Raw genomic sequence first — 72,089 nt, forward strand, 5'->3', positions numbered from 1 at the left:
AACTGACCTTCATCAGTGTTCTTTAGTGACGCACACCCCGGGACTCCTTTGTGCTTCTTTGTGTGTTCTTGGGTCGATGTCGACTCCAGGACCTTGACGATCACATGTAGTCCTCAGTCCTTCCTTCCTCTCCGGGTGTCTCCACTCGCAACTGCCAGTCACGGGCCTCACCCGGGTCCCCTGCAGAGAAACGGTGTCCCTGACACTCTTATATGGCCTGTAAAATCTGCCTTAATTTCTGCTTCTCAGGGTCGTATCTGCCTTGAAATGTTCAGTGGAATGTGATTTATCAAAGGGGAAGAATCAGTTTCTGCAGGCCTCTGCAAGGCCTTCGGTGTGGGTCGCATCCGGTTGTGGATCCTGGTGCAGCACCCACTGGGGTGCGGCTTGGGGTGTTACCTTCCTGCACCTTCGTTTCCTCGTCCGTACGTCGGAACAATTACACTTCTCACAGGGAGGCGTTAGAATCACACGTGATGAATGATTCAGTTTGGTGTCACCTGCTTCCCAAGTGGTTATTCCTTCATTTTCCTTTTCCTCCCTTCACTCGTCCCTCCCCTCCCTTCCACTCCTCCCCTTTCTTTTGTCTTTTTTTCCTCCCCTTCCCCTTCCCCCTGATCCAGGATGCATCAGGTATTTTCAGTGTTTCCCGTACCATTCCGTCAGATTTTATACCACGTGCCTAGACTTTCCTTATTTACACCTTGTTTGCAAGAACAAAATATGGGTTTTTAGCTATGATTCCTTCCCGAAAAAAAAAAAAAAGCGACAGTTTACAGTATTCTCATCGTGTGAAGGCACGTGTAAGACACACTTTAGCATCACTTTGAAGTTTTTGTTCTCAGTGGGAGCACAGACCTTCCTTGATCATTCCACGACAAACATGCACATACCTGGACACTCACGTGTCAGCGTCACAAAAAGGCTCAGTATTTGCTTCAAGACACGTTGCAGATCTCTGTCTTTTCCACCCAAGTGCCCCACAGAGGTCTCTGTCTAGTGGGCCTGTGGTCTCCCTGGGGAAGGAAAGTCGAGTGCGTCTGTGCCAAAAGGAGTTTTCATTCCTTCTCAGAGGCGCAGGTGGTGATGGCACTTTATTTTTGCTGCTTTCCTTCTGCGTGTCTCTGCTACTCTGTCGTCCATTGGCTACGAGGGAGCATGCTTTTTGAAAAGGCCAATAGTTGACTCTTCTGTAGACGCCCCTGGAAATAGAGGTGATGGGACAATGCATCAGGCACCACTGGGCGTTTTCCTGAGGATCTGACGGGATCGCAGATGTGCTCGCCAGCAGACAAACGTGAGATGTCCTGTTAAAGTCCTAGCAGGGCATCCGCGGATGATGGGACGGTTTTCTCCTGGCCATATCATTCCTGCCCAGAGGCAAGCCAAGGCTGGCCCAGCTTTCTTCAAGGCCCCGGGGATGTCTCTCTATTCCACCTTTTTGTATTCAGCACAGTCATGCGTTGCTTACATGACACTTAGTCAGTGATGGCACATATCTGACGGCCGCCCCAATAATTCCATGCCAGCCAGTCTGGGTGTGGGGTGGGCCAGACCACCTGGTGTTGTAAGTGTGCAGATACTCCGATGTTCAGACAATGACAAGTTCACCTAACACAGCATTTCTCAGAACCCATTCCTGTGGTTTAGTGATACACAGTGTGTCTACCCTGTGCCTGCCACGCGCTCACACACAGGTGGGAAATCAGGGTTTGGGCTAAGGATTCAGGTCTCCTCTGGGAACCTGTGTCCGGCCTCCACCTTAACATCTGTACGTGGTGCATAACCCAAGGCCAGCGTGGTCCTGCCCGCTAGCCCAAAGGCCTCTATGGGGGCTGCCTGTTGGGAACTCTTTTCCTTCAAGGCTGGGCATTGTAAAACGGGTCAGGGAGTTAAGTAAAGAATCCACAACATTATTCACTCTGGGTTCAACCCCTACTGTGAGAGAGTGACCCCACAGTCGGCCCATGAGGGCCTATGATTCAGGCTGCATGTGGAGAACTGGTCTCCAGAAGGGCCTCCCCAACAACTCTTCCAGCCCCTGGGTCACTAGCAGTGATGCACACAGCTGGGGCAACAAAGGCAGCAGCAGCAAGCAGCAGCCAAAACCCAAAGCCGTACTGCCACCTACTGGGGCAAGAGAAAAGCATCTAATCACCGGATTTTATAGTCAATTTTAGCAAACAAAACTTTTAAAAAATTTTAAAAGGTCTTAGATATGCCAAATTTACAGAGGAAAATACCAACAAAGAACACAAAATTTCAATGTAACATGGTATCAGAAAGAGAATGCCAATTCACCAGAAACCACACTTAATGATAGCAATTACTGATTTCATGAATAGAGAATTCAAAACTGTCATGAAAAAACTCAGAGTTGCAAGGAAAAATCAGAAAGGCAATCAATAAGCTTAGGAATAAAATGCAGAGATAAGGAGTACTTTCATTATTTTTTGTTAAACAGAACTTTTCTGGGTTTTTAACATATTTTTTGTTTTTGCATAGACAAATCGTGTAGGCCAGAGGTGTGAGGGGAAGGAAGGGGGTGAGAAGATTCACCAGAGACAGCATGGAAAGCAGAAGAGGCGGATTTACTGAAATACACTGCTGAGGGGAGCAGTGGGCGAGCAGGAGAGGTCTGCTGAGCAGTGTGTGGGTTAGCTGCCTGACTGTGCATGGAAACTCAGGCCAAAGCAATGACAGTGCTGGGACTTAACCCTTAGGACACCAGGGAGGTTCCCCCCCCCCCCTTTTATTTGCCTTGTTTTTTATGTTTTGTTTTAGGATGTTAATCTCCCAGGATGGCTTAAGAGATCAAGAGTGTGAGATGAGGAACTTTTCATCTTGCAAATCTGAAACTCAACCAATCAGACAATTCTCTTTTCTCCTCTCCCTCAAGCCCCATTTTACTTTTTTCTATGAATCTAATTTATTTCCTCACCACCATCATCACTTGTGTTCCCTTCTCCTTCCTCCGTTTCTTAACCACAGAGCCCTCAGGGTATTTGTTGATGTCTTTTTTTTTTTTTTTTAAGTGTTTTACATTGTCCACTGTTATGTTAATGTCCGACATTTGTTTTTATCTTTCTGACCTGTTTTGCTGCACATAATTCTTTCAGTGCCCCCCCATTTTGTTGAAAATGGCTGCATTTCATCCTTTCTTGTGGTTAGGAGTGTTTCATGGTATGTATAGTAAATAATGTAGGTATGTGTAATAAAATGTGAAAGCAGCAGTTTTTGGATGAATTGTTCTGTAGTTGTCTGCTACATCTTTTTGGTCTATCTCCTCACTTAAAGCTGTTTCAGGCTCAGTGATTTTGGGGGACAGAGGGTAAGAAAAAACTGCAAACTGAGTAAGCTAAGGGGAGGAAGACAGAATTGATCACATAAATTGGCAGTTAAATTCTTCACAAGTTATAATCTTACTGAACTCCATATGAAACAAGAATTTTATTATTATCCCCATATCACCTGAGAAAATTAAGGCACAACAGAATTGATTAACTACTCAAGGGCATACAACGCTTGTGTAATGGATTGGGGACTTGAGCCAAAGTCCTCTGACTCCAAATACTTTGTGACCAATTTTAGGATTTTTTTTTCACACCACAGAATGACATAATCTTGGTAGTGAATTGGGCCAGAAATGACGGCCAGAACCTGCTAGTAGGTAGACATGTTCCAACACTCCAAATGCTGTCAGACATGAAGGCAAGGAATGAACTGAAAACTAAAAAACAGGTCCATTGGAAAATCCTCTGATAAAATCTGAGAACAAGTGGGAGACAGGCAGCTGAGTCACTGTCATCAAACCAAAATGCTTCAAAGATCCAGACCAGATTTACCCAAGCAAATGGTTCCACCTTTCCCTCCTTCTGTCTTTAACTCCAAGGGTCCAGGGGAGAAAGCTGAGTTTGGCAGTATATGCAGCAGAAATCATACTGGGAAACGTTTAACACCGAGACTATAGGGGAAGCCCCAGAAATACTAACCAAAGCAAAGATAAAATAATGGTAGAAAGACAAAGACCGCTTTAGTGCAGATAAATTTAATGACTATTAAAGCTGTTCAGGTAGCAGCAAAGAGTTGCATTTTCCACTTGGCATTGCTTTGTTTCACCACTGGCACTTGTCTCCAAAGCTTCATGTCCCCTTTCATTAGGAACGGGTCATCTCTTACTTCCTGTTGGAAAGGACTGCCCATGTCAATTCTGAGACCATCCTCTCTGATCAGCAATATCCTAGAGAGTTCTTCAAAGTGGTCCTGCAGAGAGCATGTCCTTTTAGTGTCTGAGAGCTGGCGGAGGAGATCTGAAAGAAAACCAGTCAGAAGAAGGTAAGGTAACCAGGTACACTTCAGAGACTTAACATGCAGCCTGTAGAGGTGAGGCCAGCAATGGAATCTGCTGGAGATGAGCCAGCAGAGACTGCACGGTTCCTGTGTTCCCCAGCCCTACAGGAAGAGACGTCTACTGCTATGCTAATGTATATGTAATCAAGAAGCCCAAAACAGGTCAGTCCCTAATAGCACTCCTCCCTTTTCACTTGGGAGATGGCTGCCCCCTCCCCTCCTCCCCAGTGCCAACTATAAGGGTCAGGTGTAAGCTGCCCATCACAGACCCTGCCCTCCTAACCCCAGAGATAACCTATGATCCATACTGGTTCCACAGCTCCCCTTCATTCTGATCCTTCCACTACAAATTACCTGTAGGGTTTATGTCACCCGAGAACAAAAAAAGTCCCAAATAACTCGGCATCACCATTCTCTCTTGAAACATGGAATTTTTCTATTGTACAAAAAAAAGAGTACCATACTCACCCTGTAACCCAGCCCACCTACTGTGTTCCTTTTTTCACGTTACCCTTGGCTACAGTAGAAGTTGGGAGGTGTGGGAAAGCAAGTGAAAATCAAAGAAGCAGACATTGAGACAGAAAGAAAGAAAATAGGAGAACATCCAAAAATTTTTAAAGAATAAACACAGAAGTCTAGAATAAACACTGCTTCCCAGTGGAGTGGACTCAGTCCACTCAGGACATTCCTAAGTAATGCGTAAGTAAGACAATCCTTAGTTAACACCAGGCCAGAACGGAATGGCATCACAAAATCCCCCAACAGCAAAATTGATTGTATTCTTAATTTTTGTCTGGTGGACAGAACAGAAACTTTCTTGAGTGGGGGTAAAATTTCCAGGCCAATCCACTGAAGTTACATGCCAGGGGAATGACTCTCCCTCTGGCAAGTCACAGACCATGCTTCTGTGACTCAATTCAGTGGTGACAATAAAAGGACAGAAAGCAGAGAAGAGTATGAGGTGCTGAGGAATAAGAGGAGTGCATGACACTGATCAGCAACAGCAAAAAAAAAAGACCCTCCCCTCTCCATCTCTCACTTTGGCAGATGCTCCAGAGCTCAGTGCTGAAAAAGCAGTTTTGCTTCTGCCCCCCTCATCAGTGTGTGTCCTGCCAGTCTCTGGCCCTGAGACAAAGTGGACATGAGGCCCCAAAGGAAAGGAATGTGGCAGCTAGCAGATCTATGGTGGTGGGGAGGAGGAAGAGAGTAAAGGAGAGACCAGAGGCGGAATATCCCCAGTGAAGCGGGAAAGGAGAAAGGGGAAAATCCCACAGCCTTTGCTAGATCTGTTAGTCCAGGGAAGGGCCCCTGGAGGCTGGAGCAAAGATAAGTTAGGGTTGCCTGGAGCACCAGAGACCTCATGGGGCATGCTCATCTTCTTTGACAGAGAAAACTATCAACCCACTCAAAATCACATACACTTTCCACTTTTGCTGCAGTAGAAAAGTACATGTGAGTATAGTCCAACCTCACCAAACACCCAAAAAGAGCTCTTCCAGATAGAAGAAAAACAAGGAGATATCACTTAGGAGATGTTGAAAATTAAATTTCAGGTGCCCTTCTACTGTCCAGGTTTCAAAAAGATTTTGATTCTACTAAAGAATTTTTCCAGGAAAAAAAATTTCATTTCTACAAATTATCCAATCACACATCCATTTCCCAATGCAAGTCAAAAACCTAAAAGGACAGCATACCTTCACCAGTACATAGTCCCCAGGCTGAGCTCTGACCCGGAGCCCAGAGTTAGTGACATCCTCCATCTCTACATCAGGGAAGATCACTTTGAGGTTTCCATCATTCCGGCCACACAGGTCAGTGGCAGAGCGTTTACTGACCTACAGAAAGAACAGAGAAGAGTTCATGAATCTCCAGTTATCAGTTCTTGCAGGGCAGGAATTATTTCCTCTCCATCTGGTTGGAAGAACAGGTAACAACCTGGGGTGGCAATGAGCATTCTGAAGTAGACAGTGGTTTTAGAACACTGACCCCTTACTCTGCAGAATCTGACAGGAGACAATAACCGAAGTCAGCAGAATTCTCAGATGCCCTGATTCTGTCCAAGTATTGCTTCTGGCTATGGGGAAACCTCCACACTCATTCACCTTAGAAATCAAGTCCAAGGAACCCAAAATACCCAGCCTCATAGTAATTACTTAGGAATGTTCTAGAGTTGTTTGGCCTGGGTTACTAGCAGTAATGAGTGAACAGTCTCAAAGGTAGCCTATCTATCACAACATGCGGAAGACCAGGAATCACAGAATGAGGAGAAACAGTAAGGACAGGTGGCAGGGAGAGGGAGAGGGAAAGAGAAAATACCTGAAGAACAGATGAAAATTTTCCAAATTTGATAAAAACTATAAATCCACAAACTAAGATGCCTCAACAAATCCCAAAGAAAACGCAAAGAAGTAAACACAATGAAAGTCATGCCAACAGTCATCAAATTTCTGAAAACACTGATAAAGCAAAAAGTTTAAAAGGAAAAAAGTATTTTATGTTTAGAAGATACACAAGAATGATCACATTCTTGACAGATCGTGACAGATAGTTCTGTCAGAACTATCAGAAGACAACGCAGTATCTTTAAAATATCAACTTAAGGGCCTCCCCGGTGGCGCAGTGGTTGAGCGCTGGGTTGCGAAGCTGCCCACAGCCTCTGCGGCGCCAGTTCGATCCCCGGCTGCTCCCAGGCCACTGGAGGAGGGTCCCGCATGGTGCGCAAACCTCTCCTGCCGCCCGCTGCTCCCCTCAGCAGTGTACTTCGGTCCTTCTGCCTGCTCTGCTCTCCGCTCTGGCTCTGGTGAATTCTCTCACCCTCCCGCGCTTCTGACTGTACCCAGTGCATGTATAAACAAACAAATAAACAAATAAATAAATAAAACATGCCTCTATAAAAAAATAAATAAATAAACAAAAAATAAAATAAAATATCAACTTAAAATGTGAAGCCCAATGAAAAAAATATTTTTAAAAGATAGGTGAAAATTTTGGTCAAACAACCAAAAACTGAGAGGATTCATCACCAAAAGACTGGCATTACAAGAAATGGTAAAGACAGGAACTTGAATATGCACGAGGAATAAAGAAGTGGTAAATAAGAGAGGGCACACAGAGAAGACCTTTTTCTCATTTTAAAAATGTTCATGGAGGGGCCCCTCCCCGGTGGCACAGCGGTTGAGCACTGGGTTGTGAAGCTGCCCACAGCCTCTGCAGTGCCGGTTCGATACCCGGCCGCTCCCCGGCCACCAGGGGAGGGTCCCACATGGCGCGCAGACCTCTCCTGCCGCCCGCTGCTCCCCTCAGCAGTGTACTTCGTCAGTCTGCCTGTTCTGCTCCCCGCTCTGGCTCTGGTGAATTCTCTTACCCTCCCGCGCTTCTGACTGTACCCAGTGCATGTATAAATAAATAAATATTTTTTTAAAAAAAATATTCGTGATGGGCCTCCCCAGTGGCGCAGTGGTTGAGCGCTGGGTTGCGAAGCTGCCTGCAGCCTCTGCAGCACCAGTTCGATCCCCGGCTGCTCCCTGGCCACCAGGCGAGGGTCCCACATGGCGCACAGACCTCTCCTGCTGCCCGCTGCTCCCCTCAGCAGTGTACTTCGGTCCTTCTGCCTGTTCTGCTCCCCGCTCTGGCTCTGGTGAATTCTCTCACCCTCCCGCGCTTCTGACTGTACCCAGTTTTGCATAAATAAAATAAAATAAGTCTTTAAAAAAAAAAAAAAATGTTCATGGAAAAAAAAATTTCCTTGAGAAATAATGGACTATTCATCGCTTCTCAGCCTTTTGGCTAAGATCAAGTATAGAAATAACTGACTATTCAAAAAAGAAAAATCAATGTATTTTGGAATGCAAAGTATAAATTTATTTTTTTTAAACAATTTTTTTTTTAAAGAGGCACGTATTTTATTTATTTATTTGTTTGTTTGTTTGTTTGTTTATACATGCACTGGGTACAGTCAGAAGCGTGGGAGGGTGAGAGAATTCACCAGAGCCCAAGCGGGGAGCAGAACAGGCAGAAGGACCGAAGTACACTGCTGAGGGGAGCAGCAGGCGGCAGGAGAGGTCTGCACGCCATGTGGGACCCTCCTCCGGTGGGCGGGGAGCAGCCGGGGATCGAACCGGCGCCGTAGAGGCTGCAGGGAGCTTCACAACCCAGCGCTCAACCGCTGCGCCACCAGGGAGGCCCGCAAAGTATAAATTTATGAGTACAACAGCACATAACGAAAAAGGATAGAAGTGTATTGTTTTAAGGGTCTTAACATTAAAACATTCCAAGTGAGGCCATGTCTGGGAATCTGCCTTTAGAAAGTCAAGTACCAACTATGTCCAGTATTCTTCATTTACTAAAGACAGAGGAAGGAGGTTAGTCCTAAGCTACTATTGCTTCAGGGAAACAGCAATCAGGTAAGATTTAAAGAGCTGCTCCACCACCTCCCTACAAAACAATGACTAGTGACAAAAGAAGGAAGAGTGACTTTGTGGAGTCAAGAAGCCGATCAGACACCATCTTAATGAAATTTCAAAGTTAACAACACCAGCAGTGAGACAAATCAAAATGTATGTCACCTCACTAGACACAAATAGAAGAACACATCATTTCTCCAATGATCCTGCCTAAACATGCAGAACTTGAATCTTAACATGAGGAAACCTAGCAAACTCAAAATGAGGAAGATTCTACAAAATTACTGGCCTACCATTATCCATGTCAAAATTATGAAAGGTGAAGAAAGGCTGAGGAACTATTCTAGACTGAGGGAACCCAGAGAGCTGTGACAGCTAATGCCTCATGTGATACTGAACTGAATCCCTTTCCTATAAAGGGCAATTCTGAGACAAGTGGAAAATGGGGCTTGGGGACCGGATGGTAAGAACTCACCAGGTTACTCTTCTGACTTTGGCGGCTGTGCCACAGCTGTGGAGGAGAACCATAACACTCAACAATTTAGGGGCAGCAGACAGCAACTTACTTTCAAATGATTCAAAGCAAGAGTGCTTTATACTGTACATTATACTGTACTAACCCTAACTTTCCCATAAGTTTGTGACTGTTTTACAATAAATTTTTAAAAAGAGAAACTGTGTTCAGGTTGAACAAACCAACTGTTAAAGAATAGTTATGAGACAACAGGGAAACTGGAATATATGCTGAAATATTTACTATATTTACTAACAAAAATATGACATCTTGTGCATATTTCAAAATAACCAGTGGGGGCAGTAGAGATAAAACAAGATTAGCCATAATTAACACTATACTGACAACTGCTGAAGCTGGTTATTGGACACGGGGGCTTTCATTATACAATTCTCTCTGTGTCTATGTATCCTTTAAATTCTCCAAATTTATAAAATAAAAAATAAATGGGTTGGGGGGTTACAGACTCTAGAACCGGATAGGCCCAAGTCAAATTCTGGCTCTGCCACATAAGCTGTATAATCTTGAAAGTTATTCTGCTTCTCTAAGTCTCCATTTTTTCATCTACACAAAAGGGCTAATAACAGCACTACCTCCAAGGGCTGTGGTGGCCTCATGTGCTGCTAACCCTAAAAAAAAAAAAAATGCGGTTCCTGGAAGACTGAGTATGAATGAGCTATTACCATCTTCTCTTCCTCTCTAGTTATAGCAACCTGGGGCTTTAAACTGGCTGGGACCATAGAAAAGACTGTCTCTTCTAAGAGAAAACAAAAACTCAAATCGCTGGCTCTGAAAAACACATTTATTCATTAGCCCCAAGTGAATAATACCTTTTGTTAGATCAATAAGAACCTTGTTTTGGTTCATTTAATTACCACAAGCTCTGTGAGGCTGAAGAAGCTCTGAGTACTCATTCATTTATTCAAAAGACAAGCACACTATTCAGTGCCAGATCGTGCGTGAGGAGAGCTGAGAATACAATGAAACCCAATTTCTACTGGATAAAATAGAGATTGCTAATAAATGTGTACACAAACAGATCTCCAGAATCCCAGCTGATACCCTCAATTACAAAACATTGAGTGAGGCAAACACCTGGGGAGTATCATCAACTATCAGACAGACCACAGGAAGATCCCTAATCTAAGCTGAGTTGATTGGGTACCCTTCTGGAAATTTGAATTGGGGCTAAAAGACACAACATGGTTTATGAATAGCTGGACTATAATATATAAATCAGGAACTATAGGCTACTGTCCTTTGTCACACAGATAAAGAATCAGAAAAGGCTGGTCTAAGGAGGAGATAACTGCAACTGAGCCTCAAGGGCTTCCCAGGCGGGGTACAATCCCTTCCAGACACCTGGCTCTGTTACCACCTTTGAGCTACACAGGATACCCTCAAGTTTTGTATAAAAAGGAATTCTTTTGGCTTAGGCAGAACAGCTTGAAAAAAGTGCTCAGTGTTACCAGCAGAGAGTCATAACAAGCACAAATACCAGGCAATTGGTTGCTTTGATGCTACCATATCCTCAGGAATGGAGAAAACCTCTCAAACAAGGATATCAAGAAACCACAGAAAGGGCCCTGTCTCTCTTTCCCTTCCCCTCCACTAACTGTAGCAGGCTGCTTCACAAAAGGTCAGCTTCCCAAATTCACCCCAACCACAGCTGTTTAGTGCTCTAAATCATGGCTAGGTTACCAGGCTCAACCTCAGAAGCCTACAGGAACCCCAAACTTCTTGAAATATGTTACATTTCTAAGAAAGGCTGACTTTTTAAAAAGAGACAGAAACAGACAGTAAAACTGATTCCAAAATTACACACAGCACACTCTTACACAGAGAAAGAAGAGACGTGCTTTTCCCTAATCCTTCCACTAAGTACAAAAACATCCTTCTGGAATGAAGGGGAATCAAGACATTCTACAATAAAGAGAAAACAAAAACCTGCTGCCAGAGTAGCTAAAGGAAGTTCTCAAAACAGAAAGGAAACAAAGGAGGAACCTTGAAGCATCAAGAAGAAAACACATAATATTGATTATGTACAGAGGACATAGTAGTTTCCGCAAGGAAACTACAAGAAGCAGCACCTAAAACTATGACGTGAGTTCAGCAAGGTCACAGGATACAAGGTAAACATGCAAAATTCAATGAATTCTATAAATAGCAATGAATATCAGAAATAAAAAATACAATTATAATAACTCAAAATGAAAAATTAAGCACTGAAGTGTGAATCTAACAAAATATGTACAGGATCTATATGCTGAAATGACAAAACTTCTGATACAAGAAATCAAAGATCTAAACAAAGGGGAGACATACTGTGTTCTAACACACACACACACACACACACACACACACAGCCTCACCCCTTCCACCAGCACCAGCTGGGTACAACCCACAGAAGATCTGTTGACTTTTGTTGCTTCTTCCCGGAAGACAGTGATGAGTTCCTCCAAACGTCTTAATTTAACCTCTTCTGGGACATCGTCTTTCAATCTATGATAGGCTCGCGTTTTCTATTTAACAAAAAAAGAAATGGAGGTCACCATGGGCTTGTAGAATCCATTCTCCAGGTCTTCAAGCAGACACATTCATCTCACCAGCAAATTGCAGTTGTATGTACAAGAACCCAGGAAGGTTCTCTGGCTCTGGGAGCTTTCTAAGAGAAAAAGGTAACAACACAATAGAATCACATTTTAGGTGCTAAATTTACCATATGAAAGTCATACACTCAAATTGTTCTTGAGATGCTCAGAGGATACAAATATAACTTTTATCCTTATAGTACATAAATTAATACCAAGCCATCATTCAGTTTCAAGACCAAGAGGCAAAGCAGCCTCAATGGCTTGACAAAGGACATATCCGTAGTCCAAAAGAGAAGCTCTGTAAGTTGAGAGATGATTCCCGTTTCCTTATAAAGAAAATGGTGTCCGTCCCTCTGCATTCAAATTCCAAACCAAAGCAAAATTTAAAATATTCTAATGAAAGGAATATTGGCACAAAAAAAATATCTTTCATCAAATTGAGAACTGTAAAATAGTAAGCAGGTTAATTAGAAAAAATAAAGAAAAGAATGGTAAGATCCTTGTGGTGTCTGAAGGATGCCCTGAGCCACTCCTCTTACTTCCTCCTTGTCTACAATTGACTCCAAGCTGGTCAGGAATGATGTCAGCATAGAAATATCTTCTCCCCTACTGAGGGCTCACCTGTCTCATGCTGTAGGCAAAGAGGAAACCCATGTTGTACTGAATTTCCCGAAGCAAAGATACCGTCTGGAGGTGGTCTTCCTCCATCTCACCACAAAAGCCAGCAATGAAATCACTGCTGAGACTCACACCTGCAGCATGGGACAAAGGACAAAGGACAGCATGTCACTGCTGCTTACCCTCAAAAAAGGCCTCTGGCACCTGGGTCACAGAGGGAGATCTAGCAGAGGGAGAGCTATTCAGACCATGTGCAAATGACACAAAACAGTCATTACAGAGTAAGAGGGGAGAGGCCTAATTATCTATAATGTTCTATGCCAGAGCCTGGCTTCTCAGTGTACCTTCCCTTCGATACTAGAAAAGATATTTTCCCTGAAAATGTTGGATTTAGGCACACAGTAGGAATTCACACTTTCACTGCTTTTACTGGTGAAAATCTCACAGTGCCTCATATATAGTTTTGAAATTAGTTTAACACAATATTCATTTAAGAGAGCAGTAGCAATAACTACCAATTACTGATATTTACTAAGTGCCAGACTTTACCATTTAATTTATTTATTTATCCCAACAATCCAATGAGGTTACTACTGTTAATTGCAATATAGAGATGAGGAAAGTGTAACCCAGAGAACCTGCACACTACTCTGACCCTTCAAAATGAAAGTATATGTGTGCACAATGCAAGTTACAATAATTAGAAACTTGGGGGTTGGGGAGGGGATACAGTCACTGTTAACAAAATCTAAAATAAAAGACCACAGAGTAATTTTATTAGTGGGAAGGGAAAAGAGAAAAAGGAGTATTAAAACAATAGAAAAGACATTATCTCTAGATAATGTATAGAAATATTTTAAAGACATCAATCGCCCCCCTCATCAGACTTTATGTAGAACATAATTTTGCCAGCTTACAAGGAACAAGATCTCTCCCGTATGTTCAGAAACAGAGACTATAGGAAAGGACTCTCTTTAGCTTTGATACTACAAGCTGACCCGCTGAGTATTTCTAGCAAGACTAAGATATAGAAAGAGCACAAGGAGAGTAAATGAGAAATGAAGAGGATCAAAAGAAATATAAAAGTGCCACAAAGTACTGCAACAGTTATTGCCTCCACCTGACCAAGGAGACTCAGTAGTAATGTGCTCAGCAGAGGTAGTTCTAACATGTACCTGGAATAGACTCTCTGATATGATGAATTAAATCCAGGTAAGCTTCTCTAGAATATCTACAAAGAAAAAAAAATAAGAAAAGGGTTAGATGAACCAACTTTTAAAAGAATGCTATAAAAACATATTGTTGTGAAGTACCATATGTAATCACTTTTCATCCATATAGAACAGTACAAAAATAGGTTAAATTTCCAAATCCTATACTGTAGCCTAATGTAGAATCTATGAATTTTTAGCTCAGGTCCATGAAATTTTTTTTTTTTTTGAAGAGCTGAAAAATATTTCATTTCTGTACTCAGGATTAGATATTTTAAAACATTAGACCCAGTTTTTTAGGTAGCAAGGTCTTTACAACCAAAAGCCTCACACACCAAAAACATTGATATTCTATAGATCAACCTATCGCTACCCTTAAAATTGTTATAGAAGACAGCAGCATCAGCCTCACAGACAACTTGTGTGTGGTTTAAATATTGGTCAGTGTGTGCTCATAATTAACGCAAGGCTAGCAAAGATTTTTTTTTTAAACCATTTTATGAGCACTTTGCAAGTCTATGAAATTTTAAATAGCCTTTTTTATTTAACCAATGAAGACAGATTAAACATTTAACAGGCTCTCTAAAACTCTGCCAATGTGAAAATGAAAAGCTTGCCATTTGTCACATTCTCTGTTCAGATTTCTCTCTGCTCAATCTTATTCTATTACTCTCTGAGTGAACAAAGAGCTGTATTTAAAGACCTAAAAAACCTTAATGTTAAAAGCTAAAGGATTAAAATTTAAATAGTGTACCACACAGAGGTACTTCACACAAAACAAGAGTGAAAGAAGTTCCAACATCCATGGGTTTACTCACATAATAAATATTTATCGAGCAGCTACTATGTACCACACACTATGCTAGGTTCTTAGACACTGTTTGCTCCTCAAGAAAACATGAAAAGGGATGGGGTGCCCCTTCCCCAAGCAGTCTGACCCCCTCCGCATTGCCTCCAACACACGGCTGCTTCCACTCTGAGCTGGCAGGTGGATCTGTTTACAGATGTTGTCTCTCTCATGAATCAGCTGCAGAACCTGATTAAACAGAACACATCACAGGTCATCAAGGTCTCACCAAAGATGCTAAAAGAAGGAAAACCACCCCCTTTGTTTCTCTACCAATGTTAATTTTTAAGCATCTAAGAAACTGATTAAGCCAAACACATGAATTTCCCAAAACATTTACCTCTGCTCAAGCCACATGCTATCTGTCCTAAACATTTTACCTGATGCTATCTCTGCTTTCAAAGACCAAAGAAAGCAAGAGGTCAGATTCAAGCGATGATGCTATTTAGGGGTAGTGCCAACACAGACAAGAAAAACAATAGCACTGGTTTCATCTAGCTTTACAAACTAGTCACTTTAAAAGATACCATGAAGAAACTGAAACAAGGAGAAATATTTGAAAAAATACATACTGGCAAATGATTTCTATCAAGAATACATAAAGAAGTTTTATAACTCAATAGGAAGACAATCCAGAGGGGGGAAGATAAAGGGTGGGGCCAAAAAACACATTTCACTGAAACAAAAAAACCTTCCAAAAAAAGGTTTCGCATATAAGCTACATACTCCATGCCAGGCTCTTTGCTAAGTACCTTCCACACATTACATCTATTTCACAACAAGCCAAAGCAAAGGGTGACCATTAATCCCATTCCACAGATGAAGATGAAAAGGTCACACCTACTGGTGAAGCAATGGAACAGCTAGGATTTGAACTAAGTTCTGCCTGAATCTGAATCTGAGGCCAGAGTCTGAGGCTGTTTCTCACTGCGTCACATTGCCCCCTCCTTGCCCACCCCACACCACCTTGTAATAAACCTCTTTCTGTGCAACTTTCACATTCTCACAGGTGATGTTAACCTCTCATTAACATCAGTTCTATCTCTGCCACCACCTTAGTGGACTTCAACTCTTTCCAAAGGTCTGACAGATTCAGCAGGCAATGTGATAAGACAACACAGGATCCTCTGAGCAGCACTCAAGGTCTGCATCCTATTGGGCCCAGGCTTTGGCATGCTTAAGATAGGGCTATCAGTTTGGCACATTTAGCTCCAATACTCACCTCATCGGGAAAATCCTTGGGATGGGGAGAGGTGAAACGGATCCTCATTTCAGGATCTACTCTGGAGACCTGGTCCAGAAGGTGAGCAAAACGAAGGCCCCCTTGTTTGGTTTTATAATTGGCAGAGAAGCCACGGCTAAGATTGGTGGACACTACATTGCTGAACTGGACCTCTGAATCATCCCGAAAACTGTTAACATTCTGACCAAGGAGTGTTACTTCTTTCAGTCCCTGAAAAAAAAAAATATATTGGAAAAATTTAAGGGCTTCTTTGGTAGTGTCATGCCAAATCACTAATTAAAATTTAGCAGAATCTACCAACTGCCTTCCATAAATGTATCTATTTTTAACCCAACAATTTCATTCTTGGGCATTGTGTCTAAAGAACTAAACTTCAAAACAAAACCTTACATAAAAATTAATCTTCAAAGCCTTTTGTGCAATAGCAAAAAAATGGATTCAAACTCAATGTTTAATAATAATGATGATTAACCTATGATAAATCAATTTATGATGCCATTCTATCAGTTAAATGTTATAGTCATCACTTATGACATATCCTTGCCAAAAGTATTTAACCTAAATCAAATCAAGCTTTTATCTCTAACTTCCAATTTACCAAAACAGAGAATTAAGTTAAATGGCAATATGAGGGAGCAGACAAATCCATATTGTCTGGTCTCCTCAAGAAATTAATGTATCATATAAAGCAAGCAACAAAAAAGAGAAAGTGCTATTTTAGATTGAGAGATTGAAGAAGCATAACCATCAAATGAAACTACATAATACTTGATTAGATTTTGGTTTCATCCAATAAACAGCAATAAGATATTTTAGGACAATTAACAAATTTTAAATATAAGTGCATATTATATAGTATCAGTTAATACTGAAATGTCCTACATGTGACATGAAGGGGGAAATTCTTATACTGAGAAGATTCATCCTTAAGTGTCTAGGGTTAAGTGGCCTAACGTCCACTAACTTCCAAAATGTTTCAGAAAAAACATACTTCTACATCTATAGAGAAAGGAGGTAAAGCAAATATGACAGAATGTTAATGTTTCGGTACTAATATTTCAACATGTCTGTTTGAGTACTTGCATTATAATATTTCAGAAAAAATGATTTCTATAAACAATTCTTTATATCTGTTTTGACAGAATTTCAAACTTAGAAAAAAACTGCAAGAACAATAAAAAGAACGCCCACATATTTTTTGCCCAGGTTCACTGATTGTTAACATCAGGCTCCATATGTTAATCATTCACATTCTCAGAACATCCTCTCTCTCTCCACACACACACATGCACAGATACATTTTTCTGAGCCTTCTGAGAATAATTTGCAAATATCGTGTTTACCCCAAAATATTTCAATATACATTTCTTAAAAATAAGAATATTCTCCTATATAAACAGAAAATAAATATCAAAATCAAAAATATTGATAAAATACTATTACCCAATCCACATTCCATAAGTCAAATTTTTACCAAATGTCCAAATAATGTCCTTTGACCTTTTTTACATCTTTATTCAGTAACAGCATATTTAGAAATTTATCTTATGGATCTAACCATCAACACAGACAACAATTAATATATATACTTCTATACAGCACTGTGTTAACAGGGGAATAAACTGAAAGCAGTTTGAAAGCTGTGTCCTATTAATAAATTACAGTTCATCCATACCATGGAAGGCTACCTGACCCCAAATAAAGCTAATGGCTGTGAATGACATGGGAAAATGCTCATACTATTACAGACAGGCCACAAAATTGCTTAGATAATGAGATCATAACTACATAAAAATGTTTTTTCTAATAAAATATTTTTTCCCTAATCAGAACGCCACTCCAGGACCTTGCGATGCATTTCTCTAGTCATCACTCCAGTCTCCTTAAAGACAGTATGACATAATATCAATTTAAAAAACAGAATATACTAAATGTAATGTGGATCATGGTTTATTTAGATCTAGAAAAGGAAAAAAGACATTAACGGGGAAACTGGCATAATCAGAATAAACCTCCGATTAATTAATAATGGCATATTAATGTTAATCTTTTAGTTTTGAAAAATGTACCAAAGTAATATATTAATCTTTGTAATTTTCTGTAAATTTCAGTTATTACAAAACAAAAAGTTTATTTTAAAAAAAAAGGATATTGGGCCTCCCCGGTGGTGCAGCGGTTGAGCACTGGGTTGCGAAGCTGCCCACAGCCTCTGCAGTGCCGGTTCGATCCCCGGCTGCTCCCCGGCCACCAGAGGAGGGTCCCACATGGCATGCAGACCTCTCCTGCCGCCCGCTGCTCCCCTCAGCAGTGTACTTCGGTCCTTCTGCCTGCTCTGCTCCCCGCTCTGGCTCTGGTGAATTCTCTCACCCTCCCACACTTCTGACTGTACCCAGCGCTTGTATGTATAAATAAATAAATAAATCTTAAAAATAAATAAATAAATAATTTTTTTAAAGGGTATAAAACAAATTAAAATACACACACACACATACGTGAAGATGACAAAATCACCAAATGCAAAATGAGTTATGGGCAAATGGAAAATGTCAGTATGGGTGGACTAAAATAAGATGAGATTGAGCAAATTTTTGTTGATTTTCTTAGAAGAATTGAGTATATTGAAAATAGCCTTATTTTTGAGAAATGCATAGTTTCTAAATGTAAAATGTGATATTGTACTTTGATAAACTGTATCAACAACAACAAAGCAAATATGATAAAATGTAACACTATAATATTCTCTATTTTATGTATTTTTTTGATATATCGAAAGAGAATTAAAAAGCTTTAAAGAAGGCTGCTTACTTAGATAATTTCCAATCAATAACAATTGTTTGAATAAGCAAACAATTTATTAAAGGGACAATATACCATTTTCTTTGCAACTATCATATAAAAATCTAAAGGAGAGAAAAAAATCTCGTTACCCTAGAAGCAAAATAAATGACTATCAGATACTTTAGAACATTATGCAGAATCTTACTTTTTACAAGTCAATGGCTTTGAATTCACTGAATTCATTTTTATGCTGTTTATTCACTTTCTCCCTTTATATGCAAATACCATAGAAGTGTTTGGGAATTTCTGCCATCACTTCAGTCTATTTAAACATAATGTCTCTATCCATAAGGCATGAGTTCTGGTTCTATGGGGAACATAAAGGGGAGAGGAAAGAGGCAGTTTTAGACCAGGTCGGGAACACCTCATAGTGCCTGGGAGCAGCTAGGGAATAAATCAGGGAACTGCCAGAGCATTATAACAAAAGCAAACTACTCACTCAGCATTGAAGCAGGACTAGCCTGCCATGGTTTCAGAGACAAGCAAGTAAGGAAACAGTGTCTAGTGGGAAATAAGCTCCATATTATTAACTACTGTCCTCTTCCCCAGGGCTGGTAGAGTCAGGTTTAGGGTTAGGGAGAGACCTCCTCAGGGACTGAGGACCCAGCTCCCAACAGCGGAAAGTAGATGTCTCCCCTCAGGCTTCTGATCTGATTCACTACCCTTAAGTATTTCTCTGTCTCTCAGTTTCCCTAGAACAGACAGGCTAATACACCATTCTCTGCAAACTTATGTGCCAGGTACATTAAAAACTTTTAAACTACCACAAATAACCCAGAAAAGGAAAGTTATTATTTTATTCTCTTTATATAAATGAGAAAACTATGTTTTGAAGGAGATAACTAAATAACCAGTGCCAGGGCACCAAGCCAGAGAATGGTGGAGCCAGAATTCACACAATCATCAGGTTCTAATCCCATGCTCTTTCTAGTCCACTCCGCTGTGTCCTAAGCACTCTTCACAGTGGATCTGCCCATCATGTGTCATCAAAACAAAGATGTACACTCAGATGTTTCCACGTATGGCTCTAATCTTGTACAGCACAAAGATAGCACAGGCTGCAAAACTGAAAAAGTTGGTCTCATCCTCCCACAAACACGTACAGGAAGAAAACATGGATAACTTTTTACCTGCTCAGAAAGCTTTCTCACTTCCTCCAGAATAGAGGCAATAGGCCGACTCCTCTCCCGGCCACGTGTGAAAGGAACAATGCAGTAGCTGCACATGTTGTCACAGCCTCTCATGATAGACCTGGAGAAGAAAATGCCAGAACTTAGTAACAGGAGCAGGATGCATTGGTCTAACCTGAGGAGTGGGGCACGACTCCCTTGACATTATCCTTTGTCCCTGAATCTTCATGGCAGTATGCTTACATTGGACTAAGAAGCACTAAACAGACATTTTTATCTCTGAAAACTAGTATCTAGTTACAGGATATCAGACAAGCTGCATTCCTAATCCAATTGCTCTTTCATTTGCATCCTATAGATGAAAGCCTTGATTTATCTTAAGGAAATAATAACAGATAAAGTTATCAAAGTTCTACACTGAGTTATTAAATAACTGTTAGCTATTAAGTTCATTAAGCAATACAACAATAGAGTACTGGACAGTTATTAAAATGCAGGTTTGCAAGATTTTTCTGTAAAAAGTCATACAGTAAATATGTTAGGCTTTGCAGATCATATAGTCTCTGTCACATTACTTAATTCTGCTATTATAGTTATGAAAGCAACCATAGATAATATGTAAACAAATGGTTATTGCTATAGTTCAGTAACCCATATTTACCAAAAAAAAGGTTATAAGCCCCATCTGCCAATCTTTATTATTGAAAATTTTAACATCAGATATGTTCACCAGTATAAGTAAAAACAGGTTATTAAGCCAATTATATACTAAGAGCCAATTTTTATAAATAAACATACATATAAACCATTTACACATAAATGTAAAGGAAAGGACAGGAATGATAACAGAGTTTATTATTAGGAGGTAGAAGTACAGGTAACTTACTTTCTTTATGTTTGTCTACCTTTTTACTTATTCGTCAACAACATGAACTATTTTGTCACCAGGTTTTTACCTTTTATTTTTTTAACTTAAAAGATCAGGAGAGTGAAAAAAAAAAAAAAGGATCAGAAAAGCCCAAGACATTTTCCTAAGTGAAAAAATGAGAGTATAGAAGGAAAGGTAGGCTATGAATGCATATGCAAAGAACACTTCTGAAAGGATGATAAAGGAAACTACAAATGCGGCTCCCTCTGAAAAGTAGCCTAGGAGACTGGGATGACAACTATGAAGGAGTCTCACTATATCATTTTTTTTTTTTTGTCTTTTGGATTCTGTACTATGTGCATTGTGGTAATTTTTTTTAATACAATAAAATTAACATGTTTAAAATAAAAATGAGAACGTTTACTCTCCGTCTCTTGGGCAGTGACTCACACGAAGGCAGAAGTAGCACTGGTGCTTGTCTGGACTGGCATGATATCGGCATAGGTCTCATCCAGAGAGAGTAGCACATTGGCAGCTTGTTGGCCTGACTCAGCAACAGCCAGCAGCCGAGGAAGGTCCCGATAGGCATCTGGACCAACCAAAATATCCACCATTTTCTCCCTGTTGAGTATCTCCTCCTTCAGCCTCTCAGCCATGCAGCCTGGGAGGGAAAAGAAATAAGCACCTGCTCCCAAATCCAACTGGTCTCATTGCTTCTTCTCCATACACATTATCTCTAGCTGTATCAGAGACCACAGAAACTTCTCTGAGCTTGACATCATCCCTCAACTTTGCTAACACCTCCAAAACACTGAAACCTCATCTTCCATAGGTTTCCATACCCTGGGAAAAAGGGCTCTAGAGAAATTCAATAAATTGCCCCCAAAAAATTAAACCACCATCCAAAAATCTTTCTAGATATAACCCATCTATTTTATCAATGGAAAATTTATTCAGGAACTTGCATTGTCTGCCTTTTCCCTTCTTCTTTCCCATAATACTTGCTAAAACCTATTAAAAATGCGTTAATCATCTATATTCTTATCTTTTATATCCTAAAAAACATTGTTCTTATTAGTAAGACCATACAATGTAAAAATTCACCTTATTGTAAACACCCTTTGAAGACATTTTACTTTAAAAACCATTGTTGGTTGCACAAACATGTTCACTGCAGCATCATTCACGACAGCCAAAGGGTGTACACCAAAAGATGTGGTATTCATACATACAACGGAATATTATTTAACCCTAAGAATGAAAGAAACTCTGACACAGCTACAATACAGCTGAATCTTGAAGACATTATTCTAAGTAAAATAAACCACTCATAAAAGGAGAAATACAGCATGAGTCCACCCACATGATGTACCTTGAGCAGTCAAATTCATAAAGACAAACTAGAATCAGTGGTTGTCAGGGGTTAAGGAGAGGAGGGAATGAGGACTAACTTTAATGGGTATAAAGTTTCATTTTAGAAAGATCAGGAAATTTTAGAAATGTATGTGGTGATTGCTGTACAACAATGTGGATATATTTAATGTCACTGAATTACACTGAAAAGATTAAAATGGTAAATTTCCTGTAGCATATACCTTACCACAATTGAAGAAAATTTATTATGGGGATTTCTGAAATGGCTAACATATATATGCAGGGGCTTCAGGGAATTTAAATGGAATAAGACATTTCTGCTAATCCTTCCATCTTCCTGTATCACTTCGTACATCACCCTGTATTACAGATACAACCAATGCTCTTGACCCATCATCAAGAGGAGCTAATTTAACTATTTAACTTAACTATTCCACAACAGAGTTTGATTTAAGGTTAAATACATTAAACTCTAGGACCAAAAGAGTGGCAAATATTTTTGAAATATGCTTCCCAGCTATCTAAATCAGAGTTATCCAGCTAAAGTTTCTAAAATGACAGAAATGTTTTTTCTCATGCATGCACTGTCCAAACTGGTAGCCACTGTCAAGCATGGCTACTAAGCAGTTAATATGTGACTAGTGGCAACCATACGCTCCATGCAGACGTACAACTTTTCTTGGGCATGCTTCAGGAGTCAAGACAAAGAGCTTACACTGTGAATCATGCCGACCTTTAGATTCTAAACTCTCTCCTATGCCATAGCTGTGTCACCATGAGCCACATTAGACTATAGGATGGACAGACCTATTTCTGATGCCCATTATTTTCAATCACTACAAAAAGCCCTTTTATGAGATTAATGTCATTTAATCCTACTACCTCTGACATACAAGATACATGTGGGTGTATAAGATTCACAATGTGAATTAACCTCTAAGAGAACCCCGAGCATTGAAGACTACCTGGAACACAAATCTCAAAACACAAAACCTGCAAATTACCGGATACCTAGAATCCCAATCTTCAGAGGTACACGGGAACGGAGCCTCTTCGTCTTCAGGGCTTTAAGCTGATGTAAACGATTCCAGATGGTCTGTTCAGCCTTCTCCCTAAAGAGAACAAAAGAGGTACAACTGAGCCTGAAAATAAACTAGTCATACAGAGCAATCTGAGAGAAGGTTAAATGGGGAAAAAATGAAATAACCTTCAACCCTTTAGGTTACAAGAAGGTAGGCAGGGAATCACTTCTTGTAAATCACCATTCCACAAGTGAAGCCTTCCCTGCACACCTCCAAATCCTAATGTCTTAAAGCCAAACTCAAAAACAAGCTACTTCACAAAGCCCTCCCAAGTCTCCTCTGCTAGAGAGTTTATCTTCCCTTTAACTGCTTTATCACAGTAACTACTTTTCCTGTATTTAGCAATTTCTCCTTTTTGTTGTTTGATTTTTTTACCTAGAGTTTTCTGCCAGATGTTATAGCTATTTGTGTATCATATATTAGCTCCCATATCAGACTAAGCTCCTTAAAGCCAAGTTCCCTAAAAGGACTCATTTCTGAATCACCCAAAGCACTTAGTTCAGTATTGTGCAGCAGAGACTCTCAGAAAACAAACAAAAAAAAAAACACCTTGGATTAATTAATTGATAGTATAGCTAGCTAAGGAAACATTAACACTAACATACTTTGTACACAGAAACAAAAAAGAAAGAGGATATGTTCACCTCTGATGTGTGCCACCCACATCTGTTCAGAAGAACTCTGTCCCCTCTGCCAATGATTGCATCCTAGCCCAAAGATCTACACCATAAATATGTGGCATTAGTTACAAGAAAAACCTTAGGAAAAGCTGGACCACTCAGCAACATACTCTGTTTCCTTCTCTATAAAATGGGTTTTATAACAGCACCTACTTCAGAGAATTGTTGAAAGAATTAGTTATACATGTATAGTGCTTAGCACAGACCTGACACAGAGTATATGCTCAGCATGTCAGTCAGTTCTATCATTACTATCGCCACTGCTGATCCACTGGCTCATCTCCACAGGTAAGCCAGCCTGGTACAGTTAGCACTAGCATTATTATATAAGATATATTCATTCCCAAGGTAAAGAACAAATTCCCACCTGATAGAACATGTGACAAGGAGGATCACATCAGCCTGAGTGGAAAGCAAAAAAAAAAGGAAAATTATGATCGTTGAAATTAACCTCATAAAATTACTGCCCAGGAACCTTTCATGATAATGATGGTAAAATACATATAACATAAAATTTACCATTTTAGCCACTTTTAAAAGCATAGTTCAGTAGCATCAGATAATTCTCAACCACCGCCACCATCAACATCCAGAACATCCCCAATTAAATCTTCCCCAATAAAAACTCTGTACCCATTAAAAACTCCCAATTCTCTTTCTCCTCACAGCCCAATTTTAACTTAGCTCCTTGCCTGAAGGTACATACCACCATAAAAGTTTAAAAATAACTGGAACAAAAGTATACCTTGGTCCCAAAAGAACTCACACTTAGCAACTGGCACCCTGTTCTGAAACTGCATGAGAAGTAGCACAAACGCAGCAAGAGGAAGCAGGAAATGTGTGTACCTCTTTGAGGTCACTGGTTCGCAGGTAGCCATTCTTCTGCAAGATGGACCAGGCTATCTCTGTGTCATTCACATTCATCTGGCAGCCATAGGTCTCAAGGTAGACTGCAATGAGAAGGAAATCCTATGACAGGGACACAGAGACCCGATGTCTTAAAAGGTCTCCTCTCAAAAGTCCCAAAAATTTCTGAAGCAACTGGTTATCCAGTAAGTTCATGATGTACCCCTAAATCAATGACAATCTTTCACAACAAAATAATATATCATATATACACAGACCAATTATAAGCCATGTCATTAAAATATGGGGACACCATATACCTGAGAATCAAGGGAATGTGGTTTTTAAAACAATTAGAAAAGGAAGGACTACCTTAATAGTGTTGATTATCAACCTGGAAGAAAAACAAATTTAATCCACACATTAACTCCATCTTCTCAAAATGAGGTTCTCCAGCCTCTGATGATAGCAGTAGTGGCCATACAGTATATAAAACCACAAATTAAAAATGTAGCATCCTGGGCCTCCCCTGGTGTCGCAGGTGGTTGAGTGCCGCGCTGTGAAGCTGTCCACAGCCTCTGCAGCACCATTTCGATCCCGGTCGGCGGGCAAGGGTCCAACATGGCGCAGCAGACCTCTCCTGTCTCACCCGCTGCTCCCCTCAGCAGTGTAGTTCCTCAGTCTGCCTGTTCTGTTCCCCGCTCTGACTCTGGTGAATCCTCTCACCCTCCCACGCATCTGGCCACTACCCCAGTTCTTGTATAAATGAATAAATAAATCTTTAAAAAAAAAACAAATGTAGCATCCTCCAACAGAAACATCAAACATCTTACATGAAATAAAACATAGCTACATTATGATGTAAAATACTTTGCACAAACCCTTAAGCACATGAATTTCACACTCTGACAAGCCCCTTCAAGCTATATTCCTAGATCAACCCTCACCCACCGATACACTTTAATCCAGACTCAAATTCCAATTTGCATTAGAAGCAGAATGACAAAGAACCATATGAAAACCAATAGAAAACAGCAGTAATTTTTTTAAAAGAAGAAAACATCAGTTTTCTTGAAATTTTTCTTGGTGCATATCTCTTGCCTTAATACAGAAAACCTCAATACTGATGTGAGAGAGGAATTGATGAGTACACAAATAATGAAGGACCACAAAATACCTGGCAGAAGTCATAAGATACACATATGCCTAGATTTACTATTTTAACTCTTAGAGATTTAGTCTGCAAAAATATTTAGTAAAGCAGTATTATATCTACATCTATACATGTACATGCATGTAGCATATACACATGTATATACACACATATGCAGACACCTATCATTTTTTATGATATAAAAAAATGTTTGAAATAAACTAATGTCCAACTATAGGAGGCAGGCTGAAAAACATCAGGGTACAACAAAATGTGATATTTTACACTAATTTTTCAATTTTTAATTATGAAGACTACAGTATTTGGAAAAATGCCCAATAAAAATAACAACTTACAAATAAGCTGTACCATATGACTGCAACCAAATCTTTAAGAACGATGATGGGAAACATGTTTTTAAAGCAGGACAAAAGAGGAAATGTTTAGTTGTCCTTTATGTTTCTTCAAATTTTTAAGGCATTTTAAACTAATTGCATAATGTTTCTAATCTCTACCTAAGCATAAAGTGTGAATTACTACAGTACCCACTGTGAAATCTGCCTTATGACTTAAGACAATTCAGAACAGAAAGTACTAGATTTCCAAAGGTAACCAAAGAAAGGACACCACACACTACTATCCCCCAGTATTACCATGAGTTTCTTTATATTAATGTTACTTGGTGAAGTAGCCTTCCCATACCGTTAACCCCCCAAAGTCGGGTCTACAATAAAAGAAGCTAAATAATCAGCCCATTATGCCAGAAAGAAGTAGAAAACCCAGAGAGACAAAAAGTAAAACCAACCTTTTCTCTGCCTTCCTAAAAGTTCATCCACAGTGAGATAAGGAGGTGGGTCCTCCACATCTGGAGAAGACACCTTCTCTTGAGGAGCTGAAGAACTTAAAAAATGCTGAAAAGATGGTCCAGTGGCCAGCCTGGAACTGAAATCCTTCTGAACTCCATCCTCCTGCTGCTTCTCCGGACTGCGATATGTAGGGCCAGAATGACTGCTATTTGTCCGGAAAGTCCTAAGCAGCAACCACGACACAGAAGCTAAGGGGCCCCACCTCAGAGACCTCTGCACTGGGACGACACACTGTAAGGGATGCATGGTGCTAAATAAACAGTCCAATATCTGGAGAGGGGGGAAAAGGAGAGACATCATCAACACTGATTGAACATTACATACAGGGGACTCCCCTCCATACTTCAAGTATATAGGCACTTTAATGCACTTCGCAAATGTTATATTTTTTATAAATCGAAGGTTTGTGGCAATCCTGCATTGAGTAAGGCTATCAGTTCCATTTTTCCAACAGCATGTCCTCACTTCATGTCTGTGTTATCCTTGTGATAATTCTTGCAATATTTCACACTTTTTAACTATTATTGTATCTATTATGGCGATCTGTGGTGTTACTATTAAATTGGGGGCATCAGGAACTATGCCCCTGTAAGCCAGCAAAGTTAATGGGTATTGTGTTCTGACAGCTCTTCAGGTCTCCCTATTCTAAGACACATTAACATTAGGCCACTGAATAACCTTACAATGGCCTCTAAGTTTAAGTAAAAGGAAGTGATAAAAATTTAATGAATTTATGCATGAGTAAAGAAAGTGGTTTCTAGAGATTGAATGTACTCCTGGTTGGAGGTGCTATAAACATTGCTGAAATGATAACAAAGAATTCAGAATATGACATAAACTCAGTTGATAAAAATAGCAGCAGATATTGAGAGGATTGACTCCAATTTTGAAAGAAGCTCTACTGTGGGTAAAATGCTACCCAACAACACAGGATACAGTGAAATCTTTCATCAAAGGAAGAGTCAACTGATACAACAAAAGTCACTGTTGTTTCAGTGCCACTGCCATCCCAGCCTTCAATATCCACCACCATGGTCAGTTAGTGGCCATCACAAAACACAAAGAGGCAAGATCCTCCAACAGCAAAAAGATTATGATTCACTAAAGGCCCAGGTGATGGTTAATATTTTTTAGCAAGTGTTTCTTAATTAAGGTATGTATTGCTTTTCCTTAGACATAATGCTATTGCACACTTAATAGACTGCAGTATAGTAAAAACATAACTCTCACATGCACTGGCAAACTAAAGAAGAATTGTGACTCACTTTATTGCGATATACACTTTATTGAGGTGGCCCACAAGCAAACCGCAATATCCCCAAGATATGGCTGTGTTAATACATTTAAAGACACTATTAAAAACCCAACTTAGGGGTCTTCCTGGTGGCGCTAGTGGTTAAGCACCGCACTACGAAGCAACCCACAGCCTCTGCACCACGAGTTCCATCCTGGCCGGCCAGGAAGAAACCCACAAGGCGCAGCAGACCTCTCCTGAGTCTCCCGCTGCTCCCCTCAGTACTGTATTTTAGTCAGTCTGCCTGTTCTGCTCCCCAATCTGTCTCTGGTGAGTCCTCTCACCACCATCCCTTCCCCGCATCTCTGGCTTGTACCCCAGCTCTTGTATGCATAAATCAATCTTTAAAAAAAACAAAACCCAACTTAGCATACTGAAGACAGTGCGTCTTCAGCAACTGCACATTTGCAATCCACACTCTCTTTCATGGGAGGTATAGAGCATTGTGTTAAGAGTATGGACCCTGGAGCAGAGACTGATGGTGCTGCTGCCTGGCCAGCTAACGTAGGACACCTGGGAGTTTCCACTTCTTTATGTGTGAAATGGAGTTATCTCCGTGTCTGTTGTATCAAATTGGGCAAAAACGAAAAAAATACTTGCATACACAATGGAGGGTGTCACTGTAGGGGGCTCAGAAATTGATCGTGGGTAACAACGATGGCGACAACCTCATCTCAACAAAAATAAGCATAACCAATAAAACATCCCAAACATTTTGCTGGGTGGCCCACAATGTGTCAGACGTGGTGCTAAACTTCCCCCTACATTAGCAGATCTAATCTTCACAGCCACCCTATGAGGCGGGTTCTACTATCATTCCCAGTTCAAAGGTAAAGAAGCTAAGGCAAGCGGGGAAGAGGGTGACTTGAGCCAAATCCACAGCGGAGTAGGCAGGGGACGGGGGAAAAATCTGGACAGGGCCCGCGCCGGAACCACCGAGCCGAACCCATCGTCCCTCGAAGACCGCGCGGGTTCAGGCTCCGCCGCCCCCCATGCTCTGGAGAGTGAGCGGCTCACCTGCGCCCCGCGCCACTCAGCGGCCGCAGCCCGCGGGCCCAGCACTGGCGGCACAACTTGCCCTCAGCTGGCGCAGACCCCTCAGCGAGCCCGCGGACCCCACAGCCGGAACACGCGCGACTTCCGTTCCCTTGGGACTTCCGTCCGGAATGACCCAACGGAAGTGCCTTCTCTATACGGTCCGGGTGGATCCAGGTTCCGGGTGGATCCAGGTTCCGGGTCCTTTGAAGAACGTCCAGCTCCTAGCGGACAGGTGGCAACTGAGCGTTTGCAGTGTGGTGAGTTAAGTGTGCTCTTCGTGTAAAATACACAATGGATGTCGAAGAAAAATTGACAGATAGCGAATTAATAATTTATATTGATTGGGTGTTGAAGTAATATTTGTGATTACGTTGGATTAGAGAAATATATAATTTAAAATAATTTCACCTGCTTTTTTTTTACTTTTTTAATGTAGGTGCTGGGAAATTTTAAATTTCATACGTGGCTCACATTCCGTTTCTATTGGACACCAATAATCTGTAGGTTAAAGACTTATCCATTCACTTCTCCAACCTGAACCCCTTCCACTTGAGGTTACAATCCTATACTTAAGCTGCCTACCTGGCACCTCTGCTTGGATGTCTAATCACTATCTCTATCTTAATACAGAACTCTTCGTCTGCACACATATGGTCACCCAAAATCTGTTCCTGCCCAGTCTGGCCCATCTCAGTAAAAGGCCAGTTGCACTAGGAGAAACGGAAGAGTCATTTTTGTTTTCTTTCCCTCAGTCTCCACACTCAATCTGTCAGCAAGTCCTGTCAGTTCTAACCTCAAAATGTCTCAAATCTGTCCACTTCCCACTCTTCCCATCTTTCTGTGCTATAACTGTAGCCCAGGTGATCACTTCATCAAAAATGACTGCATTACCCTCTAACTGATCTCCTATAGGCTATTTCCTACACAGAGACTAAGAGAATGTATTAGTTTGCTTATTTTATTACATTAACACCAACTTCCTGTCTCCGGAACTATTTATTTTTCACCATGGCAATTCCCTCTTTACTCTCAGTCTTGGCCTCTTAGAATCACAGGACAGGGGAATTCTAGAGCTGAAAGGAAGCCACTTTCAAGGCTGCCAATGTGGGAGTGTCAAAGTGAACCCAGGTCTCTCAGCCTTTTAGAACTGGCTTTCAAATCTGGACCTTCCTCTAGTAGCCCCAATGGAAGGTTTCCCCTTCCCCTTTGATAGCCAGTCAGGAAGCAGCAGGTCAGTTCTGATTACTTATGAGACCAAACTGGGAGCATGAGGGGTATGCTCTGATGCCTGTCATGCTGCCCCCACCTGCACACATGAACTCAACCACCATTTCCAATATACCCTGCCCCACACACATGCCAGTCCATATGGAAGCCACAGACCACTTCACACTACCACCCCTCCTACACGCACTACCTTCCAAACACTTCATTTGCCGTGTTGTGCAGTCTTGGACAGTTTTGTGTCTTAGACATTGAAGGTGATTTTAGCCTCAGCTACATGAATTGTTTTCATCCAATAGAACAAGAATAAGCATAATGCAGACAGAGGATATAAATGTGCTTGTGCTATTTGCTTGTCTTTGAACTCCAGCGACATGCCTTGAAAAGCACATTCTCTGGAAGCTGAAGCCCCAATTTCATACTGTGCTCCAGAAGGAACAGAGTAGAACTGAGCCCAATTCACAGCCTGGAGCAAAGCTACCCAGCCAAGCCCAGTTTCAAATCTTCAAACTGCAATCAACATGCAGCCCAAAGGGCATGGAAATAAATGCTTATTGCCTTGACCACTGAGATTGGAGTTGTTTTTTTCCCACAGCATTATTGCTGCAATAGTTGATTCTTAGCATGCCCCCTCTGATGGACATCAGCTTCAGTGTCTCTCCTGAGAGAAATGTCCCTTAACCCTTTAGAGCAGGTCAGGTCAACTCTGGGCCCCTCTGCTTTTATGTCTGTCCAATTTGAATCACACACTTGGTTGTGGGAGCTTCCACTAATTTTCTTTCCCCTCTGCATGGTGACTTGTCAATATCACTCTTAGCAAATCAGTCCCTTGTCCCAGAGAGTAGCACAAAGTGTGTCCTACACATTTTCTAGATGCACAATGAATTTGTTACCAGGCAAAGAATCTAAAAACTGTCACTGGGTCAGTACCTTTCTCACCAGTTCTGGGTCCAGCCACCTGCCACCACAAATGTTGGTGACGCCAACAGTGTAGAAAGAGAGGGAGAGCTATCAGAGTGAAGGAAGAGGGAGAAGGTCCAGTCACTGACCAATGGGGCAAAATACAGCTGCAGCTAAAGGAACTGGCAGGATGCAGCAGAGGTCTCCCCCTCCTGAGTTTGCTTTACACCCCATCCGGCAGGGCAGCAATCATCCACAGCAGCTCGGAGGATACAAAAGTCTCCCAGCAATGCCTGCTGTTAAAGGCTCCCAATATGACCATTCCCCCTTCCCAGCAGCCCCCTCATTCAGGATGGCAGGGGCCGAGTGTAGACCAAGGCACTGCTCAGACATAGTCTCCTTGGTATAGGCAGTTTTTGGATGTCAGGAGGCAGAGTTTGGCCCCTGATCCTGGTAGAAAGATTGGTGCAGTGTATGTCCAGCCCGAGAGGCTGTGCCAACCACCCCAAGGTTGGCCCAGGGTGCAGGGCTTAACTGTACCAGGCCACTCCAACTAATAGCCAGATTGAGGGGCAGGTGGATGGGTAATCAAGAGTGGAGTATCTTACTTACCTGCATTTCCTGGGTTTCTAGAATAGCTCTGGCTGAATAGTATGTGACTTCTTGTGGGTCTCAGTATCCTCATCTGGAGGTTTGATTAGAACTGCTTAGATCAATACAATAACCACACACCACATGTGGCTACTGAGCACTTGACATGTAGCTAGTATGAATAAGGAACTGAATTTTATCTAATTTTATTGCCATTTAATTTTAATATAAAAACCAATGATCAATTCAATTATTGGAAAACTAGTAAATTTGGAAGAACTTGGGTACGTGAATCATTGTTAAACTTCAAAAAAATGTTCATTACATACCTTATTTTAAATAATTTTTATTGACGTAACGTTGCATTATAACACTATATAGGTTTTATGTGTATCATTATAAACCAACACATATACTACTGTAAGTTCACCATTAAACTAATCCACTCTTCCAACTATTTCTTTTATGAAATCGAAAAACAAATCAAGAATTTCCAATAAAAACTTGGCACCTGAATAGAAGTGTGCTGTAGGTGTAAAATATACACCAGATTTCAAAAATTCCATATGAAAAAAGGAATGTAAAACATTGATGTTTATATTGTGTACTAAAGTGATATTATTTGGGCCTGGTGGGCTAAATAAAATTCTCATTGAAATTATTTTCATCCCTTTTTACTTTTTTTAATGTGGCACACATTGTATTTCTAATGTGCTGGGCCAGAAATTCTGTAAGATGGACAAGGCTCTGAAGTCAGAAAGATCTGGTTGGAATCCACACCCAGATTTTTCATAGCTGTATGACTTTGGGTAAGTCATCCCACCCCTCTGAACCCCAGTGTGGAGACCTGTGAAATGGAGATCATCATGCCCACTGCATAGGCGTGTGGTGACGCTGAGAGAAGGAAATGCATGCACAGGGCCTGGCAGGTAGCAAGACTAAGTGTGACCTCACTACTGTGGTCACTGTGGCTTTCTGGGCAATGTAAGCAAGTAGGTAGTTTTAAACACGGCAAACTCACGTCCAGCTGGCATGTTCCAACTTCCAAAGCATGTTCCACGAAGCATATTCCAAGTGTCCTCCCTCCTACAGGAAAGGGGCCCAAAGCTCTCTATGATGATTTTAAAATAGGTCCACAAATTCCTTGACATTCCTTTCTTCAAGAGGTGGAGCCTAGCCACCCCAGAGTGTGAGCTGGGCTTAGTGACTCACTTCTAAAGAGTGAAATAAACCGTTGTGATGGTATGTGACATCCAGACTGGACCCTAAGACACCCTAGAGATTGCTCTTGGCTCTCCCTTCTGTGTCCCTTGCTCTGGGAGAAGCCAGAAGCCAGCTATCTTGTTGTCCTTACTCAAGCAGCCCTACAGGTGAGACCCAGGTGATGAGGATCTGAGACTTCCTGCCAGCAGTCATGTGAGTTAGGAATACTGGAAATGGATCCTCTAGCCCCACGCAAGTCCTCAAATGAAAGCAATCACAGCCAACATCTTGACTGCAGTCTCATGAAAGATCCTCATGAAAGATAAGAACCACCCAGGTTATACCCTTTCTGACTACTGAGCCACCAAACCTAAAAGATAATAAACACTCATTTTTTTCAACAGTCAAATTCTGGGGTCGTTTGTCATAGAACACTAGATAACCAATATGCTCACTGCCATTGCAGGGCCTGCTCTTTTCCAGGGCCAGGGGCCCAAGTCCTGGGTCTGGCTCATCCTAGGACTATAGGGGCTGCCATAGGATCCACAGGCCAAGGCACAAACCACAGACACTAGACCAGGCTGCCTATGTGCTCACAGGCTGTTTATTTATCCAAGAGTAAGGAGGAGAAAGGGTGAAGAGAAAACCAGATGCCCCAAAGTGATGGAGCTGAGGGAAGAAAGGAACAGAAATGATCCTCCTCTTTCTCTTGTCTTGAACCCCAGGGAACTCCAACTTTAGATGGGGCCTCTGAGGGTGGCTTAGGGGCCTCTAGGAGGCCCGGCAGTTGTTGGCTGGGGTTAGCGTCCCCACAGGGACAGGCCCCAGGCTCGGAATGGCTTCTGTGTACACAAAATATCTCTCTGCAAAAGGCACTGATGGGGAGAGAGAGGCAGAGGGAGGCTACCCCATCAAAGGCAGGATCCGCTGTGACCTGGGTCTGGGTCCCAGTCCCTAAGACTATCCCAGCCTCCCTCAGGGGCTAGGTCTCTGTACCCTTGTTCCTTTCCTCTCCCGTCCCTCAGCCCAGAGGGCAGCAGTCAGTCCGCGGAGGGCCAGGCAGGCCACATGCTGCATGCTCCTCTTCAGGGCCGGAACAACTGGTGGCCTCTACGCCAAAAGCCCCAGGCGGGTGACTTTGGCAGAGAGGAAGGAGTGGATGATGAAGACCATGGTTTTGGGGCACGAATGCAGGTCCAGCTGCTGCAGGGTGGATGGAGAGAAGGGTCAGGAGCCCCATCCAGCCTGGCGTGCAGGAGGGTGTTGCCCCCCTCCCCCTCCACTCACAATCTCTCCTTCAGCACCCCCGAAGTCCAGGAAAAGGAGACTGGCCCCGTCGTCAGAGGACATCTGCAGCTTCTCAAAGGGCTGTCGGAGCAGCACAGCTCGGGCTGCACCTGGCTCCGCTGCCCACAGTGTGAAGCCCTTGTCGATGTGCACAGAGAGGCTGCAGGGACGGCCGTTCCACGTGCAGGCTGTGGGAAGGGTGTGTGGGGACAGGCACGCTGGCAACTTAGAGACCACCAGCCCTACCTCCAACCCCCAGGGCAGTTGCAAAAGTGGAACTTGGACACCACCAGGGGTGAGAGGCTTGCTGTCTGTCATGCCAGCTATACATCACCCTCAATGGATCACCCCCACCCCAAAACAGAAAACTATACCCCACCTCTAGTCCCACTTCCACTAACACCAAAAGTGGGAAGGGAGAGCTTAGACTTTGTCATGACAGGAGGCCCATTCCCCACAAAGGCCTCAGCAAGTTCACTAAGCTTTCCCCTTGGGGACCTGAGAGACCAGCAGAACTTGCAATTATATATGAATTTCAGGTGAACAATAGAGAATTTGGATATTCTTACGCCAAAGATATTATTTGTTGCCTATCTAAAATTCACGTTTAAAGGGCCCTCCCTGGTGGCGCAAGGGGTTAAGATGCAACCTATGAAGAGATCCGCAGCACTGCAGCATGAGTTCAATCCCCGGCCAGGGAGGTGACCCACATGCCGCAGCAGACCTCTCCTGTCTCGCCCGCTGCTCCCCTCAGCAGTGTATTTCAGTCAGTCTGCCTGTTCTGTTCCCCACTCTGTCTCTGGTGAATCCTCTCACCCTCCCGCGGATCTGGCCTGGACCCCAGTTCGTGTATGCATAAATAAATAAATCTTTAAAAATAAATAAATAAATAAAATTCACATTTAAATAGGTGCTCTGTATTTTTTCTGGTAACCCTATTCCAAGCGCCCAAGTCTCTCACATCCTCACCAGCATAATCTCAAACCCAGGGCAAGAAAACCCAGGACAGAGTCTCATTACCAAGAGGGCACCTGCACATCCAAGCCAGGGGCCCTCTAGGAAGTTCAAACCCCACTTTCTCTCCCCCTCCTGAAGCATCCTAAAGAAGGAGGCTTGACTGCCTCTGGGGATTAAAGACCTATTACCAGAGAGGCACTCCCAGGTCTCCCCAGCCTACCTGTAGACACCTCCTGCACACCCTCAGCGGCCCGGTGGCAGCCATCCACCAGCTGGCGGGTCCAGGCAGCCAATTCCTGTGGTGACTCCACGCTGAACAGATGAGTGTCCACACCGTGGCGCGTGCCCGTGCGCAGGGCAAATGAGAGCTCTGCATCATAGGGCACTGAGCCCTTGGAGGGGCCTGAGTGCACCAGCCTGGGGCCAGAGGGGGCAGAAGACTGAACATGAGGCCTCACGGCAGGAAATAGTTCCAGGTCAAGTAGTGGGGACCTGGAAAGGGACTCTGACTCCTTATCACCTAATGGGGGGACAGGACTTCTAGATGGGCACGGATTAACGCACAGAAAACCATCTCCTGCACCTTCCCTTGTTCCCTGGGAACTAGTCATACCGATGTCTACAAACATACCAAGCACACTCGTGCCTCAGCAACTTTGCATACACTGTTCCCTCTAACAAGTACACTCTGCCCTGATTATCCACACTTGCTCACTCCCCTCACTTCCTTCAGATCTTTGCTCAAATGTCACCTCCTGAAAATCTTTCCTGACCTCCCTAAAACAACACCCCGTCACTCACTTTTCATCATGATAACTGTTATTTGACCTATTCTCTTTGTCTCAGTTGGTTTCTGCTTGTCTTTTTCACCAGGTATCATCCAGGGTACAACTTTTGTCTAACTTGTTCTCTACTGTATTCCCAGTAACTAAAACAAGACCTAGCACATAGTAGGTGCTTGATAAACATTTCTGGCCTGAATCAATGAGCCACTTGATTAAATAGGCAACACGTGCTCTTCATATCCCTGGTAGCCCAGCCAGCAGGCTCCTAACACATGGGCCAGAACCCAGCCTACAGCAAAGAAACCTGGGGACAAGGGCCCAGACACTTGCTGTGTAACCTTGGGCAGCTTGCTGTGCCTCTCTGAACAGCAGGCCTCAGAGTTCCGGCCCTTAGTCATCTTTGCTCCTCCTCCACACACACTCTCTCTCTCTCTGGTAGTCTTGGTTTCCCCTTGGAGCTGTTGCTGACACCCAGTCTCCCATTTTTCCAGTTCTGATCTGCAGACTCACAAGTCCCCAAGCTTCCTGTCCAAATCTCCTATCCATCCCACACAGTTTGGACTCAGCTCAGCATATTGTTCCAACCTCCTCCCTTTGCACTCCCTCCCCAAGTCCCCCTGCTCGCCCAGACACAAGCTCCAAACCTCCCATTGATCCATTCATCCTGCACACCTCCCTCACCCTCCCCATCTGGCAAGCATTGCGCCTGGTTAATTTTACCACCCATGTGTTTTCCAATGCAAATGCAGCCTTTCTTTTCCATCTGCTGCTTCCACCCACCTCCACCATCTCTCCTGGACGACTGCAGCAGCCTCCCTGCTTCCATCCTGTCCCCTCCATGTGGCACTTACCACATGGCAGCGACAGGATTCTTTTAAAATGCAACAGAGTCAACTCACTTCCAGGCTAAAATTCTTCCACTCTGCCACAACTCTGAAGATAAAGCTAGGATTCTCCTGCCAGGCAAGAGAGGCTCAGCAAGAGCCAACTCCCTGTCTCATTTCTCTCCAGTTCCTGCAGATTCTACTAGATAGAGCCACTCACAGCTCCCTGAACTTGTGATAGTCCCTCAGGCCTCCGGACCTTTGAACACATTCTCTCTGTGTGAGAAGCTCTCCACCCTTTCTTAAATAGCAAACTTCCACTCAACCATCAAAGTCCAACTCAAAGTCACCCCCAGTCAGAAACCTTCCCCAACTGGACAAGGCAGAGTAAAATGGCTCCTACAATTCTGCATTGTGAAGACTAACCTGGGGTCATTCTCCTCTACTACACAGGGTGCTTCCTGGGGGCAGGCTGTGGGGCTCAGATCCTTTTCCCCTGCCACACAGGTTGAACAAAGTACATATCAATGACTGAGTAACTGGTGGAACCTCACATCCTTCTGTTTCAAACCCCCATTTTACAGATAAAGAAATGGAGATCCAGACGGGGTAAAGGTTTGATTCAGTCATTTGGGGAAATAAGTCAGGGAAGACTTATTCTAAAGCATCACACCCCCACCCCCAAGCTCTGAGTGAGACACACACCCGCCTGTGGCTACCTGGTGGCGATGAGCGGGGCGGTACGGGCAGGCCGGCTCAGGGCCTCGCGGGTCTGGGGAAGACCACAGTAGAGAAGCAGCTCCTTTTCTGTCAGCAGGGCCAGGGTGGGTGCTGTGCCCCCACTCGGCAGCTACGGGGGGCAAGGCACAATGAGGAGGGGTAGAGAGGGGGAAAGTCAGAGGGCCAGGGCAGGGTGAGATGTAGAGGAGCAATGGGAATGGAGTCAGCTGCAGGGGAGGGGAACAAGGGGAGGGGGAGGTCTTCAGTCCTGCAGGCACCTGCTCAGTCAGCCAGCCGATCTGCTTGATGTCCTGACTCCCAGCCGTGCTGGTGGCTGCCAGCAGTGCCTGCAGCTCATCCTTGACCCAGGGCACCAGAGCGTTGATCTGGGCTTGGATGGCAGCTGCCCATGACCTTGCACTAGCCTCGTCCTTTGCCCTCAGGAAGAGGGTGTCTTGGCCATCTGGTGAACAGATCTCCAAGTACCTGCAGGCACAAACAGGGTGGAGGGAAGGGCCTGTCCACGGGCTACTGCTGCCCACCCCTGAAATCTGGCCCAAGAATCCTTATCTACTTCAACTAGTAGAAATCACAGGGGATGTCCCTAAGAGAACCAAGGGCGACTCTTGCTGCTAGGATCCAGCCACAGTTGGAGCCTCATGAGGTCTAGGAACAAAAGACTATGACACACACACATAGGCATAGACACACAAATACACAGACACCCAAACATGAGAAGGGCAGTGATTATCACTGTGTGAGAACTCATGATCGTGTTCTTTTCTCCTGATTTCCAAGGATTCGCTTGCTGGGCCAGCTCCCAGGTTCTCCTTTGTGGCACAGCCACAAATTAATTTTAATTCTAATTAATACATTAATCAGAAGGAGGAAACACAGAAACAAAAAAGGATTGATAGGTCAAGTTAGTCTACATAAAAAGCTGGGAGAATGGAGTAGGAAGAGGGGAAGGACATAAAAAGCCATGCAGGTAAATATGAAGGAAGCATTTCAGGGGGTTACCAAGGATAGTAGTGACAGGAGAGGATGTTTTATAAGTTTATGGGCATTAAAGATTCACACCCCTTTGACTTTTCCTGTAACTGATAAGGTGTGGCAGAAACTGGAAAATGGCTCACTCACATCCATTCCAGCCCCCTTCACCTTTGCTTTCCTCTACTGTAAAGCTACAGAGCAAAATGCCTAAATTCCCAGCCTCCCTTGCAGCTAGGGCTGGGTAGGGGACCCAGTTCTGACCAATGATACATAGAGATGACCCTTCCCAAATGAAAGATAAAACTTTCCTAGATATGGTAGTTAGTTTTCAAGACAGCCTCCACCAAATCCATCCCTCCCTATACTCACAGTTTACTTCTTTCATCTAGAGGTGGAATTTATTTCTCCTCTCCTTAACTTTGTGACTGGGTTTGGCAAGTAAAATAAAATCCAACTACTATATCCTGAAACCAACTACCCTGTGAGGAAAAGCAAGCTTGCCCCAAGCAAAGCCTATAGAGAAAAAGGGATGTACAACCAGCCCCTAGTGGTTCCAGTCATCCCAGTCGATGCAGAAGATGTGGGTGAAGCAGCCATCTTGGACTTCCAGCCCAGCAGACACCACACAAAGCAAAAGAACTGACCAGCTGAGTCAGCCCAGATTACAGAATTATGAGTAATAAACTGTTATCTTCCAAACCACTCAATTTCAGAATGGTCTCATTATGCAACAAGGGAACAAAATACCAGCAGAAAAGTTCCTTTGCCTTTTGCCTTCTTCCTGTGTGGTACAAGGAGTCTGTGTTTGGAGTATAGTCACCATAAAAAAGAAAATCTATAATAAAGATGGTAGGGAAAGAAGCTGGAAGCCTGATTCCTTGAGGGAATCCCTGAGCAGCTATAGCCTAAACAGCTGCCAGGACTTCTTTTTAAATATGTGTAAACCTCTCATTTAGTTAAGCCACTGCTTGGGGGGAGTCCAATATTTGCCTTCTAATATAATACTAATGCTGAGTAAAAATTTGAAATCTTTCTCATATTTTTGGCTGTTCAAACATTTCTTTGACTGAAATGTTGTGCTGATACAGAGCCCCAGTTATATTCAAGTTACACATGTAGTCAGGCATATGTGCACACTGCTGAGCATACATGAACACATACATGCATGTATGTACACGTGTGTGTATATACACACATGTATGTACATATGCATGCATATACACATACCAATATTAACATAAACACATAGCACAAATCTACAGCCATAAATGTGCACTCAACTCATGTACATGTGCGAACCCTTGAGTCTTCGTACCATCTACATGTATACATGCATAGACATTCATGTACACACATGATATGAGTGATGTCTGAGATCACACTGGGGTCCATAATTAACCTAAGGTCCTGTGATTCTCAGAATAGACTAATACCACCACATCCTCACCCAGCACAAAAGACCTGGCATTAATCTAGGCTGTATTAGGACACACAGCACAAGCCTTTCATGCCCACACCATATATATATGCCACCCCCAATACCATATACCCAACTTAACATCTACTCCATCCAACCACCACCAACATTCAGGCACCTACTGCTTCTAATGCAGAGAGGGCTACCTGGAATGAGGCAAGTTCCACACCTTCCTGGTTGTGTGATCTTGGACAGGTTACTTCCTTTCTCTGTCCTCATCTATAAAATGAGGTGAAATAATAGGACTTTGCTCACAGGGTCACTGTGAGAATTAAGTGAAATTGTGCATGGTAAGCACTTAATAATGTTAGCTGATATCAATTTTATCAATGAGTTATTAGGGGCCACTCAGACATCAAGAATAGTACTCTTCAGTGGTCCTGATTCAAATCTATCAGACATCTCAGCACCTCAGCAGAGTTTTTTCTAACTGAGACTGAGGGAATCACAGAGTCCAACAGCCTTATGGGGACTCTCAATGTCGGTGAGGAAAAGGAGCAGGCTCAAGAGAACCAGGACTGGAACTCAAGGTTCCTCTGCAGATCAAGTTCTTCCTCGGATGTGGGCCACCACAGGAAAAAGAAAGAAGTAAAGCAAACCTCATCCCCCTAACTTCATTCCTGCATTCATTCAACAAACATTTCTTAAGTACCTGCTATGCCCAGGCATTGTGCTTGCCACACAAGGGTATCTTCCTTTGGTCCCACTAATACCAGGTCATTTGTCTAAGTTGCCTCCCACCCCAGACTTACCTGGGTTCTGGGTCAGTGGGGGTGCACCTCCTTGAGACATATGCCATCTTCAAGGACACATGTTTGGCATCACTGAGGTCCCGGGGTGGCGGCCCAGGGGAGGAGGGCTGCCGCTGAAGGGGTGAGGCAGGAGGTGAGTCCCAGCCAACCGAGGTCCCGCCGGCAGAGTTCTTGAAATATGGTGAGACCTCCTTCATGTACTTGACTGGTCAGGGGACAGGTCAGCAGTTATCAGTGGCACGGGCTCCCATGCAGCACACATTACATTGTCATTTGTTCATTAAGAGATTAATTTATGTCCCATATCACCCTCCTCCTCTAGGCTAAAGTCTCTGACAGGGAATATGGTAGAAAACACTGGATGCATGCCAACCTCCATTTTCTCACTCCCCCGCTGATTTATAGTTGCACAGCAACCAAAAGATTATATGTCCCAGCCTCTTTTGCAGGTAGGTATGGCCATGTGTCTAAGTTTGAACGAAAAGTAGAAGTATTTAGCCCTTCAGGACAGCTGTTTAAAGGGAATAGACAACTTCTGTTTCCTTTAAACAGCCGTCCTGAAGACAGTGCAAGAGCCCTGGATGGGAATCAAGAGACGTGATCACTCTGCCACTGTCCCATTGTTTGCCTCTATCTCTTCATTCTTCTCATCTGCAAAAAGGGAGGGGTTGAATGAGATAGTCCCATTGCAGAGGCTGCTTATTATCCTCCAGTAAGTGATAGTAACCCAGCTGAAGACTTCATTTTTCAAGCTGCCTTACAGCTTGAAGTGCTCATGTGACAAGTCTGGCCAATAGACTGACCTCAGAAAGGATGTGTGCAAGTACCAAGCTCTGTTCATTAATGACAGGGGCATACCCTTCCTGTCCCCCTGTTCCCCAGCAGGGTTGAGCTGGCCAGAACATAGACTTGTGGGGTACCTTCTTGATCATGAGGACATGAGCCATACTCTAAGGAAGGCTAATCAACATAACAGAAATAAATGGAACGAAACAGCAATAAATGGATGCTGACACTTCAGAGATGCCATGTCAGATGTGGATTGATACCCAAGAAAGCAAGGAGCTTCTATTATTTTTTAGCCATATTATTTTACAAGTCTCTTATTATAGCAGCAGAACTTATAGCCAACCCAAAATAGGCATCTAGGGGTCCTCTTAGGTCTGATCAGCCATCACTGAGAGAATGTAGTGGACACTTTCTGGAATAGCATTGTACAACACTACTTTTCATGATTATGTAAATGTCCTATATTTACACTATCCAATATAGTAGCCACTTTCGAGTCACCATGTGGCTATCAAGCACTTGAAATGAGGCTAGAATAAATGAGGAATTGAATTTTTCATTTTCACTTCATTTTAATCAATTTAATATTAAATTCAATTTATCACACAGAACTAATGGTGACCATTTTGGATACCATAGTTCTAGATTAACAGGGTGACCCACATCTCTGCTCAACTGACACATGAGGCCGTGTGCTGATGTAACCCTGCCTTCCTGGCTACACTCTCCAGATGAGGGGTTAACAACTGACCCATGTTAGCCTTTCCAGATTGAAATTTGGAGACTCCTAGACTGGTGGTTTGAACAAACTTGAATGTGATGGGGATAACCATTTCTGCTGAGAGGACAGACAAGAACAGAAAGCTGGTCTGTACAGAGGGAGGATCAGTGTAAATAGGCATGAGAGATAGAAGGAAGACCCTGTCTAACACCTGCAAATAGTTTATTTCCTATACTCATCCTTTATAAAATCAGGCTGCCATCCCACTAGGATGATATCTGCAACCAAAAGAGTCTTGATGGGGGTCTGAATCCCAAGTCTTTCTAGAAAAGGAAGATGTCACTAATAATAGTACCTGGAAGTATAAGGCAACACTGGAAGAGTACAGACAAGCCAGTTTCCTTGAACACCTACTATTTGCCAGCCCCAGGACTAGGATGGTAAAAATATGACATTTGTGCTACCACTTCTTTAACCCTGGTCTTCTTTGTGTTCTAGAACACAAACATAAGAACAGAACACAAAGGCAGCCATTACCAATCAATTAAGACTGACAGGTAATACAACACTTTGGTTATTCTTGCTATATCAATTAGATGAGTTTGGCTGTAAATAATAGAACATATGACAGCATGTCTTAAATAATATAGATATTTATAATTTCACGTAAATATGAAGTCTAGAAGCAGGTGATTTCAGAATTGGGTCAGTGGCACTGAATTAGAGTAGGCCTCTCTGTTTTTTTTCTTGGCCTTCCTCTCAAGCCAGTGATTCCTTATGTGATAAAACCCAAAGCAGGAAGGGCTGAGACAGGCAGAAAATGAGCCATCTCCTCCCATCTCCCTCTGACAAGAGAGGTAAACATTTCCATGAAGCCCCCAGTAGACATCCCCTGTACTTATCTCATTGGCCTTCCCATTAGTCAAAGGGAATAGTCATGAATTAGACCAATCAATACTCTAAGGCTGACTATATCCCAATATAAGGAGGCTCCTATTAGCTAGAAAGGAGTGGAAGTTGTTAGTAGGCAGGCAGGCAACACTGTTTGGCACATTTGCCCTGGCACCTAAACTGTTCCCAATTCTGATAAATATCAGTATCCCCATACCTAAAATGAGCTACTAGGAAGAAAATATGTACATCACTGGTTAAAAGACTTGCCCAGGCACTGGTCTCTCTTCTCCCAAACAGGCCACCCTCCTCTGCTGTCCTCCTGGTAACTCTTGGGCTGCCTACTCACCTCTCCCCTTCTCCCCCCATGAACATCTGGCCTGCTAGCAATCTGATGTTTGTAGTCAAAGCCCAGCCAGCATTCCCTACCTATAAGACAGTCCAGAAAAGGTAGCAGTTCTTGGCCTCAGTCCCTGGAAGAATGAGATAAGAAGCCATTTCTATTGCAGGAGATGCCCCTGAGGCACAAACAGGCTCCAAGGTAAATAGGGTTGAAAGTGAGAGGTAGTTTCAAACCCTACTGGGTACGAAGAGAAGTTGTGTTGAAAATAATGGCAGGTTTGTTTGGTTTTTTTTTTTTTCCTTAAAGCACTAAGCCTATACCCAAAGTTTGAAGACCAGGGCTAACAAAGACTCATCCACATGATTACAGTAATGACATCCCAGGACTGACTACTGGACTATGTCTCAGGGGTGATGAAGGACAGACCCATTACAGTCAGCTTAACAGCTGCACCATCCTCCCCTGGCCCCTTCTCCTTGCTAGTGGAACCCTGTGTCCCACAGGATTGGTTTCTTCCAAGGCAAGGACAGAATCTTGATTAGTCAAAGCTAATCAAGATCTTTCCATCCCTCTTGCCTGTGACCAGTTTAGAAAGAGGTAGAGGATCAATTCTGACCAATGAGATGCAGAGAAAGTATTTTCTCTAGCCTAGTTAATGGGAGGAGAGTTGATTCTAGAACAATCAATCAATGTAGTCTTTTCACCACAAGGGTTGGGGTCACCACAATGAAGATAGTAAAGCACAAGTAAGGACAAACCTAGGTCTTCAATGACACTGTGAGGCCTTAATTTAATCTACCCAAGAGTCATGCTGCCACAAGTTATTCTGGAAGAAAACACATTATCTTCAGTGTTTACACCTCTTTGAATTGGGTTCTGTTACTTGTGGGGAATTAGCATTCTGAGTAATACAGCCTCCCGCCCTATGGTACAAATACTGTCTCTCCCTGCTGTATATAACTGGCCACACATCCCTCCCCCTCAAAGTCCTGCTCTGCTTCATCTGTATTCTTCACTCAACTTCAAGGACCTCCAGGATCTGGGCCCTGCCTATATCTCTGGCTTCACCTCCTGCCACATGCTTACCCTCGGCCTCAGGTCCAATCATACTGACCCCCTCAGAGGTCACAGAAGCTTCCAATCTTCCATACCTGTGAAAGTACAGTTCCCTCTGCACGGAATGTTCTTAACAAATGGTTTGGAGACACATTCTTGTATTCAGTGTCACCACTTGTAGCTATGTGACCATGAAAAGGCTAATTCATTTCTCTGGGCCCCAATCTGTTAGTAGATTAAAAAAAAAAAAAAAAAAGGAATAACTAGTCTACCTCAGAGAGCTGTACATTTAAATGAGATGATGTGAGATATGTGGCACCAGTTAGGAACTCAAGAAATATGAGTTTCCTACCTACCAACTTCCCCTGTCCACACTGCTAGAACTCTGTTGTGATTTTGGGTGTCGAGGCTCATTCCCACCAAACTGAGAGCTCCTAGAGGAGGACAGAAATTGGGCTTGACTCAAGCCCAGAATCAGAACTCTGGGAGTGGAGGAATGAATGCCAGGGTAGGAGAGGCTCACTCAATGGGAGGGAGAAGAAAACACAGCCCAGGGGGTCTGAGCTCAGCTCAAACATCACCCCACTGGGAAGCCTTCCCAGATGTCCAGTGTGGTTCCATTACACTCAACACCTCTGTAGTCCCCCAGACCACACTCCCCTTGATTGTCTGCCTGGGGATGTGTCCCCCACCAGGTTAGGGGCACTGTGAGGTTAAGGATTTCTTCTGACTCCTCTCTGTATTCCCAGAATCTGGCACTTATGCTACGTGCTTAGCAAATGAACATTTGTCAACTTCAAAGTCAGAGAAACTGCTAGAGCCCCTACTCACCCAGGCTGTCCCAGAACTGGGTCCGCCCTCTCCTTTCCCACAGGAACATGCTATAAATGGACAGCACACCAGCTGGTGCCTGCAACAGGGCTTGGATTTCACAAACCAATTGGCCTGTCCCAGAGTGGGGGTGGGGTCTTGAAGGCCCCAGAATGTAGCCATAAATAGCCCAGCTCAGAGGCCTCCTCCACGCTCTGATTTCTGCCTGAGTCACCCAACCAGACAGGGTGGGGCTGCCAAAAGGCTATGGCCAGGAAAGTTGAGGACATGGCCAGTATTCTGGAGACTCCAAGGATAGACCCAGTTGAAGTCTGGACCCTCACAGTCAAGTCCCTGACTCGGGATCCTTGTAGAGCAGGGACAAATGGGGAAGCTGCAATAGACACAAACATAGGAACCCTCCCCCTTCCCAGGTCCTGATTCCAAGGGACTTCCAGTTCTGCCAAGCAGAAAAATCAAGACCTGGCCCCAGCCCCAAGGAGCCCGGAGTAGACTATACTAAAAACACAAGGTACAGGGTGCGAGCAGAGCCAGAGCCTCACCCAGTATAACTGGGAGAGAATGTACGTATTGCTGAGAAAAGGTGATACATCTGTCTTGGCTCAACACGGCCCATGTGCTTCTCCCAGTATGCAATAAAGACTGGCGATTGAATGTTCTGGATTGGAATCTTGGCTGAAGAGAAGTCTGCCCTCTGGGCTCGAACTGCTCATTGTCTGTTCAGTAGGTGGTCACTTCCTTGCCCCTGCCTGAAATGACATGATCTATTCATTTGTTTACAAATCTGTGGCCTTACTCCTCCAACCAAAATGTCAGTTCTGTGAGGGCAGAGACCTGCACTTGCTCACCAGGGTATCCACAGCATCCAGAATAGTATCTGACAAATGCCAGGTGTTAAGTGAATGGATACTGACAGGCCTGTGTCCTCTCCACCTAAAGAGGGAATGTTGAATGTGGGCTCTGGAAGGTGGCAGGCTTAGGTTTAACTTCCTTGCTCCATGACCTTGGACAAGTATCTTCACTTCTTCTATTTCTTCATTTTTATAATGAGGATAAAATGTATGTACCTCCTACGGCATTAAGATTGAATAGCTACAACACACTTTGTCCTGCCTGGCATACACTAGCTCTTAAATAAATGGCAGTGTGGGGCCTCCCCTGATGGCGCAGCGGTTGAGCACTGGGCTGTGAAGCTGCCTGCAGCCTCTGCAGCACCAGTTCAATCCCCAGCCGCCGGGCGAGGGTCCCACATGGCGCACAGACCTCTCCTGCAGCCCGCTGCTCCCCTCAGCAGTGAATTTCGTCACTCTGCCTGTTCTGCTCCCCGCTCTGGCTCTGGTGAATTCTCTCACCCTCCCACACTTCTGACTGTACCCAGTGCTTGTATAAATAAATTAATTAATTTAAAATAAATAAATAAATGGCAGTGTGGTTATTATGTATGCTGATTTTAATAGAGTGACAACATAAGGGGATGGTCGTAAGATATGGTGACAAAGATTCCAATCCAGGCCCTGTCACTTGCTTTCTGACCCTGGCACATGCCATGGTCTTTCTGAACCTCAATTTCCTTGCATGTATAATGAGGATAGATACACCAGTTCTCTGGGAAACACACTGTGGGGATTCAAGTGCAGGCAGCCCATCCATCTGCCCACGAGGGTGCAGGAAGGACACGTGATTCCAACGGGCTCTGGAAAAGATGACCTTTAAGGTCCTACTGGAACTGCAAAGCTAGACTATAAATAGTTCTCAGTTCTGGCAGGCCCTACAATAGGACTGACCAATAGTGAAATGTCACATTCACTGGACCACACCCTTGTGCAGTATGGGGGCACCAGTCATCAAGGCCCTACAGACAGTGAGCCCTTTGACCTAACAATCCTGCTTCCAGGAGCCCTGCTGCAAATAAATGCTCACAGGTGTAAGGAGGGATCTTGTTTCCACTGTCCATGATGCAAGAGGCTAAGAACACACTCAATGTCCATGAGCTGGGGCTGCCAACTGCAGGATGCACACTCCCTGACTTGCAGAGACCACTCAGCTTGTTGATGGCTGTAGACCCCTGGTACCTACATCAGCTCCTGACACAGAGCAAGGGCTCTGTAAATATGCTAAATTAAAAAAAATACATGAATCCCAATAGTGGGATATTATGGAACCATTAAAAAGAATGAGTCAAAGCTACATGTGCTGAGTTGGAAAGATGTCCCAAACTTGTTAAGTGATAAAAACAAATATGCAAACTGTCTGAAAGTGTGAGAAAATATCAGTAGGGGTTAATTCTATGAGAAGATAATAACTTTACACTCTCCTGGGTTCCTTTTATAAGCATATGTTACTTTTTGCATTTTTTAAAGATCTAGCTTATTTTTCAAAGATACACTGCCTTATTCCATACCATGACACCAAGATTCAGAGATAAGGCCCTCCTCAACTCAGGAAGTCAAGACCCTGGGGTCTAGGATCTTAGTAATGGGACAGACACTTATTTAGCACATACTACATACCAAGCACCAGACTCAATTCTCACAAACACACCTTCACCTAATAGTACCAATTCAATGAGATGGATCCATTTCCTTCAACACTTTAATAAACTGAATAAACCAAGTCCCAGATGACATGGTTTACCGTGCAATATAAGTATTTAAGAATGTGGGTTTGGGGGCCTCCCTGGTGGCACAAGGGGTTAAGATGCAACCTATGAAGCTATAAGCAGCCACTGCAGCACAAGTTCAATCCCCAGCCAGTGAGCTGCCCACATGGTGCAGCAGACCTCTCCTGACTCGCCCGCTGCTCTCCTCAGCAGTGTGTTTCAGTAGATCTGCCCCTTCTGCTCCTCACTCTGTCTCTGGTGAATCCTCTCACCCCCCACACCTCTGGCCTGTATACCAGCTCTTGTATGCATAAACAAATAAATAAACAAAATTTTAAAAAAAGAATGTGGGCTTAGGCATCTGACAGATCTGAGCTCAAACTCTGCCACTATGTGATGCTGGGCAAATAGCTTCACCTCTCTTGAGTTTCAGTGTTCTCACCTGCACAGCTGGATGAATTATGTACCTAATTCATAGGGGTGATTTTGAGGATTCAATGAGACAGCACATGAAAGGCACTTAACACAGTGCCTAGCACACCACAAGTGCTCCATCACCAGCAGATACTACCATCACTGGTGTTATCATTGTCATTATTATTTCCTTCACCACTATCTGCAGTCAGGTTCATATGGCTAGTTGAGGCCAGAATCTGTCTCCCCACAGGCATTTTAATGATGGTCCAGGGAACAAGCCGGGGCTAAAGCCAAATTTTGTCTGTGGGGAGTAACACGACTGAGAGGGTGTGTGTGTGTGTCCTTAAGAACAATCTTTGCAGCCATTCATTACTGTCCCCAGGAGGGGAGTCCCTCAGGCTCAGCAAGCATGCATGGCTCAACTAAGCTGAATAGGATGGCCTCAGATTACTGCAGCCATTAATAACATCCCCCTTTGGATTGTGGTGATGCACTGAGCCAAATTTCAGGCAGGACATCTGGCAGCATCCACCTCCCAGGGAAGAAATCAGCAGGAACCTGGCCTTGGAGTCCTGAAAACTCATAATAGAAAATCTCAGGAGTCAGTCAAGCTCAGCTTGAGCCTTAAGCCAAGTCTCGAGAAACTCAACTGCAATTGATGAGGGTAAAGGTAAAACAGAAAGGGTCAGAGATGTAACATGGTGATCATTCCCCAAACATTCGCCAAGATCTAATGTGTGCTGGGCTTGGTGCCAGGCCTGGAAGCAGAGACAAACCACATATGGTTCCTGCCCTCAAAGACCTTCCAGTTTACTGGTGAAAACAATAATTATGCTGCTTCTGATGTAATGATGATAGCAGTTGACATTTATTGAATGCTGACCATGTGGAAGACATTTGCTATGCACTTTAAATGAACTGTATCATCCTTATAAATAGCAAGTGAAATAAATAATTAAGTACCTACTATGACAGTGGCCTCAGTATATTAACACAAGTTGCAAGGCATGTTACACACATTACTTCATAGTCTGGTAACAAGCATGCAAGGGAGGTGTTATCCAAGGCTGAGGCAATAGTAGGCCTGCCACCAAACAGACCATAGCTTGAATTCTGCCTCTGCTTACTTATTAGTTGTATGACTTGAAGAAAGTTATTTACTCTCAAAAACATTTGAGACTTGGTGACTTTGTCTGAAAGAGAAGAATTACCATGACCTGTTGCTCGATGCTGCTCTTTGTCATGCATACTTATGAACATGTTACGCTATGACTCTATCTTTTAAAAGCCTGATCTTTATGTGGGATATACCTTCCCTACTTTGTACAAAGCACTAAAATTGACTTTATTAATTTTCATCTGTCTTTAAGTATCATGCTTAATGCATCTCAAGTTCACTGTTGCCCCTGTCTTGCCAGCCACACTGGGGATGAAGGGAGAGAAGACATTTGGCTATTCTTCCCTATCCCCCCGGCTGGTCTCCAAGGGCCCTGGCTGGCCCTGCCTTCAGATCTGCACACACAATGGGCTTCTCTATGGAGCAGACAGAGGCGTGTTTACTGCCAGTTTGGGTCCAGACTCTGGTCACAAACACATCCCTGTGGCTAAGAACAGACTCAAGACATTTGTGCAAACCTGTTTTGCAGAGGAAAAGATCCAGGAGGCAGAGTAGGGTTGCTGTCTGAGGCCCTGACTTAGGCCAGGGAAGTAGGGATTTGGCTGGTACCCAGAGCTTCGACAGTGACATATATCCTTCTAGGACATTCTCAGGGGACTCTTTACCCCGTGAGCCAAAGGTTTTGGGAAAGATGCCCAGCTGGCCCACCAAGTGGGGCCTGTCCTAATGACAGGCTCCTCTTCCATGGCTCCTTGGAGGTAGCCTCGGGAGTGAGATGAGAGCACAGAAGCTCTGAACAACGTAACCACTGACTGGAGTCCAGGGGGAATGTAGGCCCAGAGAGGCTTCCATGACCCCTGACTCTAGGCTGGAGAAGCTCCCAGGCCTTTACTTTTTCCACAAAGTCCCTACATCCTCAGGTCCTCCAGACTTCTCAGTTAACCCCTGCAGTTCAAAGGCTCTTGATCCCAACCCCTCTGCTAACATAAATGGGAAAACCACCTTCCCAAATCTGCTGGGGCAGGAGAACAGCTCAAAAGAGTCTGCAACTGAGAACATGCTGGGAAAAACTAGCAAGAAGGCCAAAACCTCCAGGGTCCTCCTCTTATCCAAACCACCACCATCTCCCTTCTGTTCATGGCCCCAAGCTCCTTGATGCCATTCTGCATTCTTCTGCCTTCCTTCAAACCAGGTCGATGCTGCTAATACTCAGACCTGACCATGTGTGTCCCTGCTAAACCCCTTTTAATGGTTGCCTGTTTATCTCCAAAGTTCAAATTCCTTTAGCCTGGCATTCAAGCTCTTGCAGGATCTATCTGAATAACCTCCTCCTTCTTCACTGTTTCTCACAGCCAGGACTCAGAAGAAAGTGGAATTACTCCCCAGGCAATTTCCCTCGTAAGTCATTTCACTCCTCTATGGATCAGCTAACACAGCTCCCTACCAACAACACCCTTCCTCCACCCCATACCCATTTCTGCTTATTGCCCATAAAGTGCCAGCATCCCTTCCTCCAGAAGTATCTCCTGATAACACAGAGAGAAGTGACCACTGTCTCCTCTGATCCCTGGACTGACCCTATTCAGCACCTATGACAGATTAGGGATATGGTAGGATTGCTCGGCTGTCACCCCCATAAGACTGAGAGTTCCCTTTCTTTATACTCTTTATACTGAGCAGAGCAGTATAAAGAGGGGTGAGAGAAAAGAAAGCAGAAGAGGACTCTCAATCAAAAGGGGAAGAATAATACAAGATTTTGTGTCAACAAATTTGACAACACAGATGAAATGGAAAAGTTCCTTGAAAGACAAGCTACCAAAGCTCATTCAAGATAAACAGTCTAAATTGCCCTACTAAAGACATTAAAATCACAATTTAAAACCTTCCATGGAGAATGCTACCAAATAAAGAGGAGATAGGGCTAATACTATAAAAATGCAAGGGAACAGGAGCAGAATTACTAGTAACATTTATTGTATGCCTACTATTTGCCAATCTTATGCTGGGCAGGAGATAAAGCCACTATTTACCTAGAGGTCTAGGGCAGCATTTGCCAAGGAAACATCTTGCCCTATGCAAAGTCTCAGAGACTGTAAGTGCTGAAGACCCTTAATCCTGAATGGTACACGTGTTATTTCTCCTCCTCCTACATCCATGGTAGACACTAATAATTAATTCTAGCCCATAACTGCTGAGCCCAGACTAGACCTCCTAATCCTTCCAAATACATAACTCCCAGTAGCCACCAGGGAAGCGAACACTCAAATTGAAAGTTATTGGTCCTCTCTAGCCCCAACATGGAAACTGAGGCCCAGAGGAGACAAGGCTTTTACCAGAGATTCATCACAGAGAAAAGAGGATTTTAGGAACTTATTTATAAACAGTTCAGATGGAAGAGACAGCATATAAGGTTTTCTGCCACATATGATTCAGAGCTCCTTTAGGGAGGGCCTGGGTTTGATTTAGTTTCTGACTCAATGATCTGCACACCAGGTACAGTAGGTATCCGCAAGTGTTTCTTGGTTTGGTGAGGAAGGAATAGAGTGAATGAGTTAGATGGAAGGCTTGGGTGTTAACTCCTAAACCAGGAGATGTTCAAGCACTAACATGGAGAGATACTACCTTTTCAGAATGATGCACACTGAGAACCCACACAGAAACGTCCTCAAGTTAAAATTAGGTGGGGGAGGGTGTCTCAGTGCAGAACAGAAATGTGTCTATAGTAGAAATTTATAAACTATAAACTTTCAACCAGCAATAACTAAAAGAGCTTCTTTTTAAGTCAACTAAAATACGACATTTTGATGAATTTCAACTGTTCCTAACTGCATTATTAGATCTAAATATCAAAGCCATGCATCTGGGAAAGTCCCATATCCGTATCTTTGCTGTTAAAATATGATTGATATAGTTAAGATTTTAGGAACCAATTCTGCAGAGTTGTCTTTTAAGTAACTATTTTAAAAATATACCACTGATATTTAAAAAGTTACTCCTGAAATGTACAAATAAAATAAAATCAGAGAAAAGTGAGGTTGGGGCTACAGAAATGCCAAAGAGGGTGGTGGGAGAAATGGGTAGCGTGATCGTGTGGATAGCACTGGAATTCTGGTAGCGGGCAGAGAGAAGTATATACACATATCGAGGTATAACACTGTACTCCCAAAACTTACCTAGTACTATAAACCAATGGTAAATCAATAAAGTTTCACTTAAAGAAAAAAAAAAATCCCAAGAATTATCCAGGATCCAGAACCTGTTTGTTTCTGTGGCCTCTTGGAGACCCTACTGGGGAAACAAAGGCAGCCTATCAGGAACTGGGCCTGGGGCTCAGCTCAGCAGTTTTGTTGGCCTTGGCATTCTCCATCAGCCCCCGCCATCTCACTGTGCCTATTCTGGGCCATGAGCCAAAGACACATTCCTCGGGCCCCCACATCTTCCGGAACTGACAGAATGGAGTTTGAAGAAAGGGCTGAGCAAAGCAGAAACCTCCTGAGAGAGATGGCAAATATGAGACAACCACAACAAGAGGTCCATAACAACCAGTGGGGAAACTGAGGCCCAGAGTAGGCAAAGGTCTCACCAAAGACTACACAGTGAGAGGACAGTAGCGAGAACACATCAAGGCTCCTCTCTCCACCCTATTAAAACTCCTCTCTGATCCTTGCTGGAAGGATTTGATATCCTGCTACATAAAGGCCAAGTATTCTCCCATGGGAGGATGAGTCTCAGGATTTTAGGGCCTCGGAGAGCTGAAAGAACCTCAAGTTGAGAGCTCAGGAAAGAATCTTGGATGCCTCTTCCCCAGTCCCTACCCCTCTCTTTCCCTGAGTGACTCACGGGGAGTCATATCCTGCTGTGTGTCTTTTATCCTGCTCACAATCCCCAAGCAAGACAGAAGCAATCTCCCTGTTTTCAGATGAGGACACTAAAGCCCACTGAATTGAAGTGACTTGTCCAAGGCCACCAGTGCTGGTGCATAGGAGAGAGGAAATGCAAACAGGTCAGCCTATACCTATTCACCACCCCACACAGTCTCAAAGGAGGTCCCCAAGTTCTGCTTCTGCTTTCAAGCCCGCCTACCTCCCAGCCACTACTGCTTGAGGCCAAGAAGGAACTAAGGAAGAACTAAAGATCCTGGAGTTCCCAGTACTCACCCTCTAGCACCACTTCTTTGCCAGTCTTCTTCAGGACCTGCACGGCTTCATCATGGGTGGCAGAGGAAAGGTCCTCCCCATTCACAGACAGGATGGCATCCCCCACAAAGAGGGCTTCGGTCTGGTCAGCTGCCAGGCCCTTGAAGATCTTGGAAATGAGAATTGGCATCTTATTCTCCCGGCCTCCTGCACAGGCAGAGAGGAAGAAACTGAGATACTCCAATGCTTGGGATTCGCATCAAGGCAAAATTATTCCTGAAAGCCTCCTTGGTGCCCTGCCCAGTGCTAGGAAGGGGCAGGGGGTGGTGAGGGAGGTAAAGAGAATCTCAGGACATTAATAATATTAATAAGTCATTTTCTAAATTCATGTAATAGTTTGGTCACTGGATCTTTCGGTTACAAGGTTTGGGTGTTCACCAGTGTTTGAGTAACTTGAAAGGTACTGCAACAGTTTTTTCTTAAATAGTCTGAATTTTAAGCAATTTCCCACAATGGAGGAACCATTCCATTGATATCCTCTAATCTGGAATAAAAATAGAAGCCAACTACGGTCCCAAAGGATCTCTTCAGCAACTAAAAAGTTTTATGGTCGAGGACCAGGCTAGAAAACAAGGGCTAAATGGTCTAGATTTCAAAAGCCTATTGGAACTCTCATTTAAAAAAAAAAAAAAAAAAACTAATACATTTGACTGAATTGCTTTATTGCTAAATTCTTGAAAGTTCTTTTGAAACAAGAAACTAAGAAAAGTTCACATTAGTTCCACATACCAAGTAAAAAGCACTATGCTAAATGCTTTCAATGTTGTCTCATTGCATCTTCACAACATCCCAATCACACAGGCATACTCAGTTTCCTATCAGGAAAACCGAAGTATGGCGAGAAACCCCCTTGGCCAAGGTTTCCAGCTAGCTAATGGCAAAACCAGCTTGAACCCAGCTCTCCCCATTCCAGAACCAACACTCTTAACCCTAGGGTAAACTGCCTACCCCTCAGATATCACACTACCAGCCACGCCCAGAGTACTGAAGATGAAGGACTAGAGGCCCAGAGAAGGGGTCATAATTCCAAGGTCACACAACAAAATGGTGGCAGAGGTAGCAGTTGGAACCAACACAGATCCAACTGTTTGCTCACAGTGCTGCACTGAGCTTGAGGCCTAGGAAAGGAAGGGGTTTCTATTTAATCTGACCTCTTCCACCTGAAACTAGCAACTTCTGTTCAGGTAGAAGCTATGGTCATTCCAGGCTGCCTTGGGCTGGACTGGACTGGACTCTACAGGAAGGTCACCATGGCAACAGGAATCCAGTCTCGATTCATGGAGAACTGAATGGAGCTGATATACCTCCTGATGTCTCCTAAAAGCACCTTCACTTCCACATGGAAGTATGGAGTCAGGGAGGAATTAATGCGATCTGATCCTCTCTGTGTCTCAGTTTGTCCATCTGCAAAGGGGAAAGTTCCTTCCCTCTCTGACACATGGAGGGTACCATTTCTGCATTGATCTGTTGCCCTATCCCATGCTGGAATTAGGGGGCAAGACTGGGTGCTCACTCCCTGGCTTCCCCATTTCTCCCTCTTTGACCTATTTAGTTGGCTGTCTGGAGACTTGCTTTTCCGCAGGGAAGAATTAACTCTGCAGGGCACTCTCTAGTGGCCTGGTAATTGAGGTGCAAATCCCAGCTCTGCCACTCATTGACTGTGAGATCCTGGGAAAATCATTTTTCTTTTCTGAGTCTCAGGGTCCTCACCTGTGAAATGGGGCGTATACTCCATACCTTTAAGCATTTGTTGCCAGGATGACCCTGTGGATCATGAACCTAGAGTGCTGGACACAACCTTTGACACAAAGTGGTAGCTGAGTGACCACCATTCTCACGCCCTCACCCAGACTAAAGGGTCTGGAAGCACCAGTGAACAGAGCCAACACCAGGGTGAGAAACAGTGCACATCCAGGGTGATACAAGACAGATTCCTTTCCCAAGACAGATGGCACTCAGCTGAGGGCTTGAATCCTAAGAAGGGCAGGAATGATGAACTCAACAGGTAGGGGTGGGTAGGGATTTTAAGCACTGTAAGTTGCTTTGGCGTCTCTCCTGCCTCCATTTTTCCTCTCATCTAAAAACAATAAACCAGGTACCTACTATGTGCTGCCAAGGTGAGTACTTTAGACTCTTGTTTTCTTGAAACATCACACCTCTATCATTAGCCTTATTCTATAGTCGAGGAAACAGGCTCAGAGTGGGAAGTGACTTTCTAAGTTCATGCAGTTGATTCTGGATTCAAACACATTCTGGTTGCACCCTAAAGAAAGCTGTCAGTATTTGGAGGCTGAGAGCTCTCAAAAAGGAGAACTCTACCTCCACCCCCTCAATTCTGTGTAAGGTGGAGATGGCCCAATGAGGCAACTCAAATCCAGCTGTCAGGGCTCTCTGCCTGGTTACAGATTGGGCTGTCAGATTTCTAAGGCTTTTCTGGACCCCTATCTGTGAACTTAGCCACGCACATCTGTGATCCCCCCCTCACACACACACCCCCGTGCTCCTGACTCCAGACTTTACCCCTTCCCCTACCTCTAGCCCCCACACACACCCCTTGGTTGAGGCTGGGACTTCCCCTTCCCGGCCCAAGTAATGTCCCAGGCCCCAATCCCCTCCTCTCCATTCTGTGCTCTCCGGGGCCCTCTTGTCCTTGATGTCCATGCAACCCCTCTGACAGCTCTATGCTTCCAAACGGAACTCCCCATCACCTGTCCTTGGTATGCCCCAACCCCCTCCACACCGTGCCTTCCGAAGCAACCCCCTCCGACCTTGGTGTCCCCTCAGCCCTCCCTAACCCCGGACACAAGTCCTCCAACTCCATGCCCCACGACCCCTGCACCTTCGGCGCCCCACAGACACCGCGACCCCGTGGCCTCGGTGCCCCGGCGCCCACCTTTGATGCTGATGCCCAGACCGCCCGCGTCCGCCTTGCGCACGGTCACGCGGCGCCGCTGGAGCAGCAGCGCCTCGGGCAGCTGCGGGGGCGCCGCGCCCGGCTCCGCGGCGCCGTTGAGCTGCGCGGACTCCGGCTCCCCCGGGGCGCCGGGCTCGGGGCCAGGCTCGCCGTCGGCGGGGCTCACGGTCAGCGTGTCCTCCGCCAGACTGAGCAGCACCCGCTGCCACCGTTCCCCGCCGGCCCCGGCGCCGGCCCCGGCGCGCAGCTCCAGCAGCCCGGTGCGCGGGGCGCGCCTGCCGGACGCCATCTTCGCCTCCGAGCCCCCGGCCGCCGCGCTCGCCCTGCCCCGCGGAGCCGGGCACACTCCGACCGAGCGCCCAGGGCGGAGGGCAGCGCGGCCCGGCTGGGCCAGCCGCCACCCTACTCCCGGCCGCCGGGGGCGGAGCTCCGACAGGCGGGGCCGCCCCGGGGTGTGACTAAGCGCGGGGAGCCGGGCCCCCGGCCAGCTAGCGGAGCCGCTTGGGCGCAGAGCCCAGGTACCGAGGGGCACCGCTCGGGGGCGGGGGCGGGAGGGCGTCGGGGCGGGGCCGCGGGGGGGACGCGCGGGTAAGGTGCGGGGCTGGGCGGGGCCGTGAAGGAAGCGGCTTCGCGTGGCGGCCAGGACCCCTGGACCCCGGGACCCGGGACCCGGCGGCCGACGCCGCGCGCTCTGAGGCCATCGGGCCCCGGGCCCATCGGTCACCGACGTTAGAGCACAAGGAAAAGAAGCGGCACCAGGGAGGTTCGAGGTTTTGTGGGGCGAGAAGGGGCTACGTCCGACGGGGGCCTGGGCTCCCGGGACGGGGCTTGAGTGTGGGAGGGAGACGCCGAGCCCCGAGGGCCGTCAGGGTGGGGCTGCTAGTGAAGGAGCTTTGAAAGGAGCTGGTTTCTTAAGGGGGAGAGCTATGGCCTGTAAGCATGGCTTAGTATGGGGCGTGGCGCTTAAGGGTTAAGGTGAAGGTAGATCCCTTCCACCCTTAGAAAGTGGAAAGGATGGGGCCTCCCTGGTGGCGCAAGGGGTTAGAACCGCACTGTGAAGGGGTCTGCGGCCTCTGCAGCACGAGTTCGATCCCCGGCCAGGGAGCAACCCACATGGCACGGCAGACCTCTCCTGTTTCACCCGCTGCTCCCCTCAGCAGTGTATTTTGATCAGTCTGCCTGTTCTGTTACCCACTCTGTCTCTGGTGAATCCTCTCTCTCTCTCTCTCTCAACACACACACACACACACACACACACCCCGCATCTCTGGCCTGTACCCCAGCTCTTGTATGAATAAATAAATCTCTTTTTTTTTAAGATTTATTTATTTATTTATACAAGCACTGGGGACAGTCAGAAGCGCCGGAGGGTGAGAGAATTCATCAGAGTCAGAGCGGAGAGTAGAACAGGCAGACCGACAAAGTACACTGCTGAGGGGAGCAGCGGGTGGCAGGAGAGGTCTGAGCGCCATGTGGGACCCTCGCCAGTGGCTGGGCATTGAACCGGCGCTGCAGAGGCTGCGGGCAGCTTTGCAGCCCAGCGCTCAACCGCTGCGCCACCGGGGAGGCCCAATAAATAAATCTTTAAAAAAAAAAAAAGTGGAAGGGAGTTTGAGAGGTTACCCCCTGTTGCGTTCACAGTCTAATATAGAGAAGCCTGACGTCCCTCACTGAGAACCTTGGCCGGAGAACAACACAGAACTACGGATGAGAGGAGAGGGCTGGAATCTGGGACCCTGGGGGAGGGCATCTGGATACCTGATTTATGACACCTGCCCAGACACTATTAGCTCCAGGTCGATCTTGATACTGTCACTTCACTTCTCTAGGCTTCAATTTCCTAATCTGTGAAATGGGGGGTCATAATAATCCCTACCTCCCAGGGTCTGTGCCAGGATTTAAAAATGCATTGTTAACTGTGAGTCCCTATGCAAACAATATAATTACTTCATTTATTGAATGCTGACTATTGCTAGGCCTGGATATGAGCATCTTCCATGTGTTATCTCATCTTACAGCAGCTTCCTGAAGTAGTTAGTTAAGATAATCCCCATATGCAGATAGGAAAATTTGAATATAGAAGATCTAATTGGCCCAGGTCACATATTTATGAATGGAATTCAAACATGGGCCTATTTGAGACCAGTGCCTGACCACTGCACCACTCTGCTAGACAGCTGCCAAATACAGAAGTGAGGCCAGAAAAATCCCACCATATCACACATTTCAACTGGCCCTCATATCTGTCTGCTTCTTGTCTCTGTCCTCCACTCTAGCTCGGATGTATTAGACAATAAAGTATTAGATCAAATCAGTATGTAGACTTTATGCCTTCAGGAAGAACCTTGCACATAAGATATCACTGAGAACAAATAACTTGCAAGAAAGCAGTTCATACACAAGTTGTCCTCTGCAAACTTATGTTTGCAAAAAGCCAGACATGAACCATAATGTCTAATAATAGGAAATGGCTCTATACCTCTGAAAACCCAAGAGGTGACATACATAATACATACATGTAGTTGTACACATGTACATGTAATACATAAATAACATTCAGTTTGCTCTGCAATGGCACATGACCTGGCTGATTTATATACATTTTCATTTAAATGCTGCACAGCCTCATTCCCATTTTATAGGTGAGGAAATTGAGGCACAGCACTGGTAAGAATAACCCCTTGCAAAGGATGAGTTTACAATCCATTCATTCATTCAACAAAATTTATTGGACTTCCTCTGCGTGCCAGACATAGTGCTAAGTGTAGGGTTCTACTGTAACTCTCAAAGTTTTGCTTTATAGAGCATAAAGTCTCTGGGCGGCAGGATCCCATGATGGATAAGAGCATAGGCTTTGAATTCTGATTTCCTGTGCTCAAATTCTCACCGTGACACTATCTGTTTGGTCGCAGGTGGTTTCTTTAATCCCTAAACTTAATCTATAAATGGAAAATTAATATTAATATCTGCAGGATTATTGTGGAGAATAAATAAAATAATGCCAATAAACTGCTTAGCACAATTCATGTGCACATTAAGCATTCAAATAATATGAGCTGTGATTGTCTTGGAAAACAGGAATTTATTTAATAGCTTTAATTTGATTAAAACAGGAGACATGAACCAAACAACTTAGGGACAACATATAAATGCTAACAAGCATATGGAAGAAAGAGACAGACAGACATAGAGAGAGAAATGTGGATGATAACAAAGAGCAGAAGGAAAAAAGAAGGAAATATACCATTTTTTTATATATCATTGATATTTTGTAAATATGATTGTGCTAAAAGACTGTATAACAATTGGAAAAATTGAGGGGTAAGCATTTGTGATAAGTGAGAACTACAATTTACTTGACTTTTAGAGGCTTTCCTCTGATGGCCAAAATCAGAGGGGAGCAGCGATCAGGCAGGAGGCAAGAGACAGGGTGGGGGAGGTGAGATTCCATTCCCGGGACCAAGGCCTAGAGCCAGATCCTTGAAAGTCCCCCCACGTACTGCCCTGCTTAAGAAAGACTTAATGAACCCCAGACAAACTTGGTGAAAAAGAGCCCTGATACAATGTTCCTCCCCTGGGGATTGTTTTCCGTAGTTATAATGGGAAGGGAGGAAGGAGAATGATGTGTGCAGAATAAGGTGAGGCCCTGCATGGAAGTAAGCAAGGCTGTACAGTTTGAGAAAGCAATGATGGGTGCCTGTGTGTGCGTGCACATATGTGTGTGGTATGTACATGTGTGAGATTGTGTGTGTGTCCATGATCTCATGGTATGGGCAGTGTCAATCAGCTGTGCCCCTGTCAATCACGCCCAGGAACCCTGTTGCTGGAGGAATGCTCTGCCCCACCCCCCTCACTGTGATCAGCTGATGCCTCTCTGCTATGGCTCAGAAATTAGCCTTTCAGGCGTGTGCGCATGCACGCAACACACACACACACACGCGCGCACACACACACACACACATGCCTTAGCTACCCACAAAACCCCTGGGTAGAGCTCCTAGAAGAAACCAGTTCACTTCTTAGGGCTAAGAGAGGGGGAAGGAGGGAGGAAGGAAGAAAGGATCTTAACTTCTCACTGATGACCCTGCAGGCTTGTGCCCTTGGACAAAGAACCTGGGGCCCTAGACAGACAGGGAGACCTCTCTGCACAGCCCCCAGTGTAGCCTCCCATACCCCATGATGGCAGCACTAATGAGTATTAACATGGGTCCTCTCATTTAACCCTCAAGACAATCCTAGGAAGTAGGTCATATATTTAGGTGGATGAAGAAATTGACGCTCTGAGACATGAAATAATTCCAGACAATGTCAGCATTGTCTGTGGGGTCCAAGTGACTATGGTAGAAGGTTATTGCTACTTTGGTGGTGGACATGTTGTAGTAACTTACATTTGAAGAGGTGTGAACCTACACCCCTAAAGCACACTGCATCCCATCTGGGGAAAGGTTTAGATCTTCGTAGAAGGTGTGAGTCTTCCAAAGTCTAAGACCCCATGGTACCCTGTGGGTTCCTTATGTGTCACCTTTTAATCTACTCTTGTCAGCCAGGCATTATCATCTCCATTTTGCAGAGGAGGAAATTAAGGCTCAGAGAGGGAAAGTGGGAAAGTAATTTGTTTTAGGTCATTCAGCTAATAAATAGCAGAAACCAAATAGGAGCCAGATTATTTCTGATTCCAAAGTTCTGGCCTTTTCTACTGTGCTGCCCTAAGATCCTAGTTAAAATAAGAATCTCAAAATGTTAGAGAAATTAAAGGTTTGTGGAAATTAGAATAAAGGGATATTATCATCCTAAAATCTTGATGTTTGGGAGGATGTCACCAAGTTCAAGTCCCCCAGCCTACCCCAAGCAAGAAGCCCTATTAAAGCACCCCGAGAGCGCCCCCTGAGCTTGGATGGCTCCAGTAACAGGAACTTCATCTCTCCACAAAGAAGCCTGTTCAGGTTAAGAGGTCACTGGCCACCACCCAAGTCAAGACAGAAAGCAGGAATTCACCTATACATTTTAATCTTGCTGTCTCAGTGCTGGGGTTCTAGGTTTAAATGCCTGTTCAGATAGCTAAGAGAAAGTCTAATAATTCTTCCACAACCATTCTATTCACTTTTTCAGAGTACTCATCACAATCTGCACTTCATTTGTCATATGTTTGTTTACCATTATCATCTGTTTCACCAATAGTCTGGGTGCTCCCTGAGGGCACGAATCTGATGCAGAACTGAGGCTCGGGGTGGTGTGGGAAGGGGGGAGCAAGTGGAGAAGGGGTCCAAGTGACTATGGTAGAAGGTTATTGCTACTTTGGTGGTGGACATGTTGTAGTAACTTACATTTGAAGAGGTGTGAACCTACACCCCTAAAGCACACGCATCTTTGTAAATCAACATTAGCTCAATTAAAAAATTATTTAAGGGCCTCCCTGGTGGCGCAGCGGTTGAGTGCTGGGTTGCGAAGCTGCCTGCAGCCTCTGCAGCCTGCAGCGCTAGTTCGATCCCTGGCCACTGGGGAGGCTCCCACATGGTGCGCAGACCTCTCCTGCCGCGCCCGCTGCTCCCCACAGCAGTGTACTTTGATCCTTCTGCCTGTTCTGCTCTCCACTCTGGCTCTGGTGAATTCTCTCACCCTCCCCGCGCTTCTGACTATACCCAGTGCTTGTATAAATAAATAAATAAACAAACAAATAAATAAATAAATAAATAAATAAATAAATAAATAATCTTTTTTAAAAAATTATTTAAAAAATGAAGAATAGAACATGATCAATTCATCTGAGTCCGCTGGCCCCCTCCCTGATCACAGACCTCTTTCCCACATCCAGAGATTATCTCTACATGAATTTTGTGATAATCATTTCCTTTTACTTTATTATACTGTTAACATATGTGAATATTGCTTAATTTTGCCTTTTTAAAACCTTAATATAAACGGACATGTCTCCTATTTGTACATGATATTCTATAATTATATTAACTTTAGTCTATTATCTTCAATTTTTTTCTCCTAAATTATTTGCTGTGTTTTTCTAGTAATTTTTGGTGCTCCTTTTTTCTTTCTTCTTTTTTCTTAATTCAAAAAAATTAGATATCATTGCTGTTGTGTAGTTCATGTCTATTCAGAGCTACCTACATGTTAACCATTTTCTTTGTCCTTTGCTCTTTCTTTCAACTCAGTGTTTTCTTCTGGAATTATTTTCCTTCTCTCTGAATTACATCCTTTAGAATTTACCTGGTAAGGGGGGGCCACACTGATGTACATTCTCTGTTTCCTTTATGAGAAAGTGTTTTTATCATATGGTTTAGCAGGAATTTTATGCATCTGTTATTTGCCTTAGCATTTTGAGGATATTCTGTCCCTGTGAAGCTATTGAGAAATCGCTGTCAAAGACTCCTTCTTTTGGGCCTCCCTACTGGCTCAGGCAGTTGAGCGCCGCACTGTGAAGCTGTTCTCAGACTCTGCAGTGCCTGTTCAATCCCCACCGGCCTTGGAGCAACCCACATGGCGAGCAGACCTCTCCTGTCTCGCCCGCTGCTCCCCTCAGCAGTGTATTTCACCAGTCTGCCTGTGCTGTTCCCCACTCTGTCTCTGGTGAATCCTCTCACCCTCCCGCGCATCTGGCCTGTACTCCGGTTCTTGTGTAAATAAAATAAATCTTTTAAAAAAAATTCCTTCTTTGTGTAAATATTCTGTCTTTTGGTTTTCCTTTCAAAAACCCTTAACCCCATTCTAATCATGGGGAAAACATCAGACAAATCCCAAAAGAGAGACACTCTACAAAATACATGGCCAGTTCTCCTGGAAACTGTTAAAGTCATTAAAAACAAGGGAAGTCTGGGAAGACTTCAGAACAATTAAGCTAAATGTGGTGTTCTGGATGAGATGGGGGAATAGAAAAAGAATATGAAGTAAAAACTAAGGATATCTGAATAAATATGAACTTAAGCTAATAATAATACATCAATATTGGTTTATTGATCATGACAAAGGTATCATAATGGCATAAGATGTTTATTTATAATATTGGATGGTCTCACTCATAGCAGGAATTTAGAAAACCTAAATAAGGTTATAAAGACTAATTATAATAACGAAAAAATCAAAAGCAACAAGCAACTATAAATCAGAGTCACACTGGGGGTTGGGAGGAGAGGAGGGATTGGGGGGTGGGAATTAAGGGGGCTGGGAATTGTATGGGGAAAATAACCATGATCGATTCATCTGAGTCCGCTGGCCCCCTCCCTGATCACAGACCTCTTTCCCACATCCAGAGATTATCTCTACATGAATTTTGTGATAATCATTTCCTTTTACTTTATTATACTGTTAACATATATGTGCAAAAATGAAAAATGATGTAAGAATTATATAAAATAAAATATATTAAAAAATAAATAAATAAATTTTTTAAAAGATGTTTATAATAAGGGAAACAATATAGAATTGTGGGAACTCTCTGTACTATCTTCACTTTTTTTTTTTGGCAAGTGGAAAACTTTTAAAATTAAAGTAGTATTTTATCAAGTTCATGATACAGTCATTTGATGTATCATCACTATGATACAAAGGTATCATAATGACATTCCCGCTGTGACCTCAGGTGGGGCTGTGGTTGGGGGCTTCTGTATCTGCCCAAGAGCTGCTGGAATCCTCCATAGCATGGTGGGTGGGGTGCACAACCACATACAAGAAAGCAAGGTGAGGGCCTCCCCGGTGGCGCAGCAGTTGAGCGCTGTGTTGCGAGGCTGCCTGCAGCCTCTGCAGCTCCGGTTTGATCCCCGGCTGCTCCCCGGTCATCAGAGGAGGGTCCCACATGGCGCGCAGACCTCTCCTGCCGCCCGCTGCTCCCCTCAGCAGTGTACTTTGGTCCTTCTGCCTGCTCTGCTTCCTGCTCTGGCTCTGGTGAATTCTCTCACCCTCCCCCGCTTCTGACTGTACCCAGTGCTTGTATAAATAAATAAATAAATAAATAAATAAATAAATAAATAAATAAATCTTAAAAAAGAAAAAAAGAAAGCAAGGTGAAATGACACAGAGTCTTTACCATCTAACCCAAGAAGTCACATAACATCATTTCTGTTCCACTCTATCGGTCAGGACAATCACAAGTGTCTTCCCAGATTCCGGAGGAGGGACGTTTGACTCTACCACTTGATGACGGAATGACAAGGTTTCAGAACAGTCTATGGGATGGGAGATAATGGTTGCTGCCATCTTTGGAAAATATAATCCACACAGAGGCTGTTGAAGTCCATATGGCAGATGGTGGTGACTTGGATTAGGGAGGTGGCAGCAGAGGAAATGGAGAGGAGTAAATATAATTAAGAGGCATTGAGGACATCAGATGGCTAAGACTTGCTGTTGGCTTGGGTAAAGGAGATTAGAGAGAGTCAACAGCAGTTAAACCATGTTTAAAGAGTATGATAGCTAAGATAACGTAGGGAGAGAGTGCTGTTAATAAAGAAGAAAAATGAACCCAGGGCTGAGTCCTGGGGTAGAAATCAAGCAGAGGAAGAGTGAGATAATACAGATTACCTGCCAAGAAGCAGGACATTTGCTATTGGGAATGTGTGGGAGTGGGAGAGGGAGCTGTGGAGGGTGATGTAGAGTGGGTGTTTCTCCTCAAGTGGGCTGTAATCTTGAGTCTCTAATTCTGGTCCTAGGACAAGAAAATAAATCTCGTGGGGTGATGGCTCAACTGGGTTTTGATGATGTTCAAGTGAGGAGAAAAATCCTTCCAAAGAATAGAAGTACAGGGGACAGGAGCCATGACAAAGGGTTTACTTTTTTTCTGACAGCGACAGATTCAGAATCATGGTCTAAGAGTCCCTGGCTCAATGACTCCAGCGTTTCATGAGGAAGGGACCAGAGGCTCTAGAGACCCTCACGAACCCTGTCCCCCACCCTCTTCCCTGCCCACTGTTGATTACTGGCAGACATTACCAAAGGGCTGGAGACATACTGATGCTCCAGCCATATGGATTCTGCCTCCAAGCTTCACAGGTGCCAGCAGGTGGCAGCAGAGAGCCAGGGCTGCAGGGTCCTAGGTAAGCTGGCCATCCCAGCTTGGCAGAAGTGGTTTTGAAGCACTTTCTTCTCTTTTCCATGAAATAATTACACATCCATTCTTCAGGCAGTGATAGCAATTATAATTGGTATCATTATTATACCAATCACCATTTATCGGACCCATCTTACCTCCACGCTCCCGCCCTGCACATCTAGTCAATGGAAAGAGCGAGTTCAGGAGTCAGGCAGACTTGGCTCCAGTCCTGGTTCTTCCACTGATTCACCATATGGGTCAACAGGTCACTGCCCCTCTGCATCTCACTTTCCTCATCTATAAAATGGGGATAATAAAATAAAAGTCTCTGAGAGAATTAAATGGGCCCCATATAATTTGCCTGATATGTCGGAGAGCCTACCATTTTATTTATACAAATGGCATTAATGTCACTTGACAGAATTTCACTCTGTGACTGGACCTATCCTGGATGCTGGGGAGCAGCCCAATCAGGAGGAACCAGAAATGCACCCTTGTGTGAGGGTGGTTCCCAGCAAGTCTAGGATCTGCCTATCTGGATTAAGAACTGGTATTCTAAACTTCTGCCTTGCAACTCACTATATGACCTTGGGCAGGGGATCCTTTCTGTCTGAGCCTCAGTTGCATCACCTGTAAGATGGGGGTGGTTACAGTACTTAAGGATAGGAGTGATGTCTAAATATGCCCAGGGATATGCAAACGCACATAGTAAGTGCTGGGTAAGCAATGCAATCCTTCCTTAACTCAGGTCGCCAATCCTCCTCTTCAGACTTACCAAAGCAATCTGGTATCAAAGAGGAAGCAATGTACCAGCTGTGTGGCCTTGGGCATTCATCCTCTCTGTTCTTCAGCTTCCAACCCCAAAAATTGAGACCATAACAGTACCTATCGATCAGGGTTCTTGTGGGGATTAAATGAGAGAATATCTAGAAAGTGCTCAGCACAGTGTCTGACAGAGTAAGTGCATAATCCATGCTCAGTGATGATGATGATGATTATTATTATTAATATTATTATTACAACCACGCTACTTACCACTTCATCTTCTCCATCCACATTGGCATCAATGCCTATGATTTCAACAGCCTAAAATTCTCCCACATTAGTCTCCATCCTCCATTTCCCAGGCATTGGTCTGGCCTATCATTTCATACCATGTCAGGGCCTTACCCCAGAATTTCTGATTCCATGAGTGTGCAATAGCCTAAGAATTTGCATTTTTAGCAAGTTCCCAGGTGGTGATGACACTGCCTGTCCAAGAATCACACTTGGGCAACCTCTGCTTCTTAGCCCTTCCCAGCATCTCCGACTCAGGCAGCTTCCATCTAATCCTTCCCCAAGCTGGAACCTTGGAACAGGAGTGGTTCCAAGTGGAGACCACCCAAAGAGGGTCAGAGGCTACAGGCTGGGCTTGAAAAGGGGACTGGCCTCTAGTTTTAGTGTTTGTCTTTCGCCCCGGAATCTGCTAGGGTAATCCCAGTGTCTAAAGAGCCCACCCTCTTATTCCTTTCCCAAGCCCACCCCACCCCAAAACATACACATGCGTGCGCACATAATCCCAGCCAGGAGCTCTCCTAAGCCCAAGCTCCCTCACCTTCAGCTGCATCCAGAACAACCCTTCACTCCTTTCCTCACAGATGTTTCACTTACCCTCCTCTCTGCTCTGAAATTCCCTCAAAAGCCTTCACTAGTAATTTTTCCAAATCACAGTAATTACCTCATTACTTTGATATTAATAGACCTCATTTGGCAAGGAGGAGCCAGCTGAAACGTGCCCAGGCCCTGTGTGTGAGGAGGGGTTCCTGGAGGCAGCCCCACATGGGGGCTGGCCTGGCTGCAGCCCTCCCACCTGCCTTCCCTCCCTCATGTTGTTGCCTGTGTCAGAGAGAATCCTCAAATCACAGGCTCCTAAGAAATGGTGGAGTCCAAACCATCCATTCTCCAGAGGTCTCCAGAGCAAATTAGAAGCAGCACCAGTATTCCCTGCTGGGCTCATGGTCACCTAGGGTGGCCCTTTCTCCTTTCAGCTATACCATAAGACAGATGTGACTTGGAGACCCTCTAAAGACTGCCTTGGATGAGGACACTCAGAGAAGACAGGAGTTAGGGGCTCCTAGGGGCTCATCCCAAGGAAACCCCAAAGCAGAAAACTTCCCCAGACTCCTCCCCTTGTTTTTTATTTAAAAAAATTTTTTAAAGATTTATGTTTTATTTATTTATGCATACAGGAGCTGGGGTGTAGGTCAGAGGTGCAAGGTGGGGGAGGATTCACCAGAGACAAAGTGGGGAGCAGAACCAGGCGGATTGACTGAAATACACTGCTGAGGGGAACAGCGAGCAAGACAGGAGAGGTCTGCTGCACCATGTGGGCATCTCCCAAACACCATGTGGGCTAGCTACCTGGCCTGGACTCAGACTCATGCTGCAGTGGCTGCCAATAGCTTCATAGTCTGAGACTTAACCCCTTGTGCCACTAGGGAGGCCCTCCCTTTGTTTTTTAATAATAACTAAAACTTACTGAGTATGATCCGTAAGCTTTTCAGGTGATAATGTAATCCTCACATCATCCTATGAGGTAACTGCTTTCATTGAATCCATTTTACACATAAGGAAACTGAGTCACAGCCAAGCAGGCTAGATCACTGTAACTAAGGGAGTCCTTAGGGAGGCCTCAAGGCCTGAACCTAAAGCCCTAGGATGCCCTTTCCACCCTGAAGCTTTCTTGTCTCTAGCAGTGACTGCAGTCTCTTCCTAGATTCCAGGAGAGTAATAAGCTTGAATTCCTAAGTACTGAGGGCTAACTATGTATCAGATGCTTCCTTTGCATTAGCTTACCTTTCCCTCAGGACTATTCTCCATGACAAAGAATTAATTAACTCATTTCATAGGAGGAATAAGAGCTTAGGTGATCTGACCAAGGACTGACTCTCAGAGCAGACGGATCTGGAATTAATTCAAATGGGCTGGACTCCCAAGACTATTCCCCTAACCAGGAGTCTTTTCTGCCAGCATTCTCCTCTGTAGGCCTGAGTTTTCCCATCTGTAGTAATCACAGGGACCGTGATGAGGGTTCTCTGAGTGCCGGGTACCAGTTTGCCACAGCTCTTACCTGGACCGTTGCACTTGATCTCATTATGGCCACAGAGCAACATTGCCTTGGTCATACCTGTCCACTCTCAGGTGGACGGTAAGTAGATTTCTAAATCTAAGACTCTCCAAGAAAATGTCCAGGGAAAATTCCCCCCCAAATGGGAAGGGGGAGGGGATCATCTTGGCAGAAAGGCTACCCAGGGAAAGATTGACTGGACAGCCACAGGCTAGACTATCCAAGCTGGTCATGGTGGTGGTGGTGGCGGCCGGCAGAGGTTTGGGGGGGGGGGACAGACAGAATAGAGGATCCTTTGTCAGGCCAGAAGCTTCAAGGCTGCCCCATCCCTACCATCTGGCTCCAGCTCCAGTGCAATGATGCATGAGGGGGAAAATGGGGGAAGGAGGGGGCATGCTGAGGGGTGCCCACCTGCTCTGCCTCCTGGGACCAGCCAACCCAAGACCTCCCAGGCCCATCTGGTCAACACATCCCCAAGCCCTGATCACCCCTGGGGACTCCTTTTGACAGGCTGAAATTGGCCGGGAGTGTGGCCAGCCTGTCAGGGTCATGGGTCACCGTTAATCTGCCAGAATAAGGAAGGGCGGGAGGGTGGGCAGGCAGCCGGTGTGGGCAAAACCCTGGCAGTTCCTGCCTTCTGCTCTGGTGGCCATGGAAGATTTTCCTCTTCTGGGAGATAGGGAGGGGAGGTGTCTTGAAGAACACAGGACACTGGGGAAATGGCTGGTACTCACATCTTGCTATGCAGCAATTTCACTTCTAGTGGGGACCCCAGAGACACACTCACCCAAACACTCAGGTGTCATTAAAGCACTGCGTGTGATAGCAAAATATTAGCAATAATGTAAATGCCCATCAGTGGGGACTGGGTAATTAACCCAGATCCTATTCTTCAATGTACATCTTTCTCAACTATTGAGTGTGAAAACTGAGGTGCCCCTGTGCCAACATGACTTAAGTGTTCCAGGAAATTCTGGCTCAGAAAGATAAGACTGCAAACCAATAATAAATTCACTATTTGCCTCAGGAAATTCTTGCAGACCAATTTGTTTGGGCAAACAGTTTCCTCGCCTTGGCAAATACCTATCTTATCAGAGAACAGTTCACTTTTTAATGTTTCAACCGACTCTTCTCAGTTGTCCACCAGCTCTAAACCATTATGGCACCTACTCTGCTCGATCCCAATCAGTTTTCTACCTTCAAAGATTCACCTGAAACCAGAAACCCTCCCCTACCCTGGTCTTATAAGTATTCTTTCCTGATTATTTCCTCTTGAGGCACTGCTGAAATACCTTAAAGATACTTTCACCCTTGTACAGCAAATTTCATAAATTCAGCTTTGCATCAAGAGTTTTTCTTGTGGTCTTTCTGGAGGAGTTAATACTAGACAAATACTTCTCTTTCCTTCTTCCTTTCTTCCTTGCTCCCTCTCCCCTTCCTGTATTTCCCTCCCTTCCGTCCTTCCTTCCTTCCACAAGAATATGCTATTTATTTTGCTTTAATTCTGAGCTCTTTATCTCTGAAAATGTCTAAATTCAATCTTTTTTATACATACAAGAACTGGGGTATAATCCAGAGGTTCAGGGGGTGAAAGGATTCACCAGAGACAGAGTGGGGAACAGAACAGGCAGATTGACTGAAATACACTGCTAAGGGGAGCAGCGGGTGAGGCAGGAGAGGTCTGCTGCACCATATGGGTAGCTCCCTGACAGATCGAACTCAGGCCACAGTAGTGATAACACTTAATCCCTAGACCACCAGGGAGGCCCTCAATCTTTACAACATTCTTCATCAGCAAACATTTGAGGACTCCCAGTACTGGCCAGGCACTTGTTTGTCTGTTTTTTCCCACCACCTATCCTGACAACAGACAAATAAAGTACAGACTATTTATACAATGGAAAACTCTAGAGCAGGTAGAGAGAATAAACCAAAAATGGATGGATCTTGAAAACATGAAAGAGACAAGTTGCTAAAAGATGTGGAAAAAATACAACTATGTAACATTTAAGACAAATTAATAATATTGTGTATGACTTTAGGATAGATTTGTATTTAGTGTGTATATACACACACACTCACATGTATGTGCATGGGATTTATAGAAACTCCAAACCAGAAGCATTTGTGGAAACCAAACTCTCCTATGGAGAGGCAGGAAGGGCAGTGGGATAGAGGAGGAGTAGACAGGGGCTTTCAATTGAAGGTGTAATATTATAGCACTTTTATTTAAAAAGAAAAAAAAAAAAGACCTGAAGTAACTCTTGACCCCAAGATTTCATTACAATGGAAAACTCTAGAGCAGGTAAAGAGAATAAATCCCAAGATTTCAGTAGATTAGGATCCTGCAGATCAGAATGTGTGTGTGGCTGGATAACAATAAGCAAAATTAATGATTACTTGCCATGTGTCAGTTACCACACTAGGTTCTGAATCCCATAACCTCAATGAGTACTTGTTGCTCACCAATTTGGAAATGGATTCTCAGATAAATCAGAAAACTTGTCCAAAATCACACAGTTAATTAATGGCACCTGTATAACCAACTAGCTCTAACTGTCCCACCTAAGTGTGGAAGATTTCAGATTCGTAGCCAGGCCACACCAGGACTTTAAGCCAGTGTATGCTCTTGGCAACCTCCACCTGCCAGGAAATGAAGGAGCTCTTTCCTGCTGACCTCTCTTGTATCCCCCCACCCTTCCACCCAGCCTGGGCAGAACCTAGGGAGAGTCTTCCCATTTGACTTCAAGGTCATCTGGTCATGGTGATAGGTCCTCAGGTGCCACATAGGGACATTCTCAGGGTCACAACTTCCAGGCCATCCTGAGCTTCATCAGTGGCACCTTACCAGATTGCAGATGGTTCTGCAGCTGTGTGACCTTCGCCATTATCTCCTGGGACCAGAAAGCCTCCTTTCAGGCCCTCCCCCAGCCAAGTAGGCCCTTGCTCAGGCATCAGGTGCCCAGCTGGGTCCCTGAAAAACCAAGACTGGGGTGCCACACACACACACACACACACACACACAAGTTGGCCCCAGGGCATTCCAGCCCCAGACTCAGCATCTGCTCCTGTCCCTTACTCCAGCTTATCACCTCCTCCTTTCTATCATCAGCTCAAACTCTGAGTCCTCAACAAGGGAAATGGAGGCCAATTTTGGCTTAGAAACAGGTCTTAGGTACAAACCACTCTTTAAACACAGGGGAAAGAGCCCTAGGCTGAAATATTTATGAATAGTAATAGTAATTATTAGAAGTAACATAGCCAAATAATAAGAGTACAACACCAATAGCTGACCTTGAGAACTTATCAGTATGCTAAGCACATGGCATATAATTTAATCAGTCAATCACTTCGTTACCTCATGAATGCTGTGGGTAAGACCAATCTGTTTCCATTTTGAAGGAGTAAAAACCAAG

At 44.3% G+C, this 72,089-nt stretch overlaps 2 protein-coding genes across 6 annotated transcripts; both read right to left on the minus strand.

The window, feature by feature from the left end:
• Positions 1-4,111: 4,111 nt before the first annotated feature.
• CDK5RAP1 (CDK5RAP1 mitochondrial tRNA methylthiotransferase) lies at positions 4,112-26,863 on the minus strand (the record flags this gene model as incomplete). 4 transcript variants are annotated; one of them, XM_084247548.1, is made up of 13 exons in its annotated part: positions 4,112-4,310; positions 6,045-6,185; positions 11,640-11,786; positions 12,483-12,613; positions 13,655-13,710; positions 14,629-14,726; positions 15,760-15,990; positions 19,749-19,869; positions 21,067-21,277; positions 23,002-23,102; positions 24,120-24,154; positions 24,599-24,702; positions 26,557-26,863. In XM_084247548.1, 13 exons carry the CDS (start codon positions 26,861-26,863, stop codon positions 4,230-4,232), a joined length of 1,764 nt encoding a protein of 587 aa, XP_084103674.1. In that variant the 3' UTR covers positions 4,112-4,229. The 4 variants fall into 4 exon arrangements, with proteins under 4 accessions (XP_084103674.1, XP_084103673.1, XP_084103672.1 ...); XM_084247547.1 differs by having other exon boundaries at positions 11,640-11,789; XM_084247546.1 differs by having other exon boundaries at positions 11,640-11,789; positions 19,677-19,869.
• A 7,114-nt stretch (positions 26,864-33,977) lies between these two features.
• On the minus strand, positions 33,978-56,825 carry SNTA1 (syntrophin alpha 1; the record flags this gene model as incomplete). 2 transcript variants are annotated; one of them, XM_084247655.1, is made up of 8 exons in its annotated part: positions 33,978-34,067; positions 34,155-34,342; positions 35,332-35,528; positions 37,440-37,570; positions 37,719-37,926; positions 40,663-40,867; positions 53,584-53,769; positions 56,516-56,825. In XM_084247655.1, 8 exons carry the CDS (start codon positions 56,823-56,825, stop codon positions 33,978-33,980), a joined length of 1,515 nt encoding a protein of 504 aa, XP_084103781.1. The 2 variants fall into 2 exon arrangements, with proteins under 2 accessions (XP_084103781.1, XP_084103780.1); XM_084247654.1 differs by having other exon boundaries at positions 33,978-34,070.
• Between the last annotated feature and the right edge of the window lie 15,264 nt (positions 56,826-72,089).

This window comes from Talpa europaea (genome assembly GCF_964194135.1).
Source record: "Talpa europaea genome assembly, chromosome: 11".
Taxonomy (NCBI): domain Eukaryota; kingdom Metazoa; phylum Chordata; class Mammalia; order Eulipotyphla; family Talpidae; genus Talpa; species Talpa europaea.